Source organism: Oncorhynchus keta, chromosome 25 (assembly GCF_023373465.1).
Source record: "Oncorhynchus keta strain PuntledgeMale-10-30-2019 chromosome 25, Oket_V2, whole genome shotgun sequence".
NCBI lineage: Eukaryota > Metazoa > Chordata > Actinopteri > Salmoniformes > Salmonidae > Oncorhynchus > Oncorhynchus keta.
The window spans coordinates 16167662-16232780 of NC_068445.1; the positions used below are offsets into that span (position 1 = coordinate 16167662).

Genomic DNA, 65119 nt, shown 5'->3' on the forward strand with positions numbered 1-65119 from the left:
CCATCACATCTCGTTCCAAATCCATCAATTACATGTTGTGTATTTAACCCTCTGTTCCCCCTCATGTCCTTGTTGGTAATTGTTTCTTGTAGTGCCTATGCACGGTATGCTGGTATTTACCAGGTTTTGTTTGACCCATTTATTGTATTGTTCTGTTGACGGTGGTTTATGGATATTAAACGACACCGTTGTAAATCAGTTTTCGATATCCTGCGCCTGACTTCTCTTCCGCCACCTCACTACAGCGCTTCACAGATGAATCCCAGTTTCAACTGTACTGGGCAGATGGCGGACAACATGTATGGCGTCATGTGAGAAAGCAGTTTGCTGATGTCAATGTTGTGAACAGAGTGCCCCATGGTGGAGGGGGGTTATGGTATGGGGTAGTCATAATGTACGGACAACGAACACAGTTGCATTTTATTGATGGCAATTTGAATGCACAGAGATACCGTGATGAGATCCTTAGGCCCATCGTTGTGCCATTCATCCGCCGCCGTCACCTCATGTTTCAGCATGATAATGCCAGCCCCATGTTGCAAGGATCTATACACAACTCCTGGAAGCTGAAAATGTCCCATTTCTTCCATGGCCTGCATACTCTGTTCTGTTCTGTTCTTTTCTGTCCTACTATCCAGGTCTATGCCCAAACCGTTCGAGCTACTACTCTTAAAAATCCATCTCTCCAAAAATAAGTCCCTCACTGTTGCCGCTTGTTATAGACCCCCCTCAGCTCCCAACTGTGCCCTGGACACCATATGTGACTTGATTACCCGCCATCTACCGTCAGAGTTCGTACTGTTAGGTGACCTTAACTGGGATATGCTTAACACCCCGGCCATCCTACAATCCAAGGTAGATGCCTTCAATCTCACACAAATGATTTAAAAATATATTTTTGATACTGTCGCAAAGCTAACTAAAAAGCAGCATTCCCCAAGAGAGGATGGCTTTCACTTCAGCGGTGAAAAATTCATGCACATCTTTGAGGAAAAGATCATGATCATTAGAAAGCAAATTACAGACTCCTCTTTAAATCTGCGTATTCCTCCAAAGCTCAGTTGTCCTGAGTCTGCACAACTCTGCCAAGACCGAGGATCAAGGGAGACACTTAAGTGTTTTAGTACTATATCTCTTGACACAATGATGAAAATTATCATGGCCTCTAAACCTTCAAGCTGCATCCTGGACCCTATTCCAACTAAACTACTGAAAGAGCTGCTTCCTGTGCTTGGCCCTCCTATGTTGAACATAATAAATGGCTCTCTATCCACCGGATGTGTACCAAACTCACTAAAAGTGGCAGTAATAAAGCCTCTCTTGAAAAAGTCAAACCTTGACCCAGAAAATATAAAAAACTATCGGCCTATATCAAATCTCCCATTCCTCTCAAAAAAATTTGAAAAAGCTGTTGCGCAGCAAGCAACTCACTGCCGTCCTGAAGACAAACAATGTATACGAAACTTGTTCAGTTAGGTTTTAGACCCCATCATAGCACTGAGACTGCACTTGTGAAGGTGGTAAATTACCTTTTAATGACCTCAGATCGAGGCTCTGCATCTGTCCTCATGCTCCTAGACCTTAGTGCTGCATTTGATACCATCGATCACCACATTCTTTTGGAGAGATTGGAAGCGCAAATTGGTCTACACGGACAAGTTCTGGCCTGGTTTATCTGTCGAAACGATATCAGTTTGTCTTTGTGGATGGTTTGTCCTCTGACAAATTAACTGTACATTTCGGTGTTCCTCAAGGTTCCGTTTTGGGACCATTATTGTTTTCAATATATATTTTACCTCTTGGTGATGTCATTCGGAAACATAATGTTAACTTTCACTGCTATGCGGATGACACACAGCTGTACATTTCGATGAAACATGGTGAAGCCCCAAAATTGCCCTCGCCTTTGTTCCAAACGTAAGGAAGTGGATGGCTGCAAATGTTCTACTTTTAAACTCGGGCAAAACAGAGACGCTTGTTCTAGGTCCCAAGAAACAAAGCGATATTCCGTTAAATCTGACAATTAATCTTGATGGTTGTACAGTCGTCTCAAATAAAACTGTGAAGGACCTCGGCGTTACTCTGGACCCTGATCTATTTTTTGATGAACATATCAAGACTGTTTCAAGGACAGAGTTTTTCCCATCTACGTAACATTGCAAAAATCAGAAACTTTCTGTCCAAAAATAATGCAGGAAAATTAATCCATGCTTTTGTCACTTCAAGGTTAGACTACTGCAATGCTCTACTTTCCGGCTACCCAAATAAAGCACTAAATAAACTTCAGTTAGTGCTAAACACGGCTGCTAGAATCTTGACTAGAACCAAAAAATTTGATCATATTACTCCAGTGCTAGCCTCTCTACGCTGGCTTCCTGTTAAGGTAAGGGCTGATTTCAAGGTTTTACTGCTAACCTACAAAGCATTACATGGGCTTGCTCCTACCTATCTTTCCGATTTGGTCCTGCCGTACATACCTACACCTACGGTACGGTCACAAGACGCCGGCCTCCTTATTGTCCCTAGAATTTCTAGGCAGGGCTTTCTCCTTAGAGCTCCATTTTAATGGAATGGTCTGCCTACCCATGTGAGAGACGCAGACTCGGTCTTAATCTTTATGTCTATATTGAAGACTCATCTCTTCAGTAGGTGCTATGATTTTGTGTAGTCTGGCCCAGGAGTGTGAAGGTGAACGGAAAGGCATTGGAGCAACAAACCACCCTTGCTGTTTCTGACTGGCTGATTCCCCTCTCTCCACTGGGATTCTCTGCCTCTAACCCTGTAACCCTCAGCCCCCTTACGGGGGTGCGTCACTTGAGTGGGTTGAGTCATTGACGTGATCTTGCTGTCTGGGTTGGCGTCCCCCTTGGGTTGTGCCCTGGCGGAGATTTTTGTGGGCTATACTCGGCCTTGTCTCAGGATGTTAAGTTGGGGGTTGAAGAAATCCCTCTAGTGGTGTGGGTGCTATGCTTTGGCAAAGTGGGTGGGGTTATATCCTGCCTGTTTGGCCCTGTCCGGGGGTATCTTCAGATGGGGCCACAGTGTCTCCCGACCCCTCCTGTCTCAACCTCCAGTATTTATGCTGCAGCAGTTTATGTGTCGGGGGGCTAGGGTCAGTCTGCTATATCTGGAGTATTTCTCTCTCTCTCTCTCTCTCTCTCTCTCTCTCTCTCTCTCTCTCTCTCTCTCTCTCTCTCGGAGGACCTGAGCCCTAGGGCCATGCCTCAGGACTACCTGGCCTGATGACTCCTTGCTGTCCCAGTCCACCTGGCCGTGCTGCTGCTCCAGTTTCAACTGTTCCGCCTGCGGCTATGGAACCCTGACCTGATCACCGGACTTACTACCTGTCCCAGACCTGCTGTTTTCAACTCTCTAGAGACAGCAGGAGCGGTAGAGATACTCTGAATGTGATCGGCTACAGATAGCCAACTGACATTCACTCCTGAGGTGCTGACCTGTGATTATTATTATTTGACCCTGTTGGTCTTCTATGAACATTTGAACATCTTGGCCATGTTCTGTTATAATCTCCACCCGGCACAGCCAGAAGAGGACTGGCAACCCCTCATAGCCTGGTTCCTCTCTAGGTTTCTTCCTAAGTTCTGGCCTTTCTAGGGAGTTTTTCCTAGCCACCATGCTTCTACACTTGCATTGCTTGCAAAACCCAGGGTTTTAGGCTGGCTTTCTGTACAACACTGAGATATCAGCTGATGTAAGAAGGGCTTTATAAATAAATGTATAAATACATTTAATTTGATTTGATCAAGGAACCTACCAGGTACAACCCCAATCCGTAGACATGGGCACCCTCATAGATATCATCCTGACCAACTTGCCCTCTAAATACACCTCTGCTGTTTTCAACCAGGATCTCAGTGATCACTGCCTCATTGCTTGTGTCCGTTATGGGTCCGCGGTCAAACGACCACCCCTTATCACTGTCAAATGCTCCCTAAAACACTTATGCGAGCAGGCCTTTCTAATCGACCTAGTCCGGGTTTCCTGGAAGGATATTGATCTCATCCCATCAATAGAGGATGCCTGGTTGTTCTTCAAAAGTGCCTTCCTCACCATCTTAAATAAGCATGCTCCTTTCAAAAAATGTACAACTAAGAACAGATATACCCTTGGTTCACTCCAGACTTGCCTTCCCTTGACCAGCACAAAAACATCCTGTGGCGTACTGCACTAGCTTCAAATAGTCCCCGCAATACGCAACTTTTCAGGGAAGTCAGGAACCAATATCCACAGTCAGCTAGGAAAGCAAAGGCTAGCTTTTTCAAACAGAAATTTGCAACCTGCAGCACTAAGTACACAAAGTTTTGGGAAAATGTAAAGTCCATGGAGAATAAGAGCACCTCCTCTCAGCTGCCCACTGCACTGAGGCTAGGAAACACCGTCACCACCGATAAATCCACGATAATAGGGAATTTCAATAAGCATTTCTCTACGGCTGGCCACGCTTTCCACCTGGCTACCCCAACCCCGGCCAACAGCTCTGCACCCCCAGCAGCAACTGGCCTTCGACTCTGTCCATCACAGTATTCTTATCAGCAACCTCAACAGCCTTGGTTTCTCTAATGACTGCCTCGCTTGGTTCACTAACACTTTCTCAGATAGAGTTCAGTGTGTCAAATCAGAGGGCCTGTTGTCCAGACCCCTGCAGTCTCTATGGGGGTGCCACAGAGTTCAATTCTTGGGCCGACTCTTTTCTCTGTATATATCAATGATCTCGCTCTTGCTGCTGGTGATTCTCTGATCCATCTCTACGCAGACGACACCATTCTGTATACTTCTGGCCCTTCCTTGGACACCTCCAAATGAGCTTCAATGCCATACAACACTCCTTCCGTGGCCTCCAACTGCTCTTAAATGCTAGTAAAACTAAATGCACGCTCTTCAACCGATCGCTGCCCGCACCCGCCCGCCTAGCATCACTACTCTGGGTGGTTCTGACTTAGAATATGTGGACAACTATATATACCTAGATGTCTGGCTAGACTGTAAACTCTCCTTCCAGACTCATAGTAAGTATCTCCAATCCAAAATGAATCTAGAATTGGCTTCCTATTTCACAACAAAGCCTCCTTCACTCATGCTGCCAAACATACTCTCGTAAAACTGACTATCCTGCTGATCCTTGACTTCGGCGATGTCATTTACAAAATAGCCTCCAACACTCAGCAAATTGGATGCAGTATATCACAGTGCCATCCGATTTGTCACCAAAGCCCCATATACTACCCACCATTACAACCTGTATTGTCTCGTTGGCTGGTCCTCGCTACATATTTGTTGCCAAACCCACTGGCTCCAGGTCATCTGTAAATCTTTGCTAGGTAAAGCTCCACCTTATCTCAACTCACTGGTCACCATAGTAACACCCACCCATAGCACGCGCTCCTGCAGGTATATTTCACTGGTCACCCCCCAAAGCCAACACATCTTTGGTCGCCTTTCCTTCCTGTTCTCTGCTGCCAATTACTGGAACGAATTGCAAAAATCACTGTAGTTGGAGACTTATATCTCCCTCACTAACTTCAAGCATCGAATGTCAGAACAGCCCATCTGTTAATAGCCCATCCAACCAACTACCTACCTCATCCCCATATTTGTTTTTGTCTTTTTTCTGCTATTTTGCACATGAGTATTTCTACTTGCACATCCTCATCTGCACATCTATCACTCCAGTGTTAATTTCTAAATTGTAATTACTTTGCCACAATGGCCTATTTATTGCCGTAACTTCTTACTTCATTTGCACACACTGTATACAGATTTTCTATTGTGTTATTGACTGTACGTTTGCTTATCCCGTGTGTAACACTGTGTTGTTGTTTTTGTCGCACTGCTTTGCTTTATCTTGGCCAGGTCACAGTTATAAATAAGAACTTATTCTCAACTTGCCTACCTGGTTAAATATACTGTAGGTGAAATAAATAAAAATATTCAAAAAAAGTCACCAGACATGTCACCCATCACCCATTAGCCCCTTTGGACTGAGGGGCAGCTCCGGACTGAGGGGCAGCTCGGGACTGAGGGGCAGCTCCAGACTGAGGGGCGGCTCCAGACTGAGGGGCGGCTCAGGACAGACGGGAGACTCTGGCGGCTCAGGACAGACGGGAGACTCTGGCAGCTCAGGACAGACGGGAGACTCTGGCGGCTCAGGTCAGACGGGAGACTCTGGCGGCTCAGGACAGACGGGAGACTCTGGCGGCGCTGGGCAGGAGGGAGGCTCTGGCGGCTCAGGACAGACGGGAGACTCTGGCAGCGCCGGGCAGGAGGAAGGCTCTGGCAGCGCTGGACAGGCGAGAGCACCGAGCCTGCCCAACCTTACCTGGTTGAATGCTCCCCGTAGCCAGGCCAGTGCGGCGAGGTGGAATAGCCCGCACTGGGCTGTGCTGGCGAACCGGGGACACCATGCGTAAGGCTGGTGCCATGTATGCCGGCCCGAGGAGACGCACTGAAGACCAGATGCGTAGAGCCGACTTCATGGCACCTGGCTCGATGCCCACTCTAGCCTGGCCGATACGAGGAGCTGGAATCTACCGAACCAGGCAATGCACATGCACCGGGGACACAGTGTGCTCCACCGCATAACACGGTGCCTGCCCGGTTCCTCTCTCTCTCCGATAAGCACAGGAAGTTGGTGCAGGTCTCCTACCTGGCTTTGCCACACTCCCTGTGTGCCCCCTCCAATAAATTTTTTGGCCTGCCTCTCGGCTTCCAGCCACGCTGCCTTTGGGGCGGCGATATTCCCCTGGCTGTGCCCAGGGTCCTTCGCCGTCCAGAATCTCCTCCCAAGTCCATGAGTCCTGCGTTCTTTGGCGCTGCTGCTGCTGGCCGTTACCACGCTGCTTGGTCCATTGTTGGTGGGTTTTTCTGTCACGTCCGTCGTAGTGAGGAGACAATGATGTATATCATTCAACTATGCATAATGCTTCTGCGGCACAGTAGTCCAAGGTACAGGGTCCAGTAAAACCGAAGTACAGTCGTGGCCAAAAGTTTTGAGAATGACACAAATATACATTTTCACAAAGTATGCTGCCTCAGATTGTATGATGGCAATTAGCATATACTCCAGAATGTTATGAAGAGTGATCAGATGAATTGCAATTAATTGCAAAGTCCCTCTTTGTCATGCAAATGAACTGAATCCCCCAAAAACATTTCCACTGCAACTCAGCCCTGCCACAAAAGGACCAGCTGACATAATGTCAGTGATTCTCTCGTTAACACAGGTGTGAGTTCACGAGGACAAGGCTGGAGATCACTCTGTCATGATGATTGAGTTCGAATAACAGACTACAAGCTTCAAAAGGTGGGTGGTGCTTGGAATCATTGTTCTTACTCTGTCAACCATGGTTACCTGCAAGGAAACACGTGCTGTCATCATTGCTTTGCACAAAAAGGGCTTCACAGGCAAGGATATTGCTGCCAGTAAGATTGCACCTAAATCAACCATTTATCGGCTCATCAAGAACTTCAAGGAGAGCGGTTCAATTGTTGTGAAGGAGCTTTCAGGGCACCCAAGAAAGTCCAGCAAGCGCCAGGACCGTCTCCTAAAGTTGATTCAGCTGCTGGATCGGGGCACCACCAGCACAGAGCTTGCTCAGGAATGGCAGCAGGCAGGTGTGAGTGCACCTGCATGCACAGTGAGGCAAAGACTTTTGGAGGATGGCCTGGTGTCAAGAAGGGCAGCAAAGAAGCCACTTCTCTCCAAGAAAAACATCAGGAACAGACTGATATTCTGCAAAAGGTACAGGGATTTGACTGCTGAGGACTGGGGTAAAGTCATTTTCTCTGATGAATCCCCTTTCTGATTGATTGGGGCATCCGGAAAAAAGCTTGTCCGGAGAAGACAAGGTGAGCGCTACCATCAGTCCTGTGTCATGCCAACAGTAAAGCATCCAGAAACCATTCATGTGTTGGGTTGCTTCTCAGCCAAGGGAGTGGGCTCACTCACAGCAATGAATAAATAATGGTACCAACACATCCTCCGAGAGCATCCAACCAGGAATAGCTTGGTGACGAACAATGCCTTTTCCAGCATGATAGAGCACCTTGCTATAAGGCAAAAGTGATAACTAAGTGGCTCGGGGAACAAAACATCGATATTTTGGGTCCATGGCAAACTCCAAGCATTGATTATGCAAGAATGGGCTGCCATCAGTCAGGATGTGGCCCAGAAGTTAATTGACAGCATGTCAGGTCGGATTGCAGAGGTCTTGAAAAAGACGGGTCAACACTGCAAATATTGAATCTTTGCATCAACTTTATGTAATTGTCAATAAAAGTTTTTGACACTTATGAAATTCTTGAAATTGTACTTCAGTATTCCATAGTAACATCTGACAAAAATATCTAAAGACACTGAAGCAGCAAACTTTGTGGAAATTAATATTTGTGTCATTCTCAAAACTGTTGGCCACGATTGTACACTAAATATGGCAAACATTAAGAACACCTTCGTAATATTGAGATACACCACCACCTTTTGCATTCAGAACAGCCTCAATTCGATGGGGCAAGGACTCTACAAGGTGTTGAAAGCGTTCACAATCCACAGGGATCCTGGCCCATGTTGACTCCATTGCTTCCCAAAGTTGTATTAAGTTGACTGGATGTCCTTTGGATGGTGGACCATTGTTGATTCACACAGGAAACTGTTGAGCGTGAAAACCCAGCAGCGTTGCAGTTCTTGACGCAAACCAGTGTGCCTGGCACCTACTACCATACCCCATTCAAATGCACTTAAATATTTTGTCTTTCCCATTCACCCTCTGAATGGCACACATACACAATCCATGTCTCAATTGTCTCAAGGCTTAAAATCATTATATCCTGTATCCTCCCTTTCATCTACACTGATTGAAGTGGATTTAACAAGTGACATCAATAAGGGATCAAAGCTTTCACCTGGAATCATCTGGTCAGTCTATGTCATGGAAGGTTCTAAATGTTTAGTATACTCAGTGCATATATAAAATCAACAAAAAAAAGAAACGTCCATATTTCAGGACCCTGTCTTTCAAAGATAATTCGTAAAAATCCAAATAACTTCACAGATCTTCATTGTAAAGAGTTTAAACACTGTTTCCCATGCTTGTTCAATGAACCATAAACAATTACTGAACATATACCTGTGGAACCGTCATTAAGACACTAACAGCTTACAGACAGTAGGCAGACGTAGGAGACTCTGCTAGCTAGCCAACAGCTAACAGCTAACAGCTAGCCAACGTCTACTGAATAGAACTCAACAACCCGGTCGCATTCACAGGTAGTATCACATTTTCATTTCATTTCATTACAGTACAACGGTTTGATTTGTTTGATCGTAGCTAGCTACATAGCTAGCTACATAGCCGTCTTTGTATCAAAGATAATTGTGTAGTCTAGAGCGATTTTCTAGGTTAGCTAGCCAGCTATTGTCGTTCTTTTAACGCAACGTAACATAAACAACACTGCTAGCTAGCCAGCTAGCCCCCGAATAGCAGCACTGCAGAAACTATTACACTCAACGGAACGACTTGATTAGTGTAGTGTCAACAACGCAGCCACTGCCAGCTTGCCTACTTCAGCAGTACTGTATCATTTTAATCATTTTAGTCAATAAGATTCTTGCTACGTAAGCTTAACTTTCTGAACATTCGAGACGTGTAGTCCACTTGTCATTCAATCTCCTTTGCATTAGCGTAGCCTCTTCTGTAGCCTGTCAACTATGTGTCTGTCTATCCCTGTTCTCTCCTCTCTGCACAGACCATACAAACGCTCCACACCGCGTGGCCGCGGCCACCTAATCTGGTGGTCCCAGCGCGCACGACCCACGTGGAGTTCCAGGTCTCCGGTAGCCTCTGGAACTGCCGATCTGCGGCCAACAAGGCAGAGTTCATCTCAGCCTATGCCTCCCTCCAGTCCCTCGACTTCTTGGCACTGACGGAAACATGGATCACCACAGATAACACTGCTACTCCTACTGCTCTCTCTTCGTCCGCCCACGTGTTCTCGCAAACCCCGAGAGCTTCTGGTCAGCGGGGTGGTGGCACCGGGATCCTCATCTCTCCCAAGTGGTCACTCTCTCTTTCTCCCCTTACCCATCTGTCTATCGCCTCCTTTGAATTCCATGCTGTCACAGTTACCAGCCCTTTCAAGCTTAACATCCTTATCATTTATCGCCCTCCAGGTTCCCTCGGAGAGTTCATCAATGAGCTTGATACCTTGATAAGCTCCTTTCCTGAGGACGGCTCACCTCTCACAGTGCTGGGCGACTTTAACCTCCCCACGTCTAACTTTGACTCATTCCTCTCTGCCTCCTTCTTTCCACTCCTCTCCTCTTTTGACCTCACCCTCTCACCTTCCCCCCCTACTCACAAGGCAGGCAATACGCTCGACCTCATCTTTACTAGATGCTGTTCTTCCACTAACCTCATTGCAACTCCCCTCCAAGTCTCCGACCACTACCTTGTATCCTTTTCCCTCTCGCTCTCATCTAACACCTCCCACACTGCCCCTACTCGGATGGTATCGCGCCGTCCCAACCTTCGCTCTCTCTCCCCCGCTACTCTCTCCTCTTCCATCCTATCATCTCTTCCCTCTGCTCAAACCTGCTCAAACCTTCTCCAACCTATCTCCTGATTCTGCCTCCTCAACCCTCCTCTCCTCCCTTTCTGCATCCTTTGACTCTCTATGTCCCCTATCCTCCAGGCCGGCTCGGTCCTCCCCTCCCGCCCCGTGGCTCGACGACTCATTGCGAGCTCACAGAACAGGGCTCCGGGCAGCCGAGCGGAAATGGAGGAAAACTCGCCTCCCTGCGGACCTGGCATCCTTTCACTCCCTCCTCTCTACATTTTCCTCCTCTGTCTCTGCTGCTAAAGCCATTTTCTACCACTCTAAATTCCAAGCATCTGTCTCTAACCCTAGGAAGCTCTTTGCCACCTTCTCCTCCCTCCTGAATCCTCCTCCCCCTCCCCCTCCTCCCTCTCTGCAGATGACTTCGTCAACCATTTTGAAAAGAAGGTCGACGACATCCGATCCTCGTTGCTAAGTCAAACGGCACCGCTGGTTCTGCTCACACTGCCCTACCCTGTGCTCTGACCTCTTTCTCCCCTCTCTCTCCAGATGAAATCTCGCGTCTTGTGACGGCCGGCCGCCCAACAACCTGCCCGCTTGACCCTATCCCCTCCTCTCTTCTCCAGACCATTTCCGGAGACCTTCTCCCTTACCTCACCTCGCTCATCAACTCATCCCTGACCGCTGGCTACGTCCCTTCCGTCTTCAAGAGAGCGAGAGTTGCACCCCTTCTGAAAAAACCTACACTCGATCCCTCCGATGTCAACAACTACAGACCAGTATCCCTTCTTTCTTTTCTCTCCAAAACTCTTGAACGTGCCGTCCTTGGCCAGCTCTCCCGCTATCTCTCTCTGAATGACCTTCTTGATCCAAATCAGTCAGGTTTCAAGACTAGTCATTCAACTGAGACTGCTCTTCTCTGTATCACGGAGGCGCTCCGCACCGCTAAAGCTAACTCTCTCTCCTCTGCTCTCATCCTTCTAGACCTATCGGCTGCCTTCGATACTGTGAACCATCAGATCCTCCTCTCTACCCTCTCCGAGTTGGGCATCTCCGGCGCGGCCCACGCTTGGATTGCGTCCTACCTGACAGGTCGCTCCTACCAGGTGGCGTGGCGAGAATCTGTCTCCTCACCACTCGCTCTTACCACTGGTGTCTCCCAGGGCTCTGTTCTAGGCCCTCTCCTATTCTCGCTATACACCAAGTCACTTGGCTCTGTCATAACCTCACATGGTCTCTCCTATCATTGCTATGCAGACGACACACAATTAATCTTCTCCTTTCCCCCTTCTGATGACCAGGTGGCGAATCGCATCTCTGCATGTCTGGCAGACATATCAGTGTGGATGACGGATCACCACCTCAAGCTGAACCTCGGCAAGACGGAGCTGCTCTTCCTCCCGGGGAAGGACTGCCCGTTCCATGATCTCGCCATCACGGTTGACAACTCCATTGTGTCCTCCTCCCAGAGCGCTAAGAACCTTGGCGTGATCCTGGACAACACCCTGTCGTTCTCAACTAACATCAAGGCGGTGGCCCGTTCCTGTAGGTTCATGCTCTACAACATCCGCAGAGTTCGACCCTGCCTCACACAGGAAGCGGCGCAGGTCCTAATCCAGGCACTTGTCATCTCCCGTCTGGATTACTGCAACTCGCTGTTGGCTGGGCTCCCTGCCTGTGCCATTAAACCCCTACAACTCATCCAGAACGCCGCAGCCCGTCTGGTGTTCAACCTTCCCAAGTTCTCTCACGTCACCCCGCTCCTCCGCTCTCTCCACTGGCTTCCAGTTGAAGCTTGCATCCGCTACAAGACCATGGTGCTTGCCTACGGAGCTGTGAGGGGAACGGCACCTCAGTACCTCCAGGCTCTGATCAGGCCCTACACCCAAACAAGGGCACTGCGTTCATCCACCTCTGGCCTGCTCGCCTCCCTACCACTGAGGAAGTACAGTTCCCGCTCAGCCCAGTCAAAACTGTTCGCTGCTCTGGCCCCCCAATGGTGGAACAAACTCCCTCACGACGCCAGGACAGCGGAGTCAATCACCACCTTCCGGAGACACCTGAAACCCCACCTCTTTAAGGAATACCTAGGATAGGATAAGTATCCTTCTCACCCCCCTTTAAGATTTAGATGCACTATTGTAAAGTGACTGTTCTACTGGATGTCATAAGGTGAATGCACCAATTTGTAAGTCGCTCTGGATAAGAGCGTCTGCTAAATGACTTAAATGTAAATGTAAATGTAATTAAGGTCGCAGTTATGAAAACTTAGGACACTAAAGAGGCCTTTCTACTAACTCTGAAAAACACCAAAAGAAATATGCCCAGGGTCCCTCTCATCTGCGTGAGCGTGCCTTAGGCATGCTGCAAGCAGGCATGAGGACTGCAGATGTGTCCAGGGCAATAAATTGCAATGTCCGTACTGTGAGAAGCCTAAGACAGCGCTACAGGGAGACAGGACCGACAGCTGACCGTTCACACAGTGGCAGACCATGCATAACAACACCTGCACAGGATCGGTACATCCAAGCATTGCACCTGCTGGACAAGTACAGGATGGCAACAACAACTGCCCGAGTTACACCAGGAACGCCCAATCCCTCCATCAGTGCTCAGACTGTCCGCAATAGGCTGAGAGAGGCTGGACTGAGTGCTTGTAGGCCTGTTGTAAGGCAGGTCCTCACCAGACATCACCGGCAACAACGTCGCCTATGGGCACAACCCCACATCGCTGGATCAGACAGGACTGGCAAAAAATGCTCTTCACTGACGAGTAGCGGTTTTGTCTCACCAGGGGTGATGGTCAGATTCACGTTTATCGTCAAAGGAATGTGCGTTACACCAAGGCCTGTACTCTGAAGCGGGATCGATTTGGAGGTAGAGGATCCGTCATGGCCTGGGGCGGTGTGTCACAGCATCATCGGACTGAGCTTGTTGTCATTGCAGGCAATCTCAATGCTGTGTGTTACAGGGAAGACATCCTCCTCCCTCATGTGGTACCCTTCCTGCAGGCTCATCCTGACATGACCCTCCAGCATGACAATGCCACCAGCCATACTGCTCGTTCTGTGCTTGATTTCATGCAAGACAGGAATGTCAGTGTTCTGTCATGGCCAACGAAGAGCCCGGATCTCAATCCCATTGAGCACATCTGGGACCTGTTGGATCGGAGGGTGAGGGCTAGGGCCATTTCCCCCAGAAATGTCTGGGAACTTGCAGGTGGAAGAGTGGGGTAACATCTCACAGCAAGAACTGACAAATCTGGTGCAGTCCATGAGGAGGAGATGCACTGCAGTACTTAATGCAGCTGGTGGCCACACCAGATACTGACTGCTACTTTTGATTTTGACCCCCCTTTGTTCAGGGACACATTATTACATTTATGTTAGTCACATGTCTGTGGAACTTGTTCAGTTTATGTCTCAGTTATTGAATCTTGTTATGTTCGTAGAAATATCGACACATGTTAAGCTTGCTGAAAATAAACGCAGTTGACAGTGAGAGGACATTTATTTTTTTTGGAGTTTAGGTAGATACTGTAGATAGAGATGTAGATATACAGTACTGTGAAAATGTATTTGCCCCCATACTAATTTTCTTTACTTTTGCATATTTTTGATACTGAATCTCATCAGATCTTCAACCAAAACCTAATATTAGATAAAGGGAACCTGAGTGAACAAATAACACAACAATTACATACTTATTTCAAAGTTATGCAATACCCAATGCCCCTGTGTGAAAAAGTAATTTCCCCCTTACACTCAATAACTGGTTGTGCACCTTCAGCTGCAATGACTCCAACGAAACGGAAGTAGTTGTTGATCAGTCTCTCACGTCACTGTGGAGGAATTTTGGCCCACTCTTCCATGTAGAGCTGCTTTAACTCAGCGACATTTGTGGGTTTTCAAGCATGAACTCCTTGTTTGAAGTCCTGCCACAACATCTCAATTGGGATTAGGTCTGGACTTTGACTAGGCCATTTGTTTCAAACTTCAAATGTGTTGCTTTTGAGCTATTTTCATGTAGACTTGATTGTGTGTTTTGGATCATTGTCTTGCTGCATGACCCAGCTGCGCTTCAGCTTCACCTCACAGATGGATGGCCTGACATACTCCTGTGAAATTCCAGGCGTTCCTTTTAACTAATATTAGGTTTTGGTTGAAGATCTGATAACATTCAGTATCAAAAATATGCAAAAATAAAGAAAATCAGAAAAGGCTAAAATAATTTTTCATGGCACCAATCAACTAGTTCATGAAAAAAAAGCTAAGACAGTTGGGAGCAGTATCCATGGTAACCCATACTGAGTAGGAGCAAAAAAGTCTGCATTGATTTCAAAGGGAATGAAGTAAAGTGTTGATGGGAGCCACCAATGGAGACCATAAAAATCTACATCAGGAGCTGGAGATGAATGAAGGCGAAAATTGCTTGTAAACATGTAACAGTCCGTGAGTTCACTGTAGATTGGATCTAGGGGTTAAAACTTTCTTCCTCATTTGTTGATGCAATGATGTCAACAAAATCCAATCACTTCACCATCCAGTCCATATTATCAAGAATAATCAATGAGAGGTTTCTATTATGCAGGATACTATGCTGTTGGGGAATGGAATGTTATATAACCATAACAGGAACCAAACCCTTAGGGAAGTTCCTCAAAGCAGCATTTAGGGAATATAATGTTTTTATTGTTTATTCTTATATAATGTAAGAATAGATAATACTACTTGCTTCTGCGTTCTGCAAACACAAACTCGTCTCTGCTAGGCTCCTGAGTGGCAGAGGCATCCTGGGAAGCGGTTTAATTAAATCTGTGCCACACACTCCAGTCTCTCATCTTTCATCATCTGTCATGTTGGCCAGAGAAACACTCAGTGGGCTTAGACCATGTGTGCAAACATAACACAGACCATCATTCGAAGAGCACCATGGAAAATTGGAACTTACCCCTTCTAGAAAATGATGAAGGAAAAAAAATGTTCTAGTGGTTCAGACAGTTACAGACAATCCCAATATCCCACTATACTGGTGATAAAACTACCATAAATGTCACATGAATGTGCATGTTCCTGGTTTTGTGCAGTATCAGTTCGAGCTGCTGCTTTCAAGGAGCGGGAAACTAATCCGGACGCTTATAAGAAATCCCGCTATGCCCTCAGACGAACCATCAAACAGGCAAAGCGTCAATATAGGACTAAGATTGAATCCTACTACACCGGCTCTGACACTTGTCGGATGTTTGATTTGATATTATTAGCATCGCTTCTAGTCCTCATTTGGACTAATCTTCCAAGGGTTCTTAAAACTGTTGCAACTCTAGGGGCAGTATTTTCATTTTTGGGTAAAAAAAACGTTCCCGTTTTAAACAGGATATTTTGTCAGGACAAGATGCTAGAATATGCATGTAATTGACAGCTTTGGATAGAAAACACTCTAACGTTTCCAAAAATGTAAAGATATTGTCTGTGAGTATAACAAAACTGATGTTGCAGGCGAAAGCCTGAGAAAAATCCAATCCGGAAGTGCCCCATATTTTGAAAGCGCTGCGTTCCAATGAGTCCCTATTGAGCTGTGAATGTGCCATCAACCAGCTTACGCTTTCTAAGTATTCCCCAAGGTGTCTACAGCATTGTGACGTAGTTTTACGCATTTATGTTGAAGAATAGCCGTAGGCGGCTACATTGCGTAAGTGGTCACCTGATGTCTCCCAAGGTGACTCTCACGTAAAATACAGAGGTAGCCATTACTCCAATCGGTCCTACTGAAAAACAAATTGTCCCTACGGATATATTATCGAATAGATATTAGAAAAACCCCTTGAGGATTGATTATAAACAACGTTTGCAATGTTTCTGTCAATATTATGGAGCTAATTTGGAATATTTTTCGCCGTTTTCGGGACTGCAATTTCCGGGAGATTTCTCAGCCAAACGTGAAGAACAAACGGAGATATTTCGCCTACAAAAATAATCTTTTGGGAAAAAAATAACTTTGGCTATCTACCTGGGCATCTCGTGAGTGAAAACATCTGAAGCTCATCAAAGGTAAACGATTTAATTTGCTTTTCTGATTTCCGTGACCAAGTTACCTGCTGCTAGCTGGACAAAATGCTATGCTAGGCTATCGATAAACGTACACAAATGCTTGTCTAGCTTTGGCTGTAAAGCATATTTTGACAATCTGAGATGACAGGGTGATTAACAAAAGGCTAATCTGTGTCTCAATATATTTCAGTTGTGATTTTCATGAATAGGAATATTTTCTAGAGATATTTATGTCCATTGCGTTATGCTAATTAGTATACCGCCCCAACAGATCCACATATGACGCAATCTCAATCGCACTCCACACGGCCCTTTCCCACCTGTACAAAAGGAAAACCTACGTGAGAATGCAGTTCATTAACTTCATTGGGATAGGGGGCAGCATTTTCACTTTTGGATGAAAAGCGTGCCCAGAGTAAACTGCCTCCTACTCAGTCCCAGATGCTAATATATGCATATTATTAGTAGTATTGGATAGAAAACACTATGACGTTTCCAAAACTGTTTGAATGATGTCTGTGAGTATATCAGAACTCATATGGCAGGCAAAAACCTGAGAAGAAATCTAAACAGGAAGTGGGAAATCTGAGGTTTGTAGTTTTTCAACTCAGCCTCTATTGAAGATACAGTGGGATATTGGTTATGTTGCACTTCCCAAGGCTTCCACTAGATGTCAACCGTCTTTAGAATGTTGTTTGATGCTTCTACTATGAAGGGGGGCTGAATGAGAGGGGAATGAGTCAGAGGTCTGCCAGCAGTCACAAGCTCAGTCATGCGCATTCACATGAGAGGTAGCTCACGTTCCATTGCTTTTCTACAGACAATGGAATTCTCCGGTTGGAAAATTATTGAACATTTATGATAAAAATATCCTGAAGATTGATTCTATACATCGTTTGATATGTTTCTACGACTAGTAATATAACCTTTTGGAATTTTCGTCCGACCTTTCCGCTGGAAGTTGCACGCACGTTTCGATTTGTTTACCAAATGCCCTAACAAAATGAGGTATATGGACATAAATTATGAACTTTATCGAACAAATCAAACATTTATTGTGGAACTGGGATTCCTGGGAGTGAATTCTGATGAAGATCATCAAAGGTAAATTAATATTTATAATGCTATTTCTGACTAATGTTGACTGCGCAACATCGGCGGATATTTATTTTGGCTTGTTTGGGCTCATTAAGGAGAGGTTACTCTAAAGTTCCATGCATAACACTTGAATTTTCATCAACATTTATAATGAGTATTTCAGTAAATTGTGTAAAATGTGGCTTTCTGCAAAATCACTGCATGTTTTGGAACTAGTGAACATAATATGCCAATGTAAAATGAGATTTTTGGATATAAATATGCACTTTATTGAACAAAACATACATGTATTGTGTAGCATGAAGTCCTATGAGTGTCATCTGATGAAGATCATCAAAGGTTAGTGATTAATTTTATCTCTATTTGTGCTTTTTGTGACTCCTCTCTTTGGCTGGAAAAATGGCTGGGTTTTTGATTTGTATTTGGCGCCCTGCAATTCCATTGGCTGTTGGCTAGCGGAACCCCAGTCCTAGACAGGTTAACCAGCTCAGCATTCAACACCATAGTACCCACAAAGCTCATTACTAAGCTAAGGACCCTGGGACTAAACACCTCCCTCTGCAACTGGATCCTGGACTTCCTGATGGGCCACCCCCAGGTGGTAAGAGTAGGCAACAACCCATATGCCACTCTGATCCTCAACACTGGGGCCCCTCATGGGTGCGTGCTTAGTCATCTCCTGGACTCCCTGTTCACCCACGACTGTGTAGTCAAGCACGACTCCAACACCATCATTAAGTTTGCTGACGACACCAGAGTGGTAGGCCTGACCCAGAACCTATATACTAGGCAGTGTCAGAGGAAGGTCCCAAACATTGTCAAAGACTCGTCACCCAAGTCATAGACTTTTCTCTCTGCTGTCGCACGTTAATGTTATGTCATTTTCTTGTGTTACTTTTGATAATTTAGTAAATATTTTCTTAACTGCATTGTTGGTTAAGGGCTTGTAAGTAAGCATTTTACAGTAAGGTTGTATTTTACCTGTTAATATTCGGCGCATGTGACGAATAAAATGTGATTTGATACTAGCAAATCTCCAGATTTACTTCCGGGTGTTTTTATTTGAACATAAATTTAGTTAGCATACAGTGGCAGGTAATCTCCCTAAATATGATTGTTCGCACTTCATAGCTTTGACTGAATATCACATTTCATTACTGTGTAAAGATCCTGAGTGGCACAGCGGTCTAAGACACTGCATCGCAGTGCTAGAGGCGTCACTACAGACCCAGGTTTGATCCTGGGCTGTATCACAACCGACTGTGATAGGGAGTCCCATAGGGACCCAGCGTCATCCAGGTTAGGGGAGGGTTTGGTCGGGGTAGGCCGTCATTGTAAATAAGAATTTGTTCTTTAACTGACTTGCCTAGTTAAATAAAGGTTCAATAAAAAAGTATTGTAAATATCTATGAAGGGCGCAAAACATGTCCAGTCGTCAACCATTCCCTAATGTGACATGTCAGATTATGAGTTGTTCTGTTTTAGGTTGTCATTTTCTATTCTTATGCTAATTACTGTGTCTGTCTAGGTATCAGAGACAATCAGAACCAGATGCACCTGTGCTCACGGTGTCTTAGGGCTGTTTAAGTAGGTCCGATCTAGAAATAGTGAGAGAAAGAGATGTCAGGGCCCCCTCCTCTCTCTGCCATCTTTGTCTTCGCCCTCCCTCCCTGTCGGGGACAATGCAAGGCTCATGTTATCACAGAAATCACAGAAATGTTATTAATCTCTAGCAAGATAATGAGAGCTGAACTCATTAAAGACATTTCCCCCAACACTGCATTACTGACTAACAGCACCAGGCAGGGCTTGAGTGGAGCTGTAGACCTGAACTACTTCCTAAAAGCTTTAGAATAGATTTGCTGTATTTGCTCCTTGAACTAATATAAAATGTTGCACTGGAATGTGTGTTATTTTGTCATATATAAACACTTTTCTTCCTTCTGATAGATAGGGTTGACAACATCTCATATGTCACTGTCACTCCACCTCCACTCTACATCATGTGGTTGTCAGTGCGATTCTCATGTCATATTGTGTCAACTCGAGAGGTGGAGAGGTAGCAGTAAACGACACTATGCCATTTTTGTATGCCAGGAGATCAGAGAGGGATTTTGTTAAAGTACTTATTCAACATGAAATCATCTCATCACTGTCGAGATGAAGGTCTCTCTATAGGTCATCAGATATTTAAGAAGATTTATAGTCGGGTTGGAAACAGCAGTGCTCTGAGTATCTAGATAAGAAATGCAGGCAGACAGAGCTTTAAAATCCTGTGTGACCTTTCAGAAAAAGGTAGCCGGTTAGAACCCACATAACATCCTGCAGAAATTGGATTCTGCACTCCAGACACACTAGTGTATAATGAAAACTTTCAAGGGAAACATAAATTGATCCACGGTGTAATTAAAATATCGAACTCCCTCATCCTTCCCTAGCTATGTCCTTCTGCTGCATGGGCCAACCATGGAGTTTTGACAGAGCTCAGGGACTTTTCTTTTACAAGACAGTTGTGCAACACAGCCATGGGTTGACTTTGTCTTAACAACATTTTCTCCAAGCCAAGTCACAGCAAGAGCACTCAAGGGAGTACTTGGATTATTAATATACAAAATAAAGCTTAAAACAAACAATCCATGAAGCAAGTCCTCTGTCCAGAGTAAAGAGACCAAGAGGGGAAAGCAGTAATAACAATATTATCTAGATCTATTTGGCCGTATGGGGTAAATGCTGCCGTTGTCTGGTAAGACATTCCTATTGAATTTACAGGGTTTGTGTGTTTGCTTGTACTGTATATGAGTGTTGAATGAACACACATGTTGCACTGTAATAATAAAAAAGAAGCCATGATCAGCTTTGGATATTTTCTGTGCTTGCTGGCTCAGTTGTAATGAATAGGATCATTTGAAAGTGGATAGTATTTTGTAGTAATGCTGGCACCAAATCGTATATCCTACGTCTCACCATACTACATTTATTATCCATTTCGTATAGCTGGCATATCATGCAATCTTACAAGGTCACCAGACGTTTAGAATATCCTCTACAGCCCTTTTGTTGCTGTAATATGGTTCAAGCCTGTTGCATTCATTCCTGTTAAGGTGGCGCCAACCTGTGCTATTCTATTTACTGTATATCTCTGTCTCTTATAACATGTTCTCCAAGCAATAAAACATGATTTCTGTCCTTACAACAATATGATAAGAAAGACATGATCAGAAAATAATCATTTAGGCCACTCCACTCTAGATACTGTATTTTGAAACTAGGATCTCATTTTGGTGCATTGTGCGTGTGGTAAAGTTCACAGTACATACTGTAAAGGCCTCTGAGCCTTCCACTGGCTGGTCAGTCAGACTGCAACCCTGCACCACCTTGTGGTCACATTGGTAGAGCTAAACCTTATTACACCAATGTTATTGAGTCAAACCTTATGTAAAGAATAGCTTATCTCTCTGTGTGTACTGTATGCAACTATGCTATCATTCCACAGAGGAAATGAGCCATTGGCCATTCACAGTTTTGCACTGGGCTTGCTGATATCATATCTACTCAATGATAAGTGTTTCTTTATCTGAATCATTCCTCATTTGAACATAACAAAGAAAATGGTTAATCAATGTTACTATTGGTCTTGAACTTTATTGAATATGTGCACATGTTGATAGCATAGTAATTTTCACATAATTATTCAGCTACATTGCAAATAACATCAACTATACGTTTCTACATGTATTTTAACACTCCACCATGATTTACAATATATTTAATATTTCCTCTTCATTGTTGTTTATTTTAGATACATATATAGATTTCTTATTTTATACATCTGGCAGGCATCAATATTGACAATCAATTTCACAGAAATTCATAGTGCAGATAACAGATAAAACCTTTCCGAAATAAAAACATCTGCATTTAGAAAACAGGAAAACCACTTTACCAAAGGAAAAAGGCATAGCCTACCAATTGTAAACATACATTCAAATATATCCATTAAAAAGAATGTAAACATTTAAAAGAAACATGTACCACGTCAACAAACACGTCTAATGAATATCAACAAATAGGATTCATCAAGATTGTTGTAATTATCACCCCAATGTATAACCCACAGGAGGATTATAACTCCAAACATAGCTATGAGTTATAGGAGGGAGAGCATACCACACAGAGGCAGAGGGCAGAATAAAACAGTAACAATGCATGCCAATCACGCCTTCATCTAGACAAGTCAATTTCACAGATTTGTAGGAGGTATCATTTGAGGTTTCTGTGATCCACACAAAATGGTATACCATGACAATTCTGTTTGCTGAGTTATGATTTACATTGAGTCCTATTATAAGAAGTTTAATAGACGTTCGAAAAACAAAGGCATGTAATCCTGAATAGAAGAGAAACTGAAGTTAAAAAAGCTTCTTCAAAAAGTAGAAATAATCCATGACCATAAATGCCAGTACTAAAAAGGGCGTAATCCCCAAAAATGAATGACAGAAATGCCAAAAATCAACCAACATCCACAAGTATTCATTGAAAACACACAAAATATTAACAAGCACGTCAGCGGGGGGCGTGACGAATCTGCATAATTTGTATGTCACTATCTATACAACAATTCTATTTGGTTTGACAGTTTTACAGAACAACATGAACACGTTTATGCACCACTTATCACAAGGGGTCACTGTGGATACACAAAGGGGCAGATGCACAGGGGTTCTGCAAGGAGGTTGGGACTTTCCGAAATTCGCTCCATAACAACATATTGCCATGTTGATGGAACACACTCTTTTTGGAAGACATGTTTAGTGCCCTTGGAAGAGGTCTCAGCAATGGGCTCTTTTTCTGACCAATTATCAAAGGGGTCATTGATTGATATTTTGGGGAGAAAGTGTTATGAGTAGAAAATCAAACAGAAGTATAATGCAGTGCTATATCCCACAGGGGGAATCCCAGTGCGTTTATTTTACACTGTCTACATGATCCATGGGACATTCCTTGGCTGAGCATTTCATTGAACTAGGCCTCCTGCTCACAAGCTGTGACCCTGTTGGGAACCAGGGGACAGACAGCACAGGCACCCAGACACTCTCCACTCATAGAGACAGCAGCATTCCAGGCCCTTGTGGGCTGGTAAAATAGAGCACTAAGACGGCTGTGTCTCTGCAATCTGACAAACTGACATTAAAATCAAAAAAACATTTCTTGGTTCATTTCAAATAACAAATACATTCTACCTCAATAAAAACACATGCTTTTGCTATCATTTGCAGTAGATCATTATCCTAATTACAGTGCAACGTATGGAAGACCTGACTCCTGACACGAGTGTGTCACAATCACCAGGACATCCCTGAGACAATACCATTTGATCTGACTGAACTCTGTGTCTGTGTAAGGCATGTTTTCCAAGATGAGTGCTATTGGGGTTTTGTCCTAATCTAACAGGAGAAGGGAGAGGGAGGCAGCAACGGCATTCTCACAAAAACAACATATACATTTGCAATGCTAACTACTCTAGCTAATTACATGTGACAACACGGTTACAAGCGCCAAAGTGAGTGGTTGAAACTGCAACCATACCTCCTTTATTGACATGCATCTAAAGCAACATCACTTAGAATAAATGGGTAGCTCAAACAGCTATAGTGTTGCTTTACTGTAACAATGAAGTGACCTACTGTGATGGCTTAGTGATGGTTCATTTGAGAGCCAACCAAAAGTTGGTCAAATGTGTCACTATGATTTTACAGTAACAACAGAAAACTGGCAACACTTTCATGAAGATTACCAGTGTATTGATCCCACTATTAGCATAAAAAACATTCAAAATGATCAAAGGATGACCAAGCAGATATCTTTCAATACATACCATACAAACAGCCACTGTCCCATTATATAACAACACAATCTATAAAGGGACAAGAATCTTCACCCTTTTTTCAGAAATTTAAACACACGTGCAACAACAAGAGAAGTGTGTGTGTGTGTGTGTGTGTGTGTGTGTGTGTGTGTGTGTGTGTGTGTGTGTGTGTGTGTGTGTGTGTGTGTGTGTGTGTGTGTGTGTGTGTGTGTGTGTGTGTGTGTGTGTGTGTGTGTGTGTGTGTGTGTGTGTGTGTGTGTGTACAAATCATTTTGAATGTGAAGGTGACTGGGAATGTTTCAGACTGACACCAACAAACCTAGCTGTATTATATTCTATGTGTGGTCTTGAAATGTATAGGCAGTGGATGTTTTATAATGAATGTTCACATCAATGTACATCAATGTCCATAATAGGGAGGTGAAGTCCTGTTGGTCCTTTGCGCATTGGCGGGGAAGGGTCTGTCTTTCAGTCTGTCTGTCTTTCTGTCGGTGTGGGAGGGGGGCTTACTCCATCTCTCAGTCTGAAAAGAGACTGGCAAAAGATTTGCGTAGGTTGCGTATGGTCTCAGCCTTCACCTCATCCTGGCTAAGGCTGGCCTGCGGGGCTGGGGTTTCTGGAATGTTGAAGGCATTGGTAAGAGACTGGGACTTGCTATAAAGAGAGGAAATGGCAATAGAGGAGAGGAAGAGGCTATTAACGTCATGCAGCAAACTCATGGAATGGTAAGACTAGGGTATGGCAGGAGAGAAAGAGAGAGAGACACACGAGTTCCTTCAGTATGTAATATAATTAATTACATAACTGATTCAGTGCATTGATCAGCTCAACTTGATCGGTGAATGACAAATGGCATGCTCCTTTTTCAACTTTGATTTTGACCAGGGTTCCAAGTTCTGGAGGGCACGAAGAGAAATGAATTGAAGGAATTGTCTGCAGCTTTGACTGTTAATAGCTTGTTAAAGCCATATTCCTGATGCAGTCCTAATATACTACATAACACTTTCTCTTACTCCTTCCACATTTGGGCCCTCTATCACATGCACTAAGGAACACTGCTCTTTTAAATCTTTGTTTTATTGAACATGCCGTAATGATAAAGGTATTTTAATGACATGACGAGTGCCTTGGTATTCCTTGTTTGTTTTTTTATGACCAATTAACCCCTATACCAAAGAGCACCTTTGAACGACAAACACCTACTGTTGTGTATCCTAGTAGCAATTCCTCTCTTCCTTTCTCTGCGAACAATGCTCCAGTTTTAAAGGATGTATCAACTAAACTTAATTTTTGATTCATCACTAGAGAATTACTAAGAAATTCAACATGGTCATACCCGATGGTATTTAATACCAACCTCTTGTCAATGAGACCATCAAATCTAGCATGATCAAAAATAGTCCTTGTAATTTCCTGATCCTCAATGGAAAAGTAATAGCCATGTCTTTCATTACAATTATTCATTACTTTTTCAGTGTTTCCTGAAATTGAACACATTTAATGTTATTGTTGAATCCTGTGAAGAATAATCTGAATCAAAACTTGATCAGCCATGCACATAATCGCATGCTTGATTGTAAAAGCTTTTAACACACACTTCTACAGTTTCTGCAAATGATTTTGTAGAGCAATGATAAAGGGGAGCACAACATATAGGCAACAACAAATTCCCAAGGTTTGACAAACAAAACAAAGTGTTGAAGGAGTGCAGGAAATTCTAGATGATGGCAGTCACTGGAAAAGGGCTTGTTGAATAGTGTGCAGTACACGAAGTGTGAAAAAAACATTCCTTTGAGCATGATTTTACATAATACAAAAACAGTCCACAAGACTGGTGCATATGAGTGATTCATGCACACCCAGTCCAAACATTTGTAATGTCGATCAAATAGCAATCTTATAACATATCCCATTACAAAACAGATTATTTGCACATTCAATATTTATCTCAATATCTAGCCTACAGGAATAACAGGATCATGCACATCAGTCCCCATGGTGGAGATAAAAATAAATGAAAGCTAAATCTGGAACACAGAATCCTCTCATCAGTTATACAACCATCTTTATCTAGAGTGAGATAGATAGAGCATCCTGTGTGGCTGACTGGTGTCATATTACATCTGACAAAAACAACAGGAGGATGTTACATCCTCTCCCTCAACGCGATCAAGACAAAGGAGATGATTGTGGACTACGGGAAAAGGAGGACCGAGCACGCCCACATTCTCCTCGACGGGGCTGTAGTGGAGCAGGTTGAGAGCTTCAAGTCCCTTGGTGTCCACATCACCAACAAACTAACATGGTCTAAGCATACCAAGACAGTCGTGAAGAGGACACATCACTAACAAACTAACATGGTCTAAGCATACCAAGACAGTCGTGAAGAGGGCACGACAAAACCTATTCCCCTTCAGGAGACTGAAAAGATTTGCCATGGGTCCTCAGATCCTCAACAGGTTCTACAGCTGCACCATCGAGAGCATCCTGACGGGTTGCATCACTGCCTGGTATGGCAACTGCTCAGCCTCTGACCGCAAGGCACTACAGAGGGAAGTGCGCACGGCCCAGTACATCACTGGGGCCAAGCTTCCTGCCATCCAGGACCTCTATACCAGGCGGTGTCAGAGGAAGACCCTAAAAATGGTCAAAGACTCCAGCTACCCTACGGCAAACGGTATCGGAGCGCCAAGTCTAGGTCCAAGAGGATTCTAAACAGCTTCTACCCCCAAGTCATAAGACTCCTGAACATCTAATCAAATGGCTACCCAGACTATTTGCATCCCCCCCCCTTTACACTGCTGCTACTCTCTGTTATTATCTATGCATAGTCACTTTAATAACTCTACCTACATGTACACATTACCTCAATTACCTTGACTAACTGGTGCCCCCACACATTGACTCTGTACTGGTACCCCCTGTATGTAGCCTCGCTATTGTTATTTTACTACTGCTCTTTAATTATTTGTTACTTTTATGTCTCATTGTTTTTAGGTATTGTTCTTAAAACTGCATTGTTGGTTAAGTGCTTGTAAGTAAGCATTTCACTGTAAGGCACATGTGACAAATACAATTAGATTTGAGCTATTGAGTAATACAGGTGGGATACACTAAGCAAAAAATATATTGTTTTGAATGTTTTGGAATATTTTAGGAAAGCATTGCTTACTTCAGTGGAGGGGTGGCTCCCATAGCAGGGTGGTCATGGCTGGGCTTCAGTGGGGGCTGGGGTTTCTGCTGCAGAGGGGGTTTCCCTCCAGGGCCTCCCTGGCCCTGGGCACTAGGGCGGGGCTGCTGAGTAGTAGGGGCCCCAGGGCGGGCTTGCTGGGCTGGAGCTCTCTGCTGCTGTGGAACCTGGGGACCTCCTCCCTGGGACTGTTGCCTGGCGGGCTGACCTGGCTTCTGCTGGGGCCTCTGCTGGGTCTGGCCCCCTGTGGGCTTCTGGCCCGGGCCTCCAGGGGGGGGTCTCTGCTGCTGCTGGGGTCCTGACTGCTGTGGCCTCTGGCTCTGAGGGGAGCCACCCTGGCTCATGGATCTCTGGGGGGAGCCCTGACCAGAGGAGGGTTTCTGCCCTTGCCCTGGGGGACGCTGCTGGGCCCCAGCTCCTGGGCTGGCCTGTCTGGCCTGTTGTGGTGCCTGGGCAGAGGGATTCTGGGTGTTGGAGCTTTGGGCAGGGGACTGGCCTTGGGGTGAGGGGCGCTGCTGGGAGGGGGAGCCTTGGCGAGGGGCGGTACTGCTGGTGGGGGCTTGTTGTGGGCCACCTGAAGGAGACAGAGCACTGTTTAACCAGAGTCCAGAGTCCCTATCAAGCAGTCATTTAAAAATAACTATGTAGCTATCTTATTACCAGCTAATGAACAAAATCAACAGTGTCAATTGGGATTTGGGGCCTTAATATAGAGCCATTTTCTTACCTTGGGGAGGAGGGCGTTGCTGAGCCTGTGGCACTTTGGGTTGTGAGATGGGCTGAGGGGATGCAGCTTTCTGAATGGCCAACATATCACAATGAGACACAGAGTTAATGGGTTACAAATACACTTTTAGTTGATCAATTGACCAATTATACTGGCCAATTAACAAAAGAGACCACTCATCTAAACACATGGCTTTTGACAATTGTTGACTCATTTTAAGTGTAATAAACTGAGTTGTGGTTAGCAACAGTGTGTCTGTCACCTGTGCGGGCTGTGCAGCTGTGGGGCGGACAGGAGAGGGACTTGCAATGTGTGGGACTGTCTGGTTCATTTTGGAGACGACCAATTCTGCAATTTGTGCACGGTCTTCATCCTGCTGGTCTCCAATCAGGGGCATGGAGCAGCCCACCACCTGAGGGAACGAAAGGGGGAAATGACATGTTAATACAATGCTGTTACCAGTGTAAATACAGTGTTACTACACAGGTATAAGAGCAACATCATGTAAATAGTTAAAAAATACTTCTAATCCTTTACCTCTATGATGTAATCCTTGCCATCTTTCCCATGCAGAGCCTCCACAGCACACATATCTAAACCACCAAACACCTCAGAGCAGGAGTCCACCCACATTCGATACCTACAATGTTGGAGAACACTGTTACTAACTAGGAAACACACGGCTGTCTGTCTGGTGCGCAAAGGCCCAGTCTGTGATAGAACTCACCTGTCTGACATGGCTATCTGCTCCAGCATGGCTGAACCAGTGTTGGTTTTCCAGTTCCCTGAAATCGATGTCCGCCTGTTAAAAAGACAAGATCTACCATTTAGCATGTTCTCTCTTGATCATCTAATTCACATCAATGTTGGGATATGCAGTCTAAATGGATCTTGTTGGTCTTTGATCTGTAGCCTGTGCTAAATAGCTTGAAAATGTGTAGAATGGATTGACCTCAGTCACACCACAACAAGGAGCTCATTTATTTCACTCACATGTAGGCCTTGTAATTGTCTCCAATCTTCTGGATGCGGACATCGTACTTTGCATCAATGAAAGGTTCAGATGTGGCATAGGTCTTGGTCAGAGCAACAACACTGGCAATATCTTGGAAGTCATATTGATTGTCCACTTTCACCTACAGGGTAAAGATACGATTGAAATAGATTATGTTAATAGTAATTACTTGTGAAGCATAAACACTGATCCAGGCCTACTTTATCTCATTTAAAACAGTAACAAGAGCAGGCCTATCCTACCTTCCCCATCCCTGAGTGGGCGTGGCCCATTTTCACCACCACAGGGAAACCAGGAGTGGTGATCTGGAGCAAAAGACAACACAACACCCTCCATTGGCAAACATCATACTACACAGTCTCCAGATATGTAGGTTTGTTTGACTAAAGGGAATGTGTAGCACAGAGTTTCTTAGTAAATTGCTAATTGAGTAAACTATAACTCAAAGTTGCTGTTCTTTGCTAAAAGAGTCAGGATACAGCTAAATAAGAAAGCCACATCAAGTTTTAATGGGCTATATAGATAAGATGATACAGTGAAATCAACTGAGTGAGAACCCTTGTAATTAAAACATCTACTGTATACTACCGTTCAAAAGTTTGGGGTCACTTAGAAATATCCTTCTTTTTGACAGAAAGGACATTTTTTGTCATTAAAATAACATCAAATTGATCAGAAATACAGTGTAGACATTGTTAATGTTGTAAATGACTATTGTAGCTGGAAACGGCAGATTTTTAGGTGTACTGAGGCCCATTATCAGCAACCATCTCTCCAACGTTCCAATGGCACGTTTTGGCACGTTAGCTAAAAGTGTATCATTTTTTAAAAAAAATTTGCAATTATGTTAGCACAGTTGAAAACTGTTGTGCTGATTAAAGCAATAAAACTGGCCTTCCTTAGACTAGTTGAGTATCCGGAGCATCAGCATTTGTGTGTTCGATTTTCAGGCTCAAAATGGCCAGAAGCAAAGAACTTTCTTCTGAAACTCATCAGTCTATTCTTGTTCTGAGAAATGGCAGCTTCATTAAATAGTACCCTCAAAACACCCGTCTCAATGTCAACAGTAAAGAGGTGACTCCGGGATGCTGGCCTTCTAGGCAGAGCTCGTCTGTCCAGTGCCTGTGTTCTTTTGCCCATCTTAATCTTTCCTTAGACTAGTTGAGTATCCGGAGCATCAGCATTTGTGTGTTCGATTACAGGCTCAAAATGGCCAGAAGCAAAGAACTTTCTTCTGAAACTCGTCAGTCTATTCTTGTTCCGAGAAATGGCAGCTTCATTAAATAGTACCCTCAAAACACCCATCTCAATGTCAACAGTGAAGAGGTGACTACAGGATGCTGGCCTTCTAGGCAGAGCTCGTCTATCCAGCGTCTGTGTTCTTTTTCCCATCTTAATCTTTTATTTTTATTGGCCAGTCTGAGACATGGCTTTTTCTTTGCAACTCTGCTTAGAAGGCCAGCATCCCAGAGTTGTCTCTTCACTGTTGACATTGAGACTGGTGTTTTGTGGGTACTATTTAATGAAGCTGCCAGTTGAGGACTTCTGAGGCATCTGTTTCTCAAACTAGACACTCTAATGTACTTGTCATCTTATTCAGTTGTGCACCGGGGCCTCCCACTCCTCTTTCTATTCTGGTTAGAGCCAGTTTGCACTGTTCTGTGAAGGGAGTAGTACACAGTGTTCTGTACACAGAGATCTTCAATTTCTTGGCAATTTCTCGCATGGAACAGCCTTAATTTCTTACAACAAGAATAGACTGACGAGTTTCAGAAGAAAGTTCTTTGTTTCTGACCATTTTGAGCCTGTAATCGAACCCAGATACCCAACCAGTCTAAAGGCCAGTTTTATTGCTTCTTTAATCAAACAACAGTTTTCAGCTATGCTAACATAATTGAAAAAGGGGTTTCTAATGATCAAGTAGCCTTTTAAAATTATAAACTTGGATTAGCTAACACACCGTGCCATTGGAACATTGGAGTGATGGTTGCTGATAATGGGCCTCTGTATGCCTATGTAGATATTCCATTAAAAAATCAGCCGTTTCCAGCTACAATAGTCATTTACAACATTAACAATGTCTATCTACACTGTTTTTCTGATCAATTGTATGTTATTTTAATGGACAAAAAAATGTGCTTTTCTTTTACAAAATAAGTACATTTCTACGTCACCCCAAACTTTTGAAAGGTAGTGTACATCTGCTTCATCGAGTGAAATATTCAGAGGCCAGCATGAGCCCAAAGAGTAAAAGTAAAACTGGAGTGATTATGGAGTGATTCATGTTGATCGTTGAGGCGAGCTGAGCCGAGAGCAGGCCTGCGACTGTAGTCATGGAGGGGGACAGCACTGCGGCAATACAGGCAGACACTGATCTCAGTGCAGTGCTTCTGAGGGGATCCGTAGGGCACAGGAATAATCAAACCCACTCTGGCTCAACTAGGACCTGTACACATGCACTCTGAGCCAGTATTAAGATTGATTGCTGTAATTAGATCTGAGAAAATAGATGTGAACTAGCTATTCCTTTATCCTTTTCTTACTGGCCACAGAAGCATGTGTGTCATCCAAACAGAGGGGAAACCTAATAGTCTGTGCTTAGGTCTGTTTAGTGTGAGGACATGGTCATGCCGTGGTGGGGGAGGAGTAGATAGAAGCAGATGGCAGAACACCCACCATTTCCCTGTGGTTGGGATAGTAAACCTGCTCGATCAGTGGGAATTCCTCTGGTCCCAGTTGTTTGTACAATCTCACCATATTAGCAAACTGAAACAAGACATGATAATACAGAAAATACATTACCTTTACAGTAAAATCAATATTCATGATCTGTCTAGCTCAAGAAATAAACAATTTAACCTGCTTTATATTGCCATGCTTACCACTAGTGTTGTCAGAATTTTGACTTCGACACTGATACCAGGTTTAGTATCACAATACTTGATTACCATCACGATACTCGATACCAAAACAATATTAAAAACGATACCAAAACGATACCAGGGCATAAAAAGAAGGCGTATTAGCCTAAGTCACATAATGGCACTAGATCCAGACAGATCTTTTGAGTTACATTTGAAATGTTTGATGTCAATTTTTCATGTATGTATGTATGTATGTATGTATGTATGTATGTATGTATGTATGTATGTATGTATTAATGAATCAATTATACAAGCATAAAAACAATTTGACTTTGTTTATACCAATCTAACTACATAATGTTAATCTGAATATTAAATCAAGCTGTAGACTAGGCCTATTCACAATACAGGTGAATGCATATTCAATAGGAATGTGTCCATGCATTGAGTTATTGAGCTTATTTTGGCTGATTTCATGGGGCTACAGATGAAAAATGTTCTGTTTCCTTTCTATTTGGGACCTATTTTATTATACTGATCAAAAACATTTGTATAGAAGAAGCAATCTCTTATTTTATCAAAGTGTGCACTGTCTCTTTAAGATCAAATGACGTCATTCACACACAGCGAGAGAAACAGGAGAGATGTGACTGAGGCGAGGGAGACAAAGTGAATGAATAACGTTTTTTGCAATGACTGTATGGTTTTGGTGACAATCCGCTTTGAAATCAGCCAGTCGCGACCCGTCACTCAGGGCAAGTGGGGCTAGCCGTTGCCTGTTTTGCATGTTATTTTATCATTAATACATGTCACATATCAGTTTGCAAACAATGTAAAAATATATATATAATTCAGTTAATAAAGCTGCATACAAACATGGTCTCTTTTTTGCTTCCTTGAGTGAGGCAGCTCCAAAATGCAGGTGTTTCAGCCTAGGACAGTGCTTTCTGAGGTGGTGGGGCAGCCAGCGGAAAATACAGAGTGTAGGGGTTGGTAATGTTCTGTAGTTGCACCATGATTGGCTTGGTGCTCATCGGTCATTGGACATAAACATTCCACAACAAGTTGGAAATCGCAAATTCAACAATGAGTGGTTTGTACGGAATCAGTGGCTAACTGCAAGCGTTGCAAAGCAATTGGTAGCCTGCTATTCAGTGGAGAGGGTGTGTGGTCCAAGTCTGGATAAAAGGGTCCCTTTTCCAATCTTAAAAGGATAAACATTCACATGCAACACCACGGGCCATAAAAGGTTGAATACATGTCATTCCAGCAGGACTTCTGCCGCGTTCAAAACAACTGGAAACTGGAAACTGGGAAATCTCAGACTTCAAGCCAACTGGGAACTCTAGCTCCGACTCGGAAAATACATTTTGAATGGTCATTCCAAGTCGGGAACTCTGGCCTCTTTCTGAAGATCACTGATTTCATGATTCAACCTAGTTTTTTTTTCCAGTTCCCAGTTGTCTTGAAAGAACCATAAATCCAGAGAACGCCAGACATTGATGACAAATTTTGATGACAGAATATGCTCACAAGTCTGCGCCACCTTCCTGTTCAAGTGAGCAAAGCACAACAAGGTGAGTCCAAAAATGTATTGTGTGCTGCTGCATAAATGATGTAATATGCCAGGAAGATATGTATACTGTAGCTAAGAAAGTAATACAAAGTATATGTTGTGTAGTTAGCTGTTAGTAGCCCATGTGCCTCACTCTAATAATTTGGTCCCTTTCCCCCTCATAATTTCTGACTTGGTGGTGCACATGTAGCCTATAACCTTGTTTTAGAGAAATGTCATCATTGAATATTTTAAGAGCTTAAATGGTCTGCTTATATTCCCCCTCTACTTATCCTACGGTGCTGACTTGGTGTACAGGGAGAACACTGTAAGAACGGCCCATGTTCGGAATTCTGTCACTGTACATTTCAAAAGCGCTGAACAAATAATTATATCGACTAGGTCCGTCTTAGCTCGCTCATTAATGTCTTAATCGAAATTACGAATTGCCTCTTTCCCTTATGCCTTAGTTTGTACATCTCAATTGTCAGTAGAAACAACATTTGTTTAAGCAAGTCAGCCATATCAGCTATATATTTTTTAAAGTCAATAAATTAGGTTGAATGAACTGTTTTGCTGCCAGACAATGCTCAGCTGATAGTGAGGTGTAGGTTGGTAAGAATTCACTCCATGGTGCTGAAAAGAAAGCTCTGCTGTTGGGACAGCTTTATGTAGGCCCTAACAGTTTGTGGCACTGTTTGTCACCATTATAGTGCAATTAATGTACTGTTTACTGTTGTGTTGTTTATTGGCTTTACTGGAATGCGTCTACATAATATATATTTTTTGCCCCACAGAAAAATGTACATGCTAAAATCACCACTGAAATCAGCTTGTAGAAGTAGGGTAGTGAATTGATATTAGCTTCAACTGTAAGCTAGAATGGAAAGTTAGCCTACAAAGCTGGAAGCTACCGGTATATGGCATTGAAAGTGTTCTTAGCATGTAAACGACATTGTTTTGGGAAGAGTAATTAACAGTTGCAACATTTTGCCATGTTGCATTATTCAAGTGTGTTAACTTTTCTGCAGCACAATGGAGTGGGGAGCTAACATGATGCAGCCCAGACTGTGCAGGTGTTCCTCAGGACAGGCTAGAACTAGCAATGAGTTAAGCTTACCATATGCTACCCAGACTAAACAGTTTGTGCATATTTTATGATGACATTTTCTGACGTTTTGGTTAGTTTTGGTCTTCGGCAGGGTTTGTTTTCTTGACTCAAGTTAAGGTTCGGTAGCCAAAGTCTACGCCCCTTCATCGGTGATTGGTCAACAGTACTACTCCTAGTAGGAGTGGGAGCTATGGACGGGATTATTCAATTAAGTGCTCGTTGTCATTCAACGAGAAAAGACTAGTTTTCATGCAAGAAATACTGCACCAAACATCTTAGATAGATGTAAAAGGACCTCCTCGGCAAAATCGTCTAAATTAAATATAGATTTTGGATTTATTTTAGATTAATTCTACCTATTTTGAGAAAGTGTTACTGGGTATGTTATTGCTACGGTGGCTGTTATTGCTACAACCAACAGTAATATTGCCGCTTTTTTCTTCTTTCAACGAAGGTCTTTAGGGAGTACGAGAGCACAGACGTTCGTTTCGCATAGTCGAGTTCTGCCAGAATGTATAAGGACTCCTTAAGTGGAGCAGGCACGGTGCACTTGCTCTAAAAGGGGACATCGGCTGTGCTGACAGACAGACTTGATCCTCTCTCAATTACTAGACAACGTGAGACACATTTGATAGAAGTACCGAAAGTAACAAAAATTCTCGTACCAAACCATTTTTTATGTTCTAGCATCAAAAAATAAGTTTCAGTATACCGGGCAACACTACTTACCACCCATGGCTTGTCACAGAAGTTGTAGACAGAGTGCAGAGAGTTTACACCTGGGAGACCAGCATACTGCAACCCAATCACTATGTGTCGGTGGTCTCCATTCTTGGCCATACTGAAGGCATGCTGTCTAACCAGCACAAAGTCAGGCCTGAAACATCTTGCAAAATAGAAAATACAAAACAATTCCACAAATTACCAATACATTATATTCAGACAGACATATGAACATTTTATTCTGGTATTGTACTTGAAACTTGCAAGAAATCCTGCATGTCTTGTAACATTAGCAATCATGACACAATGATTATCTTTTTTACATTTTTATAACTATCTTAAAGATCCATTGCAGCAGTTTTTTTTCTCAATATCAAATCATTTCTGGGTAACAATTAAGTAACTTGCTGTGACAGTTTTCAATTAAAATAGTCAAAAAGAAACAAAAATAGCTTTTTCTCAAGCAAGAGCAATTTCCCAAGCAAGAATTTAGCTAGGACTGTCACCAGGCAGACCAAAACTCCATCCCACCAAAACAGGCAGAAATGTCAGGTCTTTTCAAGCAGCTCTTACACTAAAAAGGCATTGTCAGAATTTTCACAATATCACAGCATTATTCCAAACTCATAGTGTGGAAATATAAAACACATGAAAATCATGTTTTTGAATGCACTCAGCCTTTAAACAGCATGTATTCAAGAACACTGTATTCAAATGATGTACAGTAGACTTACTTGGTGACCTTGGTTTCATTCCGGATTGCTTCTATATCAACACTATAGGCCCCCGTAGCATGAGCTATCAAGTTGATTTCAGAGAAGTCAGCCTGAATGGAAAACATCAGTATCAATCCCCAACCTGGTCTCTGATTATTTTGTATTATTCTGTATGTAAATCTGGGATACTCCATTTAGTATGATATGTTAAGTTTCATATAGTTACATAAGACAGATGGTTACTTAAGGCAAAAACTAAAGTAAGGTGGTTGGTAGGGCTGGATGAGTGTACGTATAACACAAAAGTCTAGCAACCCAAAGGTTGCGAGTTTGAGTCTCATTCCAGACAATTTAAGGTATTTAGCTAATTTGCAACTACTTAGCATGTTGGCGAATTCTTCCCCTAACCTTAACCATTTTAGTGAACCCTTCACCTAACCATAACCTTAACCCTTTTAGCTAACCCTTCCCTTAACCATAACCTTAACCCTTTAACCTAACTCATAAACTTAACCCTAACCTTAACCCTAACTCTGAGCATATTGTATGTTTTTCAAATTCGTAACATATTGTACGGAATAATACGAAATGCTCTGAGACCAGGTTGCAATCCCAGTCAAACAGCATTGTGATTCTAATAACAGTGACATTCTAAGGTTATAGTTCACTCCAGAAATCGACGTTTGTCAGACGTGATTAAATTAGATGATTGAGTTAAGACAGATGGATCTAGAAGACCGATTGTGTGGAATACCTTACCGTATTAATTCAATGGCTTTGTCCCAAAATACTATGAAGATTGTACAAGGTAACGACTATCACCTCTGCAGATAATGATACATTCATTGCACAGGGCTATTCCTGCTGAGAGACTCATGGCACACATAGCGGAAACACTCTAATGCAACATAAAAGGAGAAGACAGAAATAGGAGACATGGAAAATGCCACAAGGCAGAAAAAATAATCCCAACATTTTTTCAAGTCTTCATTTACAAAGCACAGATGGTAGCATTAACTCCACCACCGGGTATAAATGTTTTGGGGTCCCACATAATATCATCTTATTTTCCATAGATATTGTTATCAGATTCAGAGTGACAACATATTATCACACTTAATGATTATCCAACTCTCGGTCCACTTAACATAGTTCAATATGTTATTCATGTCTTGTGTTTTCTTTGATTCATTGTTTATTGTATATAGTAAGTGCAGGTCTGCAGCACCAATGTACAGTCTGATAATGTCACTAGATGCAAGGGTTGTCTATCTGTGTGCTTCAATCCCTACACTCAATAATGCCCATCATAAGGTTACCTGTGAGTCTCATTGGGTGTTGTATTACCTCAAATCACCTCTCCAACTCCTGTGTGGCTCAGTTGGTAGCGCATGGCACATAAAACGCCAGGGTTGTGGGTTCAATTCCCATGGGTTACCAGTACATATGAAAATGTCTGCACTCACCACTATATGGTTCTCTGGATAACAGCATCTATTACATGACTCACATATAAAATCAACTCTATTCTAAATTGTCCTTCTTTAAGTCTTTAATGCCTTGTTTGGGAAAACCAGTCACCAAAATAATTCTACAGGGAAAAGAGACAATGAAAAAAACAAAGGTGCAAGAGCAACCCACCTGTTCCACCTTAATGTCGAATTCACCATGAACCTTTTTACCTTTGAAGACCTTTACCCTATGGAGAAGAGAGGCAAGAGGGGTAGAAATATATTTGACTTGCATAGCAACTAGGCCTACTTTGGACAGGAGTTTTTAATGCTGTCCTATCACACAAGCATACTCAAATGATGGTGAGATGTACGTACATCAAATAAAACAGAAAAACATTAACTATTTTGGAACAATACATCATCATGGTATCTTACACAAGTATCTCAAATTGAGTGTGAAGCTCAACAAAGTCACTTACAGATGATTTGAACATGATGTGCAAATTCTAGCTGTCCTGATGCTCCTAACTGAGAGCTTGTTTATTGCTTGATTCATTGAGTGATGTGATTGGCTCACTGTTTTTCTCTGCCCCTTTATAAACTGTTTGCGGTGGGCAATACAGTGGAAACCTTGGTTTTGTGGAGGGAAGTATTACTTGAATGAGATAAATTAAGGTTATCATGGAAATGCTTTCCCTCCACTTAAACCTGTTTTTGTTGGATTAAAATTTGATTGTGTTTTATGTATCCCTCCATTTTGTTGCGACGCTAAAATAGTTGATGATAAAATACAAAATTGGGGAAGAAATAAATTAGCTTCCTAACAAACAATAACGCTTCATAATAAATATAAACATCTAGAGCAAGACTTTACAGCTTTCACATTGAGGATTGGAGTTTTGGGCTTGAATAAAAAAAGGTTTTTTGTTAGATTCAGTTTGATAATGTGCAACTGCGCATTAGTTGGCTGGCATATGAAACGAATGGGTAACAGAAGCACAATGCACACAATGCTTTACCAAGCTAGCTATTTTAAGATTAATACATATTTTAATTCGCTCTCCATTATCCCATACTGCCAGTTTGCTTGCTAGCTAAAGTTAGCTAAATGGTTAGCATCACTATTTAGCACAACATAACTAGCTAGCTAGTCCACTGACTCTCAACAGCTAGCAGGCAGCTGCTTCATTCTAAAAATGAATGCATTGTTATTTATGTTGCTAGCTACACTAGTTATCCAGTTAATGCCAAGTATCAACAAAGGCGTACTACAAATTAGATCGCCAGTTAGCTTACTTTAATTACATCAGGCACAAGCCAAAAAAAGATACTGCCACCTTATGGCCGGCTGTATTTCAATTGAGTAAATTGGAGGTAAAACTGTTATATATGCACAAGAAGTTAAAGGTTCACTATGTAGAAATCACTCCGCCATTTCCTGGTTGCTAAAATTCTAATAGTTTGTCTAACTTCAGTTAAATGGGACAAAACAAGCAAGTATGGTGTAGAGAATCATTGTACCATCTAAACCCCTATTTTCATTAACCAAAAATGTATTTTCAGCTGTTTGAAGCTGGTGTACAAAACCGAAATTAAAAGACGCCAAAACAAAACTTAAGATCGGGAAGCATTGAAATAGCACACATAGAACAGATCTACCACTTAGACTTGCTTTCAATGAGAATGACAATCAAGAACTTATGTTTCTATGTGAACTTGGTCAGGTTACCGAAGCTAGGCAGAGGTGCTAAGTAGACAGTCAAATTTCTCAGTGTGTCTGACCTATTACCTGCCTCTGACTTACCTTCCATGTATTTCCACTCAAGCCCATTCTCAAATAACCTGCTCGCTTTGCTCCTTGGTGTAAACCTAGGGTGTTGTAGTCGGTTCTAAGGTACTGAAATGAGTTAAGTCAAAGCTCTCGGCCAGGGTGTGACACGGTCATACCTTGTCCATAGGCTGCTTACAGGGAAAGGAAACCAATGTGTAATTTGAGTGAACCATCCCTTTAAGCATACCAAAAACTCTAAAAAATTTGATATTATGCATGCTTATTTGGCACGACGTAACCATCTGAATATGTAGCATAGTCTCGTTTGCCATGCCTGGCACACGCGAGACCACCTGGAATGCGCTGGTGGTGCAAACGAGCAATTTCTGTGTCCTGTTTAGGTAATGACTGTGGATAACATGTCTTTGACATATACACTGTATTAGACTCACTTTGTTTTGCTCTATATTCATACGTGTGTGTGTTATGACTGTAGTAAAGATAAAGTATATCCTAATCATGACCTGTTTATTGGAAGCATAGGCTACTGGCTCACATTTGAGTATAATGGCGTCTAACCTTACACATCACTCTCCTTACCAGTCTGTCTGTTGGTCATCAATAACCAGGAGTATCTTGGCACCAGAGGCAACGCCTGCTTTGTCTGCTACCTCGGTGACTTTCTCAGCGACAGCGGCAGTGGTTTGTTTGACAGCTTTAGTAAAGGAGGATAAAAAGCCAGCTCCGGCTCCGCTTCCAGTGCCCTCAGATTGCTGGTTGGTAGACATACGCCTCTCTGGTGGTCCAGGCGACACTATTGCAGGGTCTTGCTGAGGCGGGTCAGGGCGTTGTAGGTCAGTCATGTACCCATTGGGCAAATTGGACATAAAATTGCTGTCCGACAGCCGACGACGCAGGTAATTCATGTTGAAGATCAAAAAAGTATACGAAAAGGTATATGGCGAACCCTCCCCTCTGATGCAAATTAACAATGGATGAATTAACCTACCAATAGCTTATAACCAAACCTATTTTCCCATTTGAATGGAAGGATCAGTTGGAAATTAATCAATCCGGGGTCGCAGAAGAAAAAAAACAGGTTGTCAAAATGGGTATCAATTAAATTCGTTTATTTTCTAATTCTACCGATGGAGTGGCCTGCACCTGCTTCAAGGTTTAGACCTGTTCAATTGACTCGAGGAAGGATATGTAAACTGGTCACGGTAAGAAAAGTCAACACGAATATCTAACATTTGCCTACCTCAAATAATTGTCCAAATTCGATTCGCATCCATCAAAAGATTCGTGGGTGGCTGCGTAAAATAGATAACAGGTGAGTCTGGCTTCCACGTCCTCTGACCAGACAGGACGTGCTTCGGTCTCAGTTCTAGGGAACGGATGATCCGTGACTTACAATTGGGTGTACATAATTTGTCTTATTGCAGCACCCCCTACCCAATCCTTCTTTCGAGGTTCGGCGCAGTTTTTCCTTCTATCCTCCTGCGTCACTCCCCTGTATCCTTCGAGACGAGCGGGGCAGGTTGGGATGAAGGGTGGTGCTGAAGAGAGACTATTGATAGGCGCGTAGCTTTCGTGTCGGGGGAATGACTGCGGGCATTCTGAGAAATAAAACAGACCCTTCACCTCCTACACTGTAATCATTGCATTATAAAGTGTAGGAAATTAATAATTGTGATGTGGTAAAACAATCTATACAGGAAATGCGCCATCTGTTGTCTATGCTCGTGATGAATGAAAAAAGTGAATAAAGCGGTAACAATAGCGATATGTTGAGGCATCTGGTTACATTTTGATATTAAAAGAAAGTCATTGATTTTAGAGAGTTTTGTGATGCATTATCATAGACTGCAAATGTATAGACAAAGCAACGAGTGATTGTTACAGAGAGAATGACTTATTTGAGTTAAATTGTTGCCAGTTCAGAACCCTGGACGGCACCATCACTGATTCCATTACTGAGTTCACTCTGGTTGAATTTCTTACTGGTGGGTTCATGTTATATAAATACAGGTCCAGCAAAACTCTCCTGTTCTTGTTACTCTCAATTAGCCTACTCACCCAGAACACTCATAGAAACCAGTTGGTCTACTAACTACTAGCCCATAGAACCCAGTAAATGTTTGCTGAATGGGAACTGCTCACAATGCTGTTTCTATTATCCACACTACATGAAGTTACGCCTCTTTTGCATGTTGATTGGTTGACATTATGGCAGGAAATATTCCCATAAAACAAAGCAATGAGACAATGACTGCAGGAAAGAAAACATCACTAAATAGTCTGAAAATGCAGGATCATTTTCTGTCCTATTAAAATGAGTCCTATTAAATCATCATATTCTATTGAATGTTGATAAAACCAAATGTAATGTAATTCATGTATAACATTGGTGATCATGAAGGAATGTAAGTTTTACTCTGCACACAGTATTCTTGAAGTATATATACATTATAATTAACCAAATCCTATGAATAAAATGTTAGAAATTCCAGTGTGTTCCTCATGGGGTCACTGTTGAGCTTGACTTGCTTTAAAGCAGCACCAATCATATTCTGACACGAGTAGTCTCCATATTTGTTGAGTGCTTTCACAGACCATCACCACAAAAATATTTGAGACAGAATATACCAATAACTCCAGAATGCATTCTTACAACACATAAACCCAATAAGATATTTCAATGAGTTATTACATCCTTTAATCAAGGTACAAAATAAATATAAAATGTAGGCTATAACAAAATGTAATCCACTAAATGAGTCCCCCCATTCAAAGGCATATCAATTAATACAAATTCTAAATGTGCTCATTTTTAAAGAGAGAACTTAAAAGTTGTATTTATTTATTTTTAAGTGACTTTATATGTGTCAGGTCCTGAGTGTTGAGTGTGCTCATTTGTGTCCATACTCTTCAGCATGCTCAGGCAAGATTGTTTCTCAGGGCAGTAGCATTTCCAGGACTTAGGAGCCTTTGTCTGGCCATCAACAAAAGCCTTTGGATTAATGGTGAGGCTGGCTCACAGTACAGCTGTGTGCGTGTATGGGCAGGTCAGTGGAATGATTGGAGCACCAGTGGGCTAAGCACTCTAAAAAATGCAGTTTGGTGAGATTGTAGATTAGGAGCGAGGAGGGGCTGAGGGCAGGTGCTGACTTCCAGAGAGAGGAGAGTCTCTGTTAAATTAACTTGTGTGTTGAGTCATCTATACTACAATCCTGTTTATTCCTGACATAGCTAGTCTTCTGGATAAGTGAAGTAGATGCTTGGTTGGGTGGTGCAGGGACAGTCATAGAACAGTTTACCATTATTTTCCTTCTCTGAGGTACCTACCTGTGATTACACACTTCCTGCAACAATAACAAAAGCATCTAAAATGGGGGAGGTTGTGATCGGAACAACCAATGACAATGCAGGAATACATTTTCCTGAAAGACACTGCAGCTCTGTACAGCCTCCTGATACGTTACCTGGGCAAGCTCTAGCCAAGCATCTCATTGCCTTTCCATTACCAACCAGAACTTAGGCTCATTGTGTCCTCTAAGCTCGAACAGACAAGGTGGTCCTCTGTAGTTGGCTTTATTCACAGACAAAGACAATTAAGGAGCCATGGCTGTTGCAAATTTCCAATACATAACTCGGATGAGCAGTGGTTTCAAAGTCTATATCTTGGAAGGTAATAATTCTTATTTATTTTCTCATACTATTGTTTCACAAAATATAATTGTGCTGCAGTGATCTGTGCTGCTTTAAATAGCGGTCTTCACAGCTGCGTATTGCATTGATATCATGTATGATGACACAGTTGTTATATTGTTATTAGTTAGTAATTAGTTCACAATGTTTTTAGAAATGCAAATGTTTATGGCCATTATAAAATAACTTTTACTAAGTCGGCGTGAATGTCAATGAAGCCATTTTAGCTGATGGTTTGAGTTGTATAAACACACAAACATATGTAATCCATTCTAAAACATTTTTCTCCCATTCAAGAAACCAAGACAAACGTTAACTTTTACAGTCTGAGTTATAGATAATGTAGACGAGTGTGATAATGATACCTCACTGTATAAACTTTGGTGCAGTTTCAACTTCCTAAAATGTGTCATGGCACTCAAGCATCATTTCAGAGGGGTTTAGGTCAGATGCTGAGAATAACTGTGGTAGATGGAGATGCTCTGAAGATACTGCCCTCTTGTACCTCTACTCCTGCATGGGAAACAAATAACCACGCCTCAGGCATCAGAAAGTCAGTCAGGCAAGGTGTGGTTTCCCCCCAGTCCCCCTCCACAGGCCTCCACTGTGACACTGATGTCCAAAGGACAGAAGGGGAGGTCGTAGGTGAGAGGTTGCGATTGAGGGACAGTACTGTTTGGGATGTGGATTGGATTGAGGATTGTGGATTGGGGGAGTATTTGAGGTTAGGGGGACCAATCATGTAATAACATGACCTAATCATTCAGCGTTGCATCTCAATGTGGAAGTAGAGCATTGCATGCTAATGTGGTGGATATCTTTTGGCATATTGATAACACTCATTTGAATATAGCTTGAAATAAACAACATGATGCGAGGTATGAAGAGGGCTGGTGTTAGCTTTACAAAATACAAAAACCAGTGTCATGTATTGGTAAGCTTCAAATCAATCTCTCTGTCAGTAACAAAAAGGATGTTAGCAGCTGCTGATGTGTTTCAGTTAGTTTCTCGCAATAAGGAGAATGCTTCTGTGTGACGTGTGTATTGTAATGACAGTTGTGAGACATTTAGTTCTCTTTTAGTACGAAGTGATACTTCAATCAAGGCATTAGCAACTGAAGTGTTAAGTTTGTCCAGTTCAAATCACATTTTGAGTAGAAACTAATATTTCTCTCATAGACATGTAAATGAGATGGGTGTCATCATCACTGTAGGTAGAAAAACAACATTTACCGTTCACATTGAATCTGCTGGAAAGATTTGTAATACTCACCAATCTGGTTGGTCTAGTTCAACAGCTTAACGGAGTTTACAATTAACGGTGGCATGAAAGCTTTCCCACGAACCACTCATACAGGTGATGAACCATATGTCACAGTGCCACAGACCAAAACAACCAGTCACCTATTTACTCATTGCCACACCTAACGTCTTTTCAGTCAGTTACAGTTAGGTGTAAGTCATCATTATCTGTGCCAATATATCAACCAATATTTATACTGTATATTATTTCAAATAGTAACCATGAGCTTTACTTGTGCTTGATCTTTCCTCTTGTAGGTCAGCCCAACCAAAGAAGTGAAGATAGATTCAGGCATATGGCCAATGAGAGAGTTCGAGTGCCCCAAGTGCATCCGGTCAAGCGCAAGCACAGCTTTGAGTGTGGTCTAACATTGGAAGAAAGGTTTGTAAAACCTCCCCATGACTTTATAACATCATCATTGACAACCACTGGTTTCATAACTCCATGTCCAGTGTGTGATTCCATGTTTCAATGTGTGGTTTTGTGTTTCAGGCGAGAAAGGGCACAAAGCAGGAGCAACATGAGAAGGCCATCTGTGTTTAGTGTTCCCCAGAGTCCCACATCCTCCTGGAGCCCAACCCCCAGCCCCACAGGTCATTTGCCCTGCCATGTGTATCCCACACCACCTATTGATGAGCCACTGGACCTAATTAAGAAACCAAGGAAAGAGCCTGAGATAACAGAGGAGAAAACCAAAAGCACCGCAGCCATCAATCAGGTAATTTCAATTTTTTATAATAGTGAGTCCAGGTGCTAACAAATTGAAAGACACAATTTATTGTTTGTGTCAGTCATATTGTATGTGCCTTTGTAATCTCCCAGTGTAGCCCTAGGCAGTCAGAGCCTACATATCTCGGAGATCTCTGTAGGGAGTCTAAACTCTCAGGCACATTCTATTCCCAAGAGACTTTATGGGACTCTGCTTGTCCATTATATCCAATCCAGCCTGATTTGGGAAGATAATGTGAGCAATGGTGGGAGGATGGTCATCAGTAAGAGCAAATAGACAACTCTCTCTTTGGCCTGTTTGTGCCACCCTGATGAGGGTGAACAGTTTTCAGGTCCCATCCCATAACCAAATATATTTTGTCTCCAATAACAAACTGAACCCTCGACAAAGAGTTAGTGATGGTGAAATGTTTCATGTTTACATTGACATGTTCATCGTATTGTTTTTGGGGGAATGGGAATTTCAGCTACATTTCAGCTACACAGCTACAGAGTCATATACTGTTGCGAAATGAACCAATGATTTTGCCTCGTTCAGATGCGTCCTTCTGTGATCACCTGTGTGTCCTCCACAAGAAAGCCCACCTGCAGATCTGAGGTCGGCAGCAGTAGCCACTCCTCCACAGGTCAGTCTCATGCTCCTTTTATCTCATCAAAACTAGTGCTACAATGCTGCTGTTATATTGCAGACTTGTTAAGAATTATGCCTGACCTTTGTTGTATTCTTTCCACTGTAGTGTTATCTAAGCACAGCTATGACCATGTTGTGGAGGAACATTTCAAGAGAAGCCTGGGGATGGACTACCAAATGGCCAGCTCCCGCCAGCTCTCCATCAGCGTCTCTGTGGATGACCATTTTGCCAAGGCCTTGGGAGAAAAGTGGTTTCAGATCAAATCGAAATCCTCCTCATGCTCCTCGTCTACATCCTCTCCACCCAGCAGCCCAAGTTTCACTTACTCCCCCAGCTACGGCCACAGCCCAAACCAAGCTCCTAAAGAGTCTCCAAGTACCACCACTCCCACCTCCAGCTTCTGGTCAGTCAAATAAAACTACAGAGAGCTTTCCTGGAGAAAGAGTGAACTTTGAGACATAGCATTTAATGCGATACAGCGGCAGATCCATGCTTTTCAAGGAATAAGAGCACCAAGGAGACAACGTTGGTGAAAGTGTATACTGGAGAACAGGAATGCAGGAATACTAAGCTACTCTATATGGTTGAACCATTGAGTGCATCTCCATGAGTCTATTCCCTGCCAGTGGAAAGGGGAGTTATTTCAATTTCAGGGGACAAGCAAATGTTGCAGTGATGTCTTTATTTCTCAATTTCTGTCCCAGCCTGTCCCAGCCTTTTCAATAGCATATCTATCTCTGAATAGATGGTGATGTGGGATGATAGTTGGAGAAAAGAAATGTGCCATTATATTTCATTAAATGTGCCATATTTCATTTCATTCGGTGATGATGCCACTACTTTCGTGATACTGTATTTATACTATATGTTTTTTAACGAACCTGGATCCTATTTTCTGTCTAATAAATTATCTACTGTATATAGTGCTAACAAATTCACAAAATCTGTTCAATACAGTAACTTCATGTTTTTGTATAAACTATGGACAACTCAAAAGGAAAAACCTATTTGTGTTGGGATATTGCAAGTTATTCCATTAGCTTTATGAATTCAAACTTAAGCTAACCTTATTATTGTATAAAAAATAAACCTGGAGATTTCAGAAATAAAATGTGTGTGCAATTTATACATTATGTACTTGTTCGGAAAAAATGTCATGCTTAGAAAACGGTTGAAATGCATGTACAAAACATTAGGAACACCTTCCTAATATTGAATTGCACCCACAGTCTCTCTTTGTCGAGGCGCTTGGGACCTACTACCATACCCCTTTCAAAGGCACTTAAATATTTTGTCTTGCCCATTCATCCTCTGAACGTACACCATCCATGTCTCAACTGTCTCAAGTCTTAAAAATCATTCTTTAACCTGTCTCATCCCCATCGTCAACACTGATTTGAAGTGGCTTTAACAGGTGACATCAATAAGGGATCAAAGCTTTCACCTTGATTCACCTGGTCAGTCTATATGGAAAGAGCCTAATGTTTTGTACACTCATTCAGTTCATTATCATTCCCTCCCTTGAGTCTATGATTGTAATTGTTGGACATAAGTTTTTAATAAAATACCACTGACTTACACCAGACTGATTTGGTAGAAGAAAATAGAATCGCAAAAACAGATATCCTTCATGACCTTACTTGGTTGTGTGTCACTTCCACATATGAGTAAAGAAGTCAGAGTCTCATATGAACACGAGTCCTGCAGCCATTCAAGGTTGCGTTCCAGACGGCTTCATTTCAGTGGTGAGTCACTGTGTGTCTGGGCTGTGCATTTGGGCCAATATACTATGCACGTACACCAGGTCACAAGATGGCGGCCTTATGGCATTCAGCACTTGATTCTTTAGGGAAAGGGGAATGTTTATTTAGCTTTTGGTGATTTAGTCATGGCAGCGTTCAGGGGGTTTGAATCCCTATCCCTCCTGGGTTTAAAACTAAAGGAAAGGTGAATACATCATCCTCAGTACATCATCCCTTTTTCTGGGAGTTTTAGGGAATGTCAGGAGCATGTTCCAGCAGGCAACAGGGCTTGTACTCAAACATTCCTGTCTCCTGAGAAAATTATTCTGAAAGAACCTACAGATCCTGTTTGGCAAGGGAAGGGAGGGAGGGATAGGGGTAGGATGGGCAGGTCTAATGTAGGCCCTGGCTTCAGAACTGATCATGCTTTTCAGTTGCTTATTTGCATGTTCTATCTTGTCAAACAAGTATAATGATATGATACTCTGAAACATTTTCCAGAAATGAAGACTTTGAACTCTATAGCAACGTGTCTTTGCAGTTTTATACCTACATGTACAGAGGTGTAAACTGGAAAAACTGAATATGTAAGTTAACCACTATTGACAGAATAGACTATAGATCCTGCAGGTTTGGTTTCAGTAAAAATGTGTCACTAAATAAATACACTATAGATTTATTGATTTTATTTCTGTTATACACTAATTGGTGCCCAGCCCATATGGGCTTATAAGACACAATATCAAGTCTGTGTACACAAAACACTAAACACATTTTTTACATTGAACAAAGTAAATGCATTTAACAATTAAATGTATAATTAGCACTCATAAAAAAATACAGTTTTCACCTTGTTACATTACACAAACAATACACTTCTCCTTCTCCCACATGCTTTGAAAATAAATTGTGCAATGTCAAAAACTCCCTTTCTGAAAAGAAAACAAACTTCACTTTCTATTTCGCAGAGGATCACAGAATACACAAACATGTTCCTCTTCAGGGATTCTGTTGAATCTACCTGTCTGTAGTGTCACAGGGAGGGGGGCAGATCTTAGCTGGACACAAACTAACTTTTGAGCTTTTGTTACATTCAGATTTACATATAGTTCAGGGCTTTACTTCTCTTTGAGAAGAGTACACATTCTAAGTTGAGGATTAAACCAAATATCAGTTGGCAATTTTTCCGTGTGGATCAGAAAAAGCTTGTACCTGATTTGGTTAACACCACATGGTAATTTGTGGCGCAGCAGACTTAGGCACTGCATCTCAGTGCTAGAGGCGTCATTACAGACACCCTGGTTCGAATCCAGGCTCTATCACAACCAGCTGTGATTGGAGTCCCATAGGGTGGCGCACAATTGGCCCAGCGTCGTCCAGGTTTGCCTGGTGTAGACCGTCATTGTAAATAAGAATTAGTTCTTAACTGACTTAGTTAAATAAAGGTTTAAAAAAAATAATATGCTGCAAATCAGTTTCACAAAAACAGATTCTCTAGCCCACGGATAGTTATGAGTAAGGTCCCAGTCAAGCACTTTTTTGTGATTCTGTGTTCTGGTATATTTATCAGTCGATTCCATAGATGCACCATGTGACACTTTTGCCTAACCACACACGGTTCCCAACCCATATCTCCACAGATGGCTAGGTTCGGAGTCAGTTTATGCACACCAAGAAAGCAGTGGATTGCTGTGATTTGAACATTGTTACAATTAGTACGTACTTTGGATCCCCATACCCCAGCAGCATAGTCCATCACTGGACACACACAGGATTTATACAGCTGAGAATAAGCACACTAACCAATGTCCTTACATACTTTAATGTTCTTTAACACTGACCCCAAGACTCTACCTGTAGAATCTTCTAGTGATCTAATGCCACCTTCAAAAGTCATGTGTTCATCCAGAGTGAAGCCAACGTATTTATAAAGCCCAGTGTAAAATAATAGGGTTGTACCAAAATAAAAGTTGTGTGTACTTTTCTACACACTCTTCTTTCTGAAATGAACAACCTGGGTCTTATCTTGATTTATCACTAATCCCCATTTAGTACACCATAAATTAACAATATTTAAATTAACATACACTGAGTGTACAAAACAACTTTCCATGACATAGACTGACCAGGTGAATCAAGGTGAAAGCTTTGATCCCTTATTGATGTTACCTGTTAAATCCACTTCAGTCTATGTAGATGAAAGGGAGGAGACGGGTTAAAGAAGGATTTTTAAGCTTTGAGACAATTGAGACATGGATTGTGTATGTGTGCCATTCTGAAGGTGAACGGACAAGACAAAAGTTTTAAGTAAGCTTGAACAGGGTATGGTAGTAGGTGCCAGGCGCAGTTTGAGCGTGTTAAGAACTGCAACACTGCTGGGTTTTTTCATGCTCAACAGTTTTCCATGTGTATCAAGAATGGTCCACCACCCAAAGGACATCCAGCCAACTTGACACAACTGTGGGAAGAATTGGAGTAAACATAAGCCAGCATCCCTGTAGAATGCTTTTGAAACCTTGTAGTTAATGCCCCGGAGAATTGAGTCTGTTCTGAGGGCTAAAGGGGATGCAATTCAATATTAGGAAGGTGTTCCTAATGTTTTGTTCACTCAGTGTGTTTTGTAGGTCATCGTATGTCTCAGCAAGGAGAACTATGTCATCAGATGCCCAACAAAATGCCAAGGAATATATCCTCAACTTCAACACCAAGTTTAGCATGTTTGATTTGTAGGGCTATATATGATTAACATATAGTGTAAATAAAGTGGGTGAGAGTATGCTCCCCTGCTTTACATAGTAAGGGGTTGGAAACCAGCCAGTCCTGAGGTCATTGACCTGAACACAGGTAACTGGAGCCCAATAAAGTGCTTGATAGCATCATAGAATTTACCATCAATTCCCATTTGAATTAGTCTAAAAGCAAGGAGGTCTGTATTCACCCAATCGAAAGCCTTTTGAAAATCAATAAAATGGGCAAAAGTTGATTATCCCTCTTGAATTCTAGGCAGAACCACTGTAAAGACAGTATAGATGGGATATAACGCTATGGCTTTGCCTAATTCATCTGTACTATAAACAAATAATTTATACATGAAAAAGAGAATCACTCTTAAATGACCATATTTTCTGCATTTCAGAATGGGTTGCAATGTGAGGTCATCTACAAAATGGTATTTGTGACAATACCATATAATAAGTGGCTTCTAAACAGCTTCTACCCCCAAGCCATAAGACTCCTGAACAGCTAATCAAATGGCTACCCAGACTATTTGCACCCCCCCCCCCACCCCCACCCATCTATGCATAGCCACTTTAACAACCCTACCTGCATGTACATAATTATCTCAATTACCTCGACTCTGGTACCCCAGCACATTGATGACACATTGACTCTGTACCGATCCCCCATGTATATAGCCCTGCTATTGTTATTTACTGCTGCTCTTTAATTATTTGTTTTTCTTAACTCTTACTTTTTAAAAAACTTTTTATTTTCTTAAAACTGCATTGTTGCTTAAGGGCTTTTAAGTAAGTATTTCACCTGTTGTATTCGGCGCATGTGACACATTTGATTCGATTTGATTTGAATAACAATGCAATGCAAAAGTATTCATCAATAATCTCACAAGAATCATATCTGCTTTGACTCTGAAGAAATTGATGGAGTGCATATTCTGAGAACTGATAGCATCAAGTTTCTTAACTAACTCTCGAACTGGAAATCGCTGAAATTGAAACTAACTCACTCAACCCTGTTCCAACGAAATCCTGCCTTTCCAGGACTTACTAAACACGTACAGAGATATTATTGCCATCTAGAGGACTTGAAGGTAAATTGTGTAGAAATATCTGAAACAAGGCCAATAGAAAGGGGTTACGCGTTGACTATATAATCAAGGTGATTGTATAAATGTGATCTTGGTTACTAACTACAGGATAAATCCCCCCAACACACACACACACACACACACACACACACACACACACACACACACACACACACACACACACACACACACACACACACACACACACACACACACACACACACACACACACACACACACACACACACACACACACAGGCATGCACACACACACACACTTTCTGCTATCATTGGGCCTGACCTACAGCCTCTGGTGTGCTTTAACATACCACCAAGGGGCGTCTCTTCAATGGGCTATTTCAGCCATACCAGTTAGGATTTAATTCCCAAGCACTAAATCCATTTCACATATCTTTAACAATGGGGCTTAACAAGAACTGGGACTGGGAGGTTTTCTAATAATTTTCATCTGGTTTCTTTCTGTATGCTTTCTGCGAGAGTGTGTATGTATGTGTGCATGTGTACATGTGTCCAGGTGTTTATGCGTGTGGTGTATTTTATTTTATTTTTTACATTTGATTAGCATCCCAATTAGCTGTTGCAAAAGCAGCAGCTACTCTTTCTGGGGTCCACACACAACATGAAACATAATACAGAATGACATACAGAATATCATTAGACAAGAACAGCTCAAAGACAGAACTACATACAAAAAAAAATGTATAGGAACACGTAGCCTACACATCATTGCAGACGCACAAACTATCTAGGTCAAATAGGGGAGAGGCGTTGTGCCACGAGGTGTTTGCTTTATCTGTTTTTTGAAACCAGGTTTGCTGTTAATTTGAGCAATATGAGATGGAAGGAAGTTCCATGCAATTAGGGCTCTATATAATACTGTATGCTTGCCTGAATTTGTTATGGATTTGGGGATTGTGAAAAGACCCCTGGTGGCATGTCTGGTTGGATAAGAAGTGTCAGAGCTGTGTGTAAGTTGACTATGCAAACAATTTGGGGTTTGTTTCTTATAAAAAGAAGAAGTGATGCTGTCACGATCGCCATGGTGAGGAGACCAAGGCGCAGCGTGATATGAATACATGTTCTGTATTTAATGAAGAAACAACACTGAAACAAACGTGACACTATATAATCTAAATGTGCATACACATGCAACTAGACATAGATAATAACCCACAAAATACCCAAAGAAGATGGCTGCCTAAATATGGTTCCCAATCAGAGACAACGATAAACAGCTGCCTCTAATTGAGAACCAATCTAGGCAACCATAGACATACATAAACACCTAGATGGTAAACAACCCCAAAAACCTACAAAACCCCTAGACAGTACAAAACACATACATCACCCATGTCACACCCTGATCTAACCAAAATATATAAAGAAAACAAAGAATACTAGGTTCAGGGCGTGACAGATGCAGTCAGTCTCGCCGCAACTCTTAGACAAGAGAAACCGGCATTATTGTATTTATATCAACCCTCTGATTACAATTAAGAGCTACATGTGCTGCTCTGTTCTGGGCCAGCTACAGCTTAACTAGGTATTTCCTTGCATCCCTGGACCACAAGACTGGACAATAATCAAGATTAGACAAAACTAGAGCCTGCAGAACTTTCTTTTTGGAGTGTGGTGTCAAAAAAAGCAGAGCATCTCTTTATTATGGCCAGACCTCTCCCCATCTTTACAACCATTGAATCTATATGTCTTATTTTTTATTTTTTATTTTACCTTTATTTAACTAGGCAAGTCAGTTAAGAACAAATTCTTATTTTCAATGACGGCCTAGGAACAGTAGGTTAACTGCCTGTTGTAAATGTAAATGTTCAAATGTTCAAGGGCAGAACGACAGATTTTGTACCTTGTCAGCTCGGGGATTTGAACTTGCAACCTTTCGGTTACTAGTCCAATGCTCTAACCACTAGGCTACCCTCCCTTTTGACCATGACAGTTTACAATCTAAAGTAACGGCAAGTAATTTAGTCTCCTCAAGTTGTTCAACAGCCACATCATTCATCACCAGATTCAGCTGAGGTCTAGAACTTAAGGAATGATTTGTACTAAATGCAATGCTCTTAGTTTTATAGATGTTCAGGAACAGTTTATTACTGGCCACCCATTACAAAACAGACTGCAACTCTCTGTTAAGGGTTTCAGTGACTTCCTTAGCTATGATTGTTGATGCGTATATGGTTGAATCATCAGCATACATGGACACACACACATGCTTTGTTTAATGCCAGTGGCAGGTCATTGGTAAAAATAGAAAAGAGTAGAGGGCCTAGAGAGCTGCTCTGCAGTTCACCACACTTTACATGTTTGATATTAGAGAAGCTTCCATTAAATAAAACCCTTTGAGTTCTATTAGATAGATAGCTCTGAATCAACGATATGGCAGTGGTTGAAAAGCCAAAACACATACGTTTTTTCAATAACAGGTTACGGTCAATAATGTCAAAGACTGCACTGAAATCTACCAGTACAGCTCCCACAATCTTCTTATTATCAATTTCTTTCAACCAATCATCAGTCATTTGTGTCAGTGCAGTACATGTCAAGTGCCCTTCTCTATAAGCATGCTGAAAGTCTGTTGTTAATTTGTTTACAGAGAAATAGCATTGTATTTGGTAAACACAACTGTCAGTGTGTGTATGTGTGTCTTAGTATGCTCTCACAACAACTAAATGCAAACATTCTAAGCTAACCAAACTAGCTGTTAACCTTGTGCAGTATATTTCTTAACATCTCCTGTTCAGACATTTTACTATCTTTATTGTTTAAACTTATGTAACAATATTAAGCATCAAGAAATACTTGACACATGACCTTGATCAGGCATTATTCAACATCATATGTACAATACAACCACGGAATGCCTTAGGAAAGCATGGCAATACAAACATTATACTTTTTTTTTAATCTAATTTTTGCAGTCTATACCATTGTTATGTCGAGACTTTTCTTGTAACAATATCTTGATTATGTAGGCTACTCTGATTTCTTACCGAGAAATATTTTTCACATGTAAGGCCCCATTGTTAATAACACTGTATCTTTCTCAGCCTTGTTACAACTCGTGTCTTCAAGTTTCCTATGTTTACACTTTCCATCACACTCTCTCCCACAAGTGTTTCTTAGTTATGAAGAACAGTATAATCTAACTAAGTGGTGTTTTAGTAGAGGCTCTTTGTATAGTATTTCAACATCAGCCTGCTCTGCTCATTGTGAAAGATCCATTCTGCTTATTATGTGATCAACCAATAATGGTTGGCGGTATTATACATACTTTAAATTGTGTGTATGTATGATCATACAAAACAGAAATGAGAAACCACGGTATTAGAGCGCAACTAACAATTACTGTGGGAAAAGGCTCTACTGTACATCCTGTATAGTCAATGTGAAGCCCAAGCCTGGGAATGTATTTTTTTCAATATGTTGGGGCCGGAGGTTTGGTTCTCTCACACGAGTTATCCTTGTCACAAAGTTATTTCTCACGCCTCAAAAGAAAACATGCAAAGACCAAAATGGCACATCCCTATGATTTTCAACAACAATGCCATCAGCTTCACTAAAACCATAGAAAGGTACATTAATCTAATGATTAGTTTGGAAGTACTAATTAAAGATGCATTCATGTAATTATTTGATTATACTGTACATTTTCTGGAAAATGTAAGACATTTTCAACGGTTAAATAACTCATGTACTAATTCAATAAAAAAATGTTTTAAATGGTTAAGAGATGATTTCTAAAACTATTTTGTTTTATTGTGTTTTTACATCTAGAGGATGCCGTGCCAGCTAGTGTAATGAGGCAGTTGTACAGCCCGACTGTAAAAATAGAGAGACTCAAACCCCTATGATTGTGTAATGAAACCATGAAAGTAGTGCAGCTAATCTGAAAGCTGGTGTTTAGATGATGTTTGAATGTAAACCCAATGTCAGTGTTTTGGTACACAGAATGTGTTTAAAAACAGAATAGAAGTACTCTGAAACACCCAAAGTGGTTCTTCAATCTGAATATTGGTGTTTAAAAAAAAAAATGTGATAACACTTTTTGGGGTTTCAGTGCATGTAAACGGCAGCATCAAAACACACACACAATTTTTTTTTTTTGCAGACTGTCTCTCATACAATCAAATACCCATATTGTACAAATGTATTCTGTGGTGAATTAAAATGAACAAAAAAAAGAAAAATAACATACTAAATTTAAATATTTGACTTTCACTGAGGTCATTTCAATGATTTGTTAATTTCATTTTACCAAACATTTAAGAATAAATCCAAATTAATATGTTACTCAAAAAGTAAGTATACATGATTAGGATAACAAAAGAGAGAAAATTGAGTAACTTAACTTTTTAGAAGATTGTGGGTAATTCAACCTTTTTGACTTTATGATTCTTATACACAATGTTGTTTGCATGTTTGAAGAAAGAAAAGTAGTCTCCTATATTAGTATTAATCAGCTCGTTGTACCATGAGATGTAATGGGATCATGATGAACGGATATCAACACCGTCAAACAAAATTACGGTCAATGTTGAGAGGAAGCATTCCCACATCTAAACATGAGAAAGAAATACAGTATTCTACAATACTTAGTGTAAAACATCTAATTATTGCTGGTGGATTGAGAGCTGTACTCAACATACCCTGCCAAAATGGGTTAAACTGGCAAATTATTAGACAGATCAATGTTAAACATTAAAGTACTTCATAAGGGATCTAATTCCGCACTAGACAGAATTTTAAACACCAAAGTGTTGAACCATTTCTGGTAGTGTGCCCAGTCCCTGGCAAGGTTTTGCACAACACTTAAGTTTAGTTACAACACCATGTATTCTTTCAAAAACATCTCAGGATGATGTGTTTCAATACTCCAGCAAAGTTAAGGTTTCATCTCCTTCGCGTTGGTGGCACATTAGTTGCCACTAGTTTTGGTGTTACAAAGCACTTAATTTTAAGTGCAGAGCAGGGATCATTAACTACATTCAGCCGCGGGCCTTTTTTTTCTTGAGTGGATGGTCTGGGGGCTGGAACGTGATTACATATTATTTGTAGACTGCAAATTCACCGCAAGAAACCCAAACAGATATTTTTGACTAAAACAAAATAATTTCACACCTTGCTTACATTTGCATTTGATTCGTGTGGGAATACTTGGGAACAGCTTTCTTAAATGAAAATCACTTGGAGCTGTTTTCCTGGAGTGTTTTTTTGTTTTTTAATTACAGTCTTATGTCCAACTACGAAAATTCCACACCAAATGTATTTTAAATGTTTTGCTCAGTACTTAGGGGGCCAAATTCAGCCTGCCAGTTGGGGAACCCTGGTGTAGAGAAATAACTGTGTGGGTGAGACTCTTCAAACCACAATATTTTTATTTAAGGATGCTCTTCCTTTTGTCCCACATTTTCCCAAATTAAGAATTGAGTGTGGTAACGAATAACAGACAACATTGCGTGATGCGAAAGTTTCTTAAATTAGAAAAAGAAAAGGCCCGAACAAGTCTGGCACATGCAAAGAGGACAATTACCTTACCTATTACAATTACCTATTACCTTATTGACAATTACCTTACCTATTACAATTACCTATTACAATGACCTATTATTACCTTATTGACCCTCCAGAAGACTTTGAATGGCCCCACACATTGTGGGCTGAGCTTCCGGCAGGACATGCAGAGCGGGAGGTTCCTGGTGGAGAGCCAGACGAGATCACCAGGATGGAACACTGTAGTCTCACTGAGGTGGCGGTCCGCCTGGTCCTTCAGGCGGCAGCAGCAATTTGGAACCTCACATACACAGCGTTCCAAACCTCCTCTGCGTGCCGGAACCACTCATCCACCGCAGGAGCTTCGGTCTCGCTCGGTGTCCATGGAGCCAGGGCTGGCTGCTACCCCACAACGCACTGGAGTGACAAAGTGAATTCTGGGCGTACGCTGCCCAGGGAAGGAACCGGACCCACTGCCGGTCATGGCAGGGACTCTTAAGGAATCTCCCCAGCTCCTGGTTCATCCTCTCCACCTGCCGTTGGACTGAGGCTGGTACCCGGAAGTGAGCATGACCATGACCCCCAGCTTCTCCATGACGGCTCTCCACGTGGAGACGATGTCCTTCGGAAGGCCATAGTGCCGAAAGACCTGCTGGAATAGTGCCTCAGCGACCTGAGAGCGGTAGGGAGACCAGAGACAGGGATAAAATGGCATGATTTTGAGAATATTTCCAATGGACAGATGAGAGCAAGGCTGAGGCACAGGAAGGGGAAGGAGTTTCCCTGCTGGAGCATGCAGGGAGATTTGGTTTGGGCACACACTGAACAGGAGTTGATGTAATGAGCGACGTCCTGCACCAAGGTGGGCCACCAGTACTTAGTGAAGATAGATTGAAGAGTGCAGGTGATACCTAGGTATCCAGCGACAAGGGATGTGTGCGCCCAGGTCAACAGCCGATCCCTTACCTCCGTGGGAACGTAGGTGCGCTTCGGAGGGCAGTTAGCAGGCACGGTTTCCCTCTCCAGAGCCTGGCGGATGTCCATTTCCCAATGCACGGCACATTGATTCGGGAGGACGGAATGATGGGTGCATGGAACCTCTCCCAAATCGTGGAGATGGGAAAGGGCATTGATGTTCTTTGAACCTGGGCGGTATGACAGAGTGAAGTTAAATCTAGCGAAGAAAAGGGCCCATCTTACTTGGCTTGGGTTCAGCCGCCTCGCTGTCCGTATGTACTCCTGGTTCCGATGGTCGGTGAGAATGTGAAATGGGTCCTTGATGCCCTGCAGCCAGTTGTTCCACTCCTCTAGTGCCAACTTCATTGTCAGGAGCTCCCGGTCGCCCGCGTCATAGTTCCTCTCCGCAGGAGACCGTTTTTAAAGTTATATTCACATGGATATAATTCGTGGGTTACCTTGGCATTGTGACAGGACAGGCCCCACGCCCACCTCTGAGGCATCCACCTCCGCCATGAAGGGCAGCGTAGGATCTGGGTCTTTCAGCAATGAGGCGGAGGTGAAACGCCCCTTCAGTATGCGGAAATCCTCATTGGCTGTAGGATTCCACACCAATGGAGACGACCCTTGAGGAGAGGCGATGGAGATTAAGTTCTTAATGAAGCGGCGGTAGAAGTTGACAAACCCCAAAAACCATTGTCGTCCCTTTATGGTGGTTGGTACTGTTTAGTAAAAATTTGGGCCCGGCAGTCACCAACGGGAGAGGGTAGCGGTAGTGATGGAATTGAGACCTCTAGTCGATGCACAGGCATAGACCACCCTCCTTCTTGGCCACAAAGAATAAGCCTACCGATGCAGGGGAGGTGGATGGGCAGATTAAACCCTGTTGGAGAGCATCCTGGTTGTACTCCTCCATAACCTTGGTTTCAGCCACCTACAGTGGTTAGATGCAGCTGCGCGGAGGTGCAGAGTTTGCTAGCAGGTCGATGGCATAGTCCCAGGGGCAATGTGAATGGAGACCTCCCGGAGATCCTGGTCAACCTCCGGGATGTCAACCTATAGGGTAACTGACGTGGAACCACAAAGGGAAAGCAGGTCTTCCAACATCCAGGTGCCCAGGCAGTAATCTCCATTCTCCACCAGGAGTTGGAGGGGTTGTGGTGTTGGAGCCATGGGAGGCCGAGGATGACTTTGTGTACGGGTGCCTTGAGGAAGGGAAGGCTTTCCTGGTGCAGGGGTCCCATGGTAATGGTGAGTGGTGCTGTGATGTGTGTGATTGTCCCAGGCCCCAGTGGTCGATTATCCAGAGCTTGAACCGGAAATTAAGAGGTGAGCGGGTATGAGATTATGTTAAGGGAGGAAGCAAGGCCTGGTCAATGAAAGTTCCCGTGGAACCGTAAACCACTAGACTTTTAGAAACAAGGGACAGCCACCTACCCCAGGAGACGGATGATCATGGGGCCGTCCCTCTGCTCCAGTGGATCTTGAGTTGGGCTGTAGCAGACAATTGAAGCTGGTGCCCCTCCTGACTACAATAGGGACAGAGCCCCAGCTTTCTCCGACGGCGTCGCTCAGTCGTGGGGAGACATGTAGGCTCTGAATCAGAACAGTCAACGAAGGAGGGCGAGAGGTGATGAAGACTCCTTTGATTAGAGCCGTAAACCTCTCATAGGAACCCAGTTCCTCCTCTCCGCTCCCCCAGGCGGCTGTAGCCCACTCCAACGCCCGTCTCGGTGGTAGTAGCTCCCACCTGATGAATGAATTAGAGGGAACACTGAAGGAGAAAGCCAGGACATTTGAATGGAGTCATTTGTCCGGGAGGGACAAACGGGCATCGCTGACCTGGGTGGCCTGCTGAATGGGCTGATGTGCTGGCTCGACTCATGGTAGAGGATCCTTCGATCGTTGGAGGTGACGCCTCGAGGAAGATCTAGATGTTGAAGAACGCGGAGGACCTCATTCATCAACGTCGCTAGTTGTGCCAGCTGGTCATTGTGTTGGCGAAGCAGATCTTCCTGTTCATTGACCATCTGGGAGATGTCTCGGTTGGCTGCTGCTTCCATTTTGTGAGGCAGTATTCTGTAACAAAGACACAGGAAGTCAGAAAGCAGGTGCAGTCGGTGAGTTTAATATGAATGAACATAGCGAGAATACAAGCACAAGAGTAGCATCTGAACATGAACACGGGGATGATCCTGCCTGATGGGTGATATAACGAAGTGATAGATAAAGGGGAAGTAATCAGGAAAGTGAGGAAGTCCAGGTGTGCTTGATGATGAGGCGCAGGTGTGCGTAATGATGGTTGCCAGGTGTGCGTAATGATGGGTTGCTGGACCGGTGGTGAGTAGACCTGCGAACGCCGGAGTGGGGGAGCGACACTAAAAAGTATGACTTGCTTTTACAAATGTAATGTCTTCTATCTTCCCACTGTAATCTCCCACTGTAATCCCTACATGCTTTTCCATTTCAGAAACATCACACAAAAGATGTCCAAGCTTCCCAAAACTGTCACACACTTGTTCACACTCTTGTCTCTGTAACTGAGTTAATAAGTTGGTATCGTAAGCTCACTCCACAGCAAGCTTGAAATGTTGGGGATGGAGCTATCAAATCAAATTACATTAAATATAACCGTTGGAATGTTGTCAAGGATGGTAGTTACGTGTGTTGCTAAGCAGAGGATCACTGGTTTTAGCCCAGTATGGGGCAGTTGAACAGTGGAGGAAGCAAAAGTAGTAAGTGCACACTGACACCATGTTGTCAGTGTATTCACAATTTGTTCATCACTTTAATTGAACATTTACAGTGCCTTCAGAAAGTATTCAGACCCATTGACTTTTTCCACATTTTGTTATGTTACAGCCTTATTCTAAAATGTATTAAGGCACACGCCTTTCCAAATATATAAGGTCCCACGGTTGACAGTGCATGTCAGAGGCCTGAATGCTGGCCTGAATGCCAAGCTTCACGGCTGGAGGAAACCTGGCACCATCCTTACGGTGAAGCATGGTGGTGCAAAAGTACAGAGAGCAAAGTACAGAGAGAGAAAACCCACTCCAGAGTGCTCAGGACCTCAGACTGGGATGAAGGTTCACCTTCCAACAGGACAATGAACCGAAGCACACAGCCAAGACAACGCAGGAGTGGCTTCGGGGCAAGTCTCTGAATGTCCTTGAGTGGCCCAAAAAGAAATGGAAGAACTTATTCAAGAAAGATCCAGTGTAATATATTATAAAAATAAAGTGAACTGGATGGAATATGCACCAAATTCTTTTTCAATCTTCAACATAGAAATGCTACCAAAAACAATTATTGAAACTTGTTACAAATGATGGAGTCATGCATGATTCACCAAATTATATTTTGAAAGAGGAAGTAAAGAACTTGTTTTCATTACAGTCCATCTCCACTAACCGAAGCTAATTGTATGGATTTTTTTTCCAATTAATGATGTAAAATTAACATCTATACAGAAAGACTCATGTGCAGGCCAAATTACGGAGGAGGAACTTCTTGATGCAATTAAAGCCTTTAAGGCCGGGAAGTATACCAAGCTTTTTTTTAATAAACTCATAGGACCATTATTAGCATGTTTTAACCACTCCAATATAAATAGTAGATTATCGGACACGCAACAAGAAGGTCTGATTTCAATATTACTGAAACAGGATCCAAGTGGTATGTATAAAGATCCAGTCCATTTAAAAAATTGGAGGCCTCTTACACTACAGTGTTGTCTAAATGCTTGGCGCATAGAATTAAAAAGGTATTGTTATTATTGATTCTAATCAGACAGGTTTTTTACATGGATGATACATTGGAGATAATATAAGACAAGTACTAGAAACAAGAGAATACTATGAAATATCAGGGACACCAGGCCTTGCTGATTCTGAAAAGTATTTTGATAAAGTATGACTGGAGTTTATTTATAAATGCCTAGAATATTTCAATTTTGGAGAATCTCTTATAAAATGGGTTAAATATATGTATAGTAACCCTAGGTGTAAAATAGTAAATAATGGCAACACCTCAGAAAGAATTAAACTGTCAAGAGGAGTAAAACAAGGTTGTCCACTATCGGCATATCTATTTATTATTGCCATCAAAATGTTAGCTGTTAAAATTAGATTAGGGATTAGAAATGTGTGGTTTTAAAATAAAGGTGTCATTGTACACTGATGATTCATGTTTTCTTTTAAAACCACAATTAGAATCCCCCCACAGCCTCATAGAGGATCTAGATACTTTTGCTGACCACTCTGGATTAAAACCAAATTATGACAAGTGTACTATATTTCGTATTGGATCACTAAAAAATTCAACTTTTACATTACTGTGTAGTTTACCAATAAAATGATCTGACGGGGTACCATTCTCGGGATACAAATCCTGGAAGAAAGAAATTATCTCACTCCAATAGATTTTTATAGAAAGTTGGCAAAAATAGATCTTGCTACCATGGAAAGGAAAATAGCTGCCTATTTGTGGAAAAAAATCTACTTCTTTGGGATCGATGTCCCTTCCACGGGACAGTTGAGCTAACATAGGGTAATGCGATTAGCATGAGTTGTAAGTAACAGGAACATTTCCCAGGACATAGACATATCTGATATTGTCAGAAAGCTTCAATTCTTGTTAATCTAACTGCACTGTTGTCACACATAGGTGTAATAGGTGGCAGGGAAGTCAGGCGCAGGAGAGTCAAATGGAGTGTAAATATGGAGTCTTTTAATAAAGTTCCAAGAGTATGCTCCATAACAATAAATGTAGAAACAAACAAAACATGGGTACAAGGACCCGCCGCGCACCTATACAAACAATCACACTACACTGATAACAAATCAATCTCTGACAAAGACATGAGGGGAAACAGAGGGTTACATACACAACAGGTAATGAATGGGATAGAAAACAGGTGTGTGGGAAGACAAGACAAAACCAATGGAAAATGAAAAAAGGATCAATGATGGCTAGAAGACCGGTGACGTCGAACGCCGAGCACCGCCCGAACAAGGAGAGGCAACGACTTCGGCAGAAGTCGTGACAACTGTACAATTTACAGTAGCTATTACAGTAAAAGAATAACATGCTATTGTTTGAACAGAAATGGAATGGTTCATTGGATCAGTCTACATCTTTGCACATACACTGCTGCCATCTAGTGGTCCAAATCTAAATTGCACCTGGGCTGGAATAATACATAATGTCATTTATCTTGCAAAACAAAGATGATGGTATGAAAAAAGACAAAAGAACGGTTGGATTTTTCTTTGTATTATCTTTCACCAGATCTATTTTGTTATACTCTCCAACATCCCTTTCACATTTCCACAAACTTCAAAGTGTTTCCTTTCAAATGGTACCAAGAATATGCATGTCCTTGCTTCAGGGCCTGAGCTCACTTTCGGGTGTTTGAAAATGAAATCATCTTCAAAATATTGTTATTTAAAAAAAACCTGCCTTAGAAAGATGGGTTGCAATTTCAGTTTAATCCACCTGAAAAGATAGAACAAATAATACAACAAATATTGTGGTTAAACTCAAATATACTAATTGATTAAAAAAATATATATATTTCGATAATTTAAAAAAAAAAGTAGAATTTTTGTAAATTATATCATAAATAGGACTGGTGGAGTTATGTCACACATGCAGCTAACACAGACATATGGAAATGTCTGCTTTATCCAAAATTACAACCAACTAATTGCAGCATTACCACAAAAATGGAAGAGGCAAGTAGAAGGGGGAAAAAGAAAGGAACTTGTCTGTCGGCCCTGCATTAAAGACCATAAATGGTTAAAGAAAATTGTGATAAATAAAAACATATACCAATTTCATTTAAGGACCAAAAAATTGACAGCTGTGCCATATAAACTGCAAAATAGAGATTTTCGATGTACCCATTCCATGGCACATGGTTTATGAATTGAGATGCAAAACAACGCCGATTAAAACTTCAAATGTTTTAATTTAAATTATTATACAAAATTCTTGCAACGAATGTAATATTATATATATGGGGGATACAATCTTCCCAGCTCTGCAGATTTTGCTGTGACGAGGCAGAGTCATTAGATCATTTATTTTGGTACTGTCCAATATGTAGCTCGTTTTTGGTCACAGGTCCAGGAATGGCTGAAGAATTGCAACATTTGCCAAGAACTAACGCTGCAGATAGCAATACTGGGTGATTTGAAAGGTCATAGTCAATCAATCAATAATATAATAAGTATTTTAGCAAAAAATATTTTCTTTAATTTACAATCTGTAGAAGCTATGAGAATAGAAAGGTTCAGTACTTTTGTGAAGCATCACAGCACAGTTGAAAAATACATGGCAAATAGAAATCCAAAATTAATGGTGTTAAGAGATAGATGGGAGGGGTTGAATTGAGCTGATGGGTGGGACTAATAACAAGATAACCAATGTAAAACATACGGGGTCTGTAAAATGTATTTAGGTTCAGACATTCTGTGAAATAGCACAGTTACAAATACAAATCAAACTGGATGGACATCAGAAATAGAGGAAGGACTAAAAACAAAATAAATATAATTATTGTAAAATAGATTGTGTCCGTAAATGTGTATAATATGTATAAACTGAAGGTAGAAGCCCAAGTGTTATTGTTTATTAGTTTACTCCAATTGGGGGAGGGGTGGTTGGGTTTGCGGGGAATAATAAAGGTATATTCTAAAAAAAGTATGTATGTATATATGTGTATATGTATGAATGTTTATATATACATATAAAAGTACAGAGAGATCATTGATGAAAACCCACTCCAGAGCGCTCAGGACCTCAGACAGGGACGAAGGATCACCCTCCAACAGGACAATGACCCTAAGCACACAGCTAAGACAATGTAAGAGTGGCTTCGGGACAAGTCTCTGAATGTCCTTGAGTGACCCAGGCAGAGCCCGGACTTGAACCGAATCGAACATCTTTGGAGAGACCTGAAATAATTGTGCAGCAATGCTCCCCATTCAACCTGACAGAGCTTGAGAGGTTCTGTAGAGAAGAATGGGAGAAACTCCCCAAATACAGGTGTGCCAAGCTTGTAGCGTCATACCCAAGAAGACTTGAGGCTGTTATCTCTGTCTATGGTGCTTCAACAAAGTACTAAGTAAATGGTCTGAATAGTTATGTAAATATGATATTTCCATACATTTTTATAAATTAGCAAAAATGTATAACCAGTTTTTGCTTTGTTATTTTTATTTTACCTTTATTTAACTAGGCAAGTCAGTTAAGAACAAATTCTTATTTTCAATGACGGCCTAGGAACAGTGGGTTAACTGCCTTATTCAGGGGCAGAACGACAGATTTTTACCTTGTCAGCTCGGGGATTCGATCTTGAACCTTTCGGTTGCAAGTCCAACGCTCTATTATGGGGTATTGTATGGAAATTGAGAGAGAAAAAAAAGCTCTAACCTAACAAAATGTGGGAAAAGTTAGGGGTCTGAATAATTTACAAAGGCACTGTACTGTATGTGCAGTATCAATAGAAACATTACACGGTTATCAGGACTTCAGTTAGAGAATCATCAGCTCTGTCTTCCTGGCACAAAAAGTTCCATCCGAGGGGCAAGCGGACCACATAAATGCTGACTAAAAGGTTTAGATCACATGCACTTCAACTACCACAGCTTTAACACTACAGAGTACCAAATAATTAGTGATGTTTAAAGGGAAGCCATCAGCAGTTTTGAGGGCAATGTTGCAATTCAAACCTGGGCAAATTCTGCTGACTGACATGGGCCTGCAGATTTCCGATGTGAATTTCACAGAAAAGGTGATTAATAGTTAATTGGAGGTTGACCTAACCCCTAGACTTTTAAAGTGATCGCTTAGTGCTGATGTGCAGAGACACTACACTGAGTATACCAAACATTAGGAACACCTTCCTAATATTGCCCTCAGAAAAGACTCAATACATTGGGGCATGGACTCTACAAGGTGTCGAAAGCGTTCCACA

The 65119-nt window shown here is 42.1% G+C and overlaps 2 protein-coding genes across 3 annotated transcripts; one reads left to right on the forward strand and one right to left on the reverse strand.

Moving 5' to 3' along the window:
- Positions 1-21339: 21339 nt before the first annotated feature.
- On the reverse strand, positions 21340-40435 carry LOC118358287 (synapsin-1-like). 2 transcript variants are annotated; one of them, XM_035735925.2, is made up of 13 exons: positions 39310-40435; positions 37126-37183; positions 35503-35594; positions 34775-34931; positions 31192-31281; positions 28758-28820; positions 28494-28636; positions 28228-28302; positions 28038-28140; positions 27763-27912; positions 27501-27570; positions 26756-27347; positions 21340-24237 (listed from the first exon to the last, which is right to left on the reverse strand). In XM_035735925.2, exons 1-13 carry the CDS (start codon positions 39633-39635, stop codon positions 24102-24104), a joined length of 2055 nt encoding a protein of 684 aa, XP_035591818.1. In that variant the 5' UTR covers positions 39636-40435; the 3' UTR covers positions 21340-24101. The 2 variants fall into 2 exon arrangements, with proteins under 2 accessions (XP_035591818.1, XP_035591819.1); XM_035735926.2 differs by having other exon boundaries at positions 21340-24199; positions 39310-40433.
- A 1536-nt stretch (positions 40436-41971) lies between these two features.
- On the forward strand, positions 41972-46662 carry LOC118358288 (transcription cofactor vestigial-like protein 4). Its single transcript, XM_035735927.2, has 5 exons — positions 41972-42400; positions 43981-44104; positions 44216-44441; positions 44991-45078; positions 45190-46662. Exons 1-5 carry the CDS (start codon positions 42334-42336, stop codon positions 45498-45500), a joined length of 816 nt encoding a protein of 271 aa, XP_035591820.1. The 5' UTR covers positions 41972-42333; the 3' UTR covers positions 45501-46662.
- Positions 46663-65119: the final 18457 nt, after the last annotated feature.

Coding starts and splice junctions, on each gene's coding strand:
- LOC118358287 (XM_035735925.2), bottom strand. CDS start 39,635: ATGAATTACCTGCGTCGTCGGCTGTCGGACAGCAATTTTATGTCCAAT. Junction 31,282..34,774: donor TCTGTGACAAGCCATGGGTG/GTAAGTAGTGTT, acceptor GTCTTGTTTCAG/TTTGCTAATATGGTGAGATT. Junction 28,141..28,227: donor CAGATAGCCATGTCAGACAG/GTGAGTTCTATC, acceptor CCAACATTGTAG/GTATCGAATGTGGGTGGACT.
- LOC118358288 (XM_035735927.2), top strand. CDS start 42,334: ATGGCTGTTGCAAATTTCCAATACATAACTCGGATGAGCAGTGGTTTC. Junction 42,401..43,980: donor CAAAGTCTATATCTTGGAAG/GTAATAATTCTT, acceptor TTCCTCTTGTAG/GTCAGCCCAACCAAAGAAGT. Junction 44,442..44,990: donor GCACCGCAGCCATCAATCAG/GTAATTTCAATT, acceptor TGCCTCGTTCAG/ATGCGTCCTTCTGTGATCAC.